Genomic DNA, 72,089 nt, shown 5'->3' with positions numbered 1-72,089 from the left:
TGGCGTTGCCAGGCCAGGTGTTATTTAGCTAGCAATACTTGCCGGTACCGGTGTAGAAATGCCGTTGTCGTTGCCGTTAGCCAAAGTCTGGGATTGGAGAATTCCGGAAGGTCGTTTGTCCAAGCAGGGGTCAAGAGCCAGAGAGAGACGTCCGCCAAGCCAAGTCGTAACCTGAGAGAATGAGAGAGAAAACGCCAGAGTAGTAATCCAAGTGAAAACTATGTCGAGCAATGAATGATAGGAAGGACTGGCATTATAAAGTGTGGCTGACCAATCAGAAGTGAAGGCAGACCTGGAGGACTGCGTGGAGCCATCCTGGATAGGTTCCCTTGATTGGCAGGCAGGTGAGGATTCTTGTCTTGACAGGAGATCTTATTCCTGTGTTGGGGGCGGGTCTTCACTGCCAGAGCAGTGAATAAATTAACTTCGCCCGGCGCGCGCTGTTCAGCGTGCGCCCGAGCAACATGGCGGCCGCGTGAGGTACTGCTGGAAGCCGGGGACGCCGAGGGCGACGGGGAACCCCCAGAACCGCCGGAGGTGAGTGGCGCTGGCGAGGGATGCGCGCCACGGCAGCAGGGGGGAATATATGAGCAGAGGAACCAGGACGCGGACGCCGCGATCCCTGATTCCTCCCAGTACCCCCCCTTCAGGATCGGCCTCAGGACGATCCTTCCATGGTTTAGAAGGAAACTTCTCTCGGAAGCGTTTGAGGAGTCCTGGAGCATGAATATCTTTCAGGGGTACCCATGACCTCTCCTCGGGTCCAAAACCTCTCCAGTGTACCAAAAAGTTGACATTACCTCTTGAAAGACGGGAATCCAGTACAGCTTGAATCTCGTATTCTTCGTTACCCTGTACCATCACCGGATCTGGTTTAGAAGTGTGGTCCGGAAAGAGGCTACTGGAGATGAATGGTTTGAGAAGCGAGGTGTGAAAGACATTCGGAATTCTCATGCTTTGGGGAAGTTGGAGTCGGAAGGAAACCGGATTTACCTGCTCCAAGATGGAAAAGGGACCCAGAAACCTAGGAGCCAATTTGATGGAAGGAGTTTTGAGATGGATGTTCTTGGATGATAGCCAAACCTTGTCTCCGATCTTGTAGTTAGGTGCCGGACGAAGGTGACGATCAGCCTGGGTCTTGGAAGACAAAGACGCTTTCTGTAGTGCGGATTGGATTCTGAACCAAGAGTCCTGTAAGAGGGCAATGTGCTCGTCTACGGCTGGTATTCCAGAGGAATTTTTAGAAATAGGTAGACGAGCCGGATGGAATCCATAGTTGATGAAGAAGGGGGTCTCGCGGGTAGACTCATTCCTGGAAGAATTAAAGGCGAACTCAGCCCAGATAAGTAATTCTGCCCAGTCATCCTGAGAATTCGAGACGAAGCACCTTAAGTATTTCTCGAGGGATTGATTAACTCTCTCGGTCTGTCCGTTAGATTGAGGGTGATAACCAGAAGAGAAGGAAGATGAGATACCCAGTCTCTTGGTGAAATTTCTCCAGAACTTGGAGACGAACTGTGAACCCCGATCAGACACGATAGATATGGGAATCCCATGGATCCGAAAAATCTCTTTGGAGAAAATATCAGCTAGGGCGGGTGAGGAGGGTAAACCTTTGAGAGGGATAAAGTGTGCCATCTTGGAAAACCGATCCACTACCACAAGAATGGTATTCATGCCATTCGACTTTGGCAACTCCACAATAAAATCCATCGATATGTGGGACCAGGGACGCTCCGGAATAGGTAAGGGTAAGAGGAGGCCCTGCGGTTTCTGACGAGGCGTCTTGTTCCGTGCACATACCGGACAAGAGCGAGTAAATTCAAAAATGGTCTTTACCATATTAGGCCACCAGAAAGTGCGACGGATGAGGTCCAACGTCTTCTTGAATCCAGGATGTCCCGCCGAACGGGCGGCATGTCCCCAATCCAGTATTTCAGGGATGAATTTGGGTTCCACGTACAAGGAATCTTTAGGAACAACCAGACCGATCGGGAGATTCTCTTGAGATTTGATGATCCTCTCCAGATTTTTGAATGTTATAGCTGCTAAGATTCTTTGTTTAGGAAGAATGGACTCGGTGGTTTTTTCTGATCTCTCTTCCAAAGAGTATTGCCGGGAGAGAGCATCCGCTTTGACGTTCTTAGTGCCAGGAATATATGAGAGCACAAAATTAAATCTAGAAAAGAAAAGCGACCAGCGAGCTTGACGGGGACCTAAACGACGGCATTCTCAATATACAATAAGTTTTTATGGTCCGTGAGAACAGTGAATGGCTCTTTAGACCCCTCCAGAAGATGTCTCCATTCTTGAAGAGCCAACTTGACGGCCAAAAGTTCCCTATTGCCCACGTCATAATTTCTCTCTGCAGAGGAGAATCTTTTGGAGAAAAACCCGCAAGGATGAAGTTTATCCTGGGAAGAAAATTTCTGCGACAAAACCGCCCCAGCCCCACAGTCCGAAGCGTCAACCTCTAAGGTGAAGGGGAAATTCGTGTTAGGGTGTCGAAGGATGGGAGCAGAGACAAAAGTTTGTTTCAGTGTCTCGAATGCCGTGACAGCTTCTGGAGACCAAGATGAAGGGTCTGCACCTTTTTTGGTCAGTGCCGTGATAGGAGCGACAATGGTAGAAAAGTTGCGGATAAACTTCCGGTAATAATTAGAAAAACCCAAAAACCGTTGAATAGATTTGAAGGAATTGGGTTGTGGCCAATCCACGACGGCCTTTAGCTTCTCTGGGTCCATGGCCAAGCCTTTGTTGGAGATGATGTATCCGAGAAAAGAAGTGGTAGACTGATGAAAAATGCATTTCTCCATTTTAGCAAACAACCGGTTCTCGCGGAGGCGTGAAAGCACAAACTTCGTATGGATGATATGATCCTGTAAGTTTTGAGAAAAAATAAGGATGTCATCCAGGTATACAATGACAAATATATTAAGAACGTCTCGAAAGATGTCATTGATGAAGTCCTGAAAAACTGCCGGTGCGTTGCATAACCCGAAGGGCATCACTAGATATTCGTAGTGTCCGCTACGGGTGTTGAAGGCAGTCTTCCATTCATCGCCCTCCCGGATACGGATGAGGTTGTATGCCCCACGGAGATCCAGTTTAGTAAAGAGATTGGCCCCCTGAAGTCTATCAAAGAGTTCGGAGATGAGTGGGAGTGGATAACGATTCTTCACTGTGATATGGTTCAGACCCCGGTAATCAATACATGGTCTGAGAGTACCATCTTTCTTTTTGACAAAGAAGAATCCAGCCCCCGCAGGAGAATTGGAATGACGTATGAAGCCCCGCTTAAGATTCTCACGAATATATTCGTCCATAGCTTCGGTCTCGGGCAACGAGAGAGGATAAGATTTGGCTTTAGGCAAGGTATAACCAGGTACCAGATCAATCGGACAATCATAGGAACGATGAGGAGGTAGAAGTTCAGACTGTGCCTTGCTGAAAACGTCCAAGAATTCGGCGTATGGAGAAGGTAACGCCCTCCGAGAACTGGATGTGTTGGCTAATAGAAAGGATGGTTGCTTGATAGAGGAAAAAGGTTTCTCTGACCTTGACCTCCAGTTAATAGGGTTAGGAGAAACCCAATCGATGAGTGGATTATGCTTCTGTAACCAGGGCAAGCCAAGCGTGATGGGTGTTCCCGGGGCATGAATAACATCAAAACCCAGAGTCTCTTTGTGAGAATGAGTAGAAAGGGTGATAGGTCCGGTCTCTAAGGAGATATAAGCCGGGGTGAGAGGTCGATTATCAATCCCGACCAAGGCAACGGGAGAGTCCTTCCTGGAAAGCGGAATTTGATTTTGCTCAGAAAAGGTTTGATCTATGAAGTTCCCTCCTGCACCGGAATCGATAAATGCAGCTGTGGAGGTGCGGAAAGTCGGTCCTGAAAGGGAGACGGGAATAGTCAATCTTTTGGGAAGTTCCCTTATGGGAGGGGGACAAGGAGATTCAGTACCCAGAGAGCGCCCCTTCGTACTCACTGGGCTTAGTCGTTTCCCGGAGATGGTGGATGGTTACGGGTACGCTGCTCAGAAGCTCCGCAATGATGGCACGACTCCCCAGAAGAGCGAAGTTGTCGTGACGGTGCCCGAGGTTGCTGAACTCCAAGTTGCATCGGCTCTGGAGCCTCCAGCGCCGGTAACGGGGAGATGACGGGTCTTTGGTTAGTAGAGAACCTGGAAAAGGAAGCACGGAAAGGCGTAGCCCGAGGAAGCTGACGCTGAGCGCGGCGTACCTGAAGGCGCTGATCCATACGAGTAGCCAGGGTGATGAGATGCTCCAGTAACTCTGGCCTGGTGTGGGAAGCAAGTTCATCCTTCAGAGACTCCGATAGACCTTTCCAGAAGACGGCGACTAAAGCCTCCTGACCCCAATGAGTCTCAGCTGCTACAGTTCTGAATTCCAAGGCGTATTGGCCCATAGGCCGACGTCCCTGTGTAAGCTCTAGCAGGGTATCAGAAGCAGTCTCTTGACGTGCGGGGGTATCAAAAACCTGTCGAAAGTCCCGTCTGAAGGCCGCGTAATCGCGGGTAATATCAGGGCGTAGTTCCCAGATCGGAGAGGCCCATGCCAGTGCATTACCTGTGAGCAGGCTATATACGTAGGCTACCTTTTTCCGGCCAGTAGCATACAACTGGGGAGCCATCTCGAACTGGATCTCGCACTGGTTGAGAAAGCCACGACAGGCATGTGGATCCCCTGCGTAGGCCTTGGAGCCGGAATCTTCGGAACTGAAAATGAAGTGGAAGATAAGTCAGGCTGCGCCGGGGGTGCAGCCACAGGTGGTGCCTGTAAAGGGCGGTCTAGTACCTGTTGGGAGAGGAGAGCCACTTGATCCGTTAAGGCCTGTATTTGTTGGTACATAGCCGTCATCATAGAGTCCACAGTCTGGTCTGCGTCTTGTGGGCTCGACATAATGTTACGCCGGTGCTGCCCGCAGACCAGACCCGTTCCTTTCACTGAGGTGAGGAACGTATAGAAGCACGCACCCGCAGCAAAGGGAGCGTGTCCGGAGTGTGGTGATTTGGCGTTGCCAGGCCAGGTGTTATTTAGCTAGCAATACTTGCCGGTACCGGTGTAGAAATGCCGTTGTCGTTGCCGTTAGCCAAAGTCTGGGATTGGAGAATTCCGGAAGGTCGTTTGTCCAAGCAGGGGTCAAGAGCCAGAGAGAGACGTCCGCCAAGCCAAGTCGTAACCTGAGAGAATGAGAGAGAAAACGCCAGAGTAGTAATCCAAGTGAAAACTATGTCGAGCAATGAATGATAGGAAGGACTGGCATTATAAAGTGTGGCTGACCAATCAGAAGTGAAGGCAGACCTGGAGGACTGCGTGGAGCCATCCTGGATAGGTTCCCTTGATTGGCAGGCAGGTGAGGATTCTTGTCTTGACAGGAGATCTTATTCCTGTGTTGGGGGCGGGTCTTCACTGCCAGAGCAGTGAATAAATTAACTTCGCCCGGAGCGCGCGCCCGAGCAACATGGCGGCCGCGTGAGGTACTGCTGGAAGCCGGGGACGCCGAGGGCGACGGGGAACCCCCAGAACCGCCGGAGGTGAGTGGCGCTGGCGAGGGATGCACGCCACGGCAGCAGGGGGGAATATATGAGCAGAGGAACCAGGGCGCGGACGCCGCGATCCCTGATTCCTCACACAGGGGCATGCACACTAGTGACCGTTATGCATTTTTGACTCCATTTTATGCATTCCATTATGCATTTTTGACTCCATGAAGGAGTTTTGTCCTATGAGCATTTAGCAGGTGCCAGCAAAGAAGTTTCACTTCAAAAACTTAAATGTGGGAACCCTAGGCTAGATGCATCATCCGCTCTGTTGGACATGTGGGGCCAACCTGCTGTTGAGGGTAGAAGGAGGAGGGGGGTGAGTAAGAAGAAGGGTGGTAGAGTAATAGAGGGGAGGGGGGGAGCGTGAGAGGGGAGAGTAAAAAAGAGGGGAGGGGGTAGGAGGGGTGAGAGAGAAAGGGGAAGAACATGTAGAGGAGAATCAAGTAAGAAGAGCATTTGGGAAGAACAGGAGGAGAAGAGAGCATGTGGGGACATAAGATTGCTTAATGCTGGCATTACCTCTCTCCGAACGCCGGGGGGCTTGAGGGGGCCCGGCGGCAGGTCACAGCAGTTGCCACCAGCCCCGGCTCTCCACCACTGCAGGCTTCTCCCTCACTGTCTGTCCCATGCCGAGGTGTCTGCTGCTAATGCGCGCCGGGTCTCTGACATCAGCGCTGGAAGTCAGCTGTGCTTCCGATGAGCCCCGGCGTGGGAGGGAGGCCCGGCGCACATGATGTCAGCATCAGACACCTTGGCGTGGGACAGACAGTGAGGGAGAAGCCCACAGCGGGGGAGAGACGGAGCCGGTGGCAACTGCTGTGACTTGACGCAGGGCCCCCCGCAGTCACTGGCCTACCCGACCCTCCCTCCCCCCCGCCCCATCCCACAGCCATGTGTATTGGAGGGGTATTTTCACCGGCCCCCATGCAACCACCGCCCCCCCCCCCATCCCGAAGCCACCGGCCTACCTGCAGCTACTGCCCACCATCCCGCAGCCACCGCCCCCCCATCCCGCAGCCATGTGAATTGGGTGGGGGTATTTTTATATGTATGGGGGGGGGGGATTTTTTATATGTATGGGGGGTATATTTTTATATTTATTGAGGGGGTCTCGCATCTTTTACCATTGTGTCCAGTATTTTTGGAGAAGCCACCTGGCAACCCTATGAGTATGGCCCGAATGAAGTACAATCAAATCTTATCAGGCCTGTCATATGAAATGCATTTGACACTCTGTAACAGGGGAGTTATCCCTGTTCAGAAAATATTCCTCTAATCCAGCAGTGTGGTGGTTAACTGCTGGTAGTCAATTAACAAACACCACCTGCCTGATTAGGTTACTTATAAAAGCCTGCCCTTGAGACAGGAAGTGAGATTGTCCTTGACTCTCACAACTTGTGAGATTGACATGGGGACACTTGTCTTGAGCCCTGCCAGAAGAAACAGCAGAGCTGCTTCCAAGACACAGGGGAAACTTCTAAACCTGAATGCTGACAAAACCTGAGGAAAGGTAGCAACGCAGGAACAGAGAACATTTTCCCTCCAAACCACAAGGAACAGATAAGACTTTCATTTATGAGACTTTTTATATCTGCTTATTTCATGCTATATGTTTGGGGCAGGGAGACATGCTTATCTAAAGGGAGTGGTGGATTGCATAGTATTTCACTAGAAATACTCCCAGGTGAATAGAAGCTTTGTTTACCCCTTGTTTGGATGGTTTCCTGATATTAAGGAAACAGGCGCAATAAAAGCCTTATTTAATTTCACCATAACCAGTCTCCCTTGCATACCTCTGTGAGCATCCGCCTACACACTCCTATTCTAAACTCTCTTGGTATCCAAGCTCTATCCTGGTTCTCATCATACATTTGCGGTCTCTCTTGCTAACAAGTCTTCATCTCCTTTTGTTGATCTGTCGGTTGGTGTATCTCAGGGCTCTGTTTTGGGATTTCTCCTTTTCTTTCTCTACATACAGGCCGTATTTAGGCGTAGGCCTACTACACCTGGGGCAGCAAATTTCAGAGGGGGCAGCAAATTTTGGAGGGGCCGATGCTGTGGTTATAGAGGTCCCACTCTCTTCCCCACAACAATGAAACTGATTGCAGAGGGAGAGTGGGGTGCCTCTGCAAAGGTCTCTTACCTCCTCCTGCAGCGTTGCCCTTCTCCTTCTGCGTCAAATATTGCCATAACGTCACATGGCGACACGTTGCTATGAAAACGTGACATCACATTGTATCCCGTTGTCATGGAAATGCATCAGCAATGATGTTGGGACGCTGCAAGAGGAGGAGGGCAAGGCGGCAAAAAAGTAAGTGCCTATAGGTGGGAAAACTCTAAAACCAGCTCTGTCTAGACACTATCACTTGGTCAACCTATCAACTCTTTTGGCTTCAGGTATCATCTCTATGCAGATGATACACAGATGATACTTAATGTCTAAAACTAAGCTCCTTATATTTCCCCCCAAAACCTGACTTAACATTACATTTTTACATCACATCAAAGCACGTTGCCTTGAAGTGACTTTTGACCCTTTCCTTCTCTTTCACATTCACAGCTTGGCTAAAATTTGCAGCTTCTTCCTCCGTAACATTGCCAAGATCCGCTCTTTCCTCTGTCCATCTACTACTAAAACTCTAATACATCCCCTTATCCTCTCCAGTCTGGATTATTATAACATACTGCCAACAAGCCTCCATGCTTCACAGCCTCTTCCTTTGCAATCTACACAAAATTCATCTCCTCACATCCTTCTCCTGGCTTCCCATCAAGTTTCAGATCTAAAAAGTTCACCTCCTTACCTTCAAAGCTCTCCACTCATCTGCTCCGTATCAACTCTAATCTCTCATTATGCCCCTGCTGAGCTCCTGCACTCTACAACATGCCCACTTTCCACCCCTTTCACTTTTCTGGCTTTCTCTAGCCTTAAGTCTTTTCCCCTGATTGCCGCTTAGCAGTGGAACTCCCTCACATTCGGTATACGCCAAGCACCTTTTCTCACCACCTTTAAATCAAACTTTAAAACTCACCTCTTAAATGAAGCATTTCAATAGCTTGCACTCATGGCTACTGTCCCTTCTACCAACCACCCTGGCCAAGCACTGTGTCAGGGGTTCGAAGGAGAATCCACGGGAGAGTCTGTATTATCGGATCAATAGGGATTCTCATTGGTAGCTGGAACCAGGAGACCGGATCTGTGGTGTGATGTAGGAAGAGAGTTCAAGAAGGAGCAGGCAGATAGAGTACTCAGATGACCCAAGGTCAGGGCAGGTGTTAAACAAACGTAATTGATCAAGCCAAAAGTCAGAGCAGGGAACCAGCAGCAGAGTAATAGGACAACCTGGAATCGATATAAGCTTTTCGCAAGAGCCAACAGCAAGTCTGGGAGCTTCCAAGCAGCAGTGAAACAGAGAACCTGCCTCCAGGGTAGCAAGCTTGTTGCTAAGCACTGGAGGACAAGACAGATGCCTTTTTATAGTTTGTGTGAAGTCAGATGGTGTATAGCTGTCTACTGGGGGCCTATATAGAATGATGCAGTCCCTTTGTGCAGGTCCTTACACTCTACCATCTACTGCACTAAGGGACCTATTCACAAAGCATAAGTGGGTTAGTGGGTGATAAATGCCAATATAGCGTGATACTGCCTGCTCTCCTATTCACAAAGCAGTGATAACAGTGAAGTATAATGGCTTTTTATCGCCCCTAAACAGTAAGAGACAAAAAAATCGTCCAATAGGGCAAAAAATGGCAGACCCGCACTCCCTTTGGATGACGTCACATCCTTTCCAAAAATTGACTGTGTCACATGGTTTCAAACAACCAATCAGATTCTGGATGTGCATCTCACAATCTGATTGGTTTAAGTAACATGTGATGGTATCCATCTTGGTTTTTGTGACGTCATCTTAAAGGGAAAGGAAATACAACCATCCTGACCAAAAAAAATGGCCTTCATTTCTTAGTGAATCCTGTTTTTGGCTTCATGTCTTACAGCATGATAAATATATGCATAGGGGCCTATGCACTAAGCACCAGAGGGGAAATATCGCAGGGCCAGTTTTGACAGCTTTGCTATCACGGTATGCAGAAAGCCCAGAATACCTGTGATAGCAACATTTGCAATACTGGCGAGTGGCCGGCGATTTGATGATCGCCGCTCTGAAAAGCGCTCACCCGGCGATTTCTTTCTGCTGCAGAAAGAGAGAGAGACGCCTCTCCCAGCACAAATCTCGCCAGAGATCAATTTTTTTTATATAAAATGTAATACTAGTCTATTGTAGCAGTGGGTCTCGGGAGCAGAACCTCATTGATTTGAGGTCTGGGGACCCCCTGCTTCCCGAGATACAGGCCCCGTTATGGGGTGCTGGTATCTCCTATGCATTTTATTCCCAAGGTCACGTGACGCGGGACATTTAAATGCATAGGAGATACCGGCACCCCATAACGGGGCGTGAATCTCGGGAAGCAGGGGGTTCCCAGACCTCTAATCAACAAGGTTCTGCTCCGGACACCCCCTGCTACAATGCACTAGTATTAAAACCCAAATAAAAAATTTAACAAATTTGTTACCGTTGTGGCTATCTGCTACGGTAATAAAGCTGCTTTAATGTAATTTTTATTCACATTGTGTGGGAGCAGGAGGTCTCCTGAGATAAACCGCTTTGATTTCAGCCTCGGGGACCCCCTGGTTCCCGAGTTACAGGCCTTGGTAAGGGGTGCCGGTATCACCGTCATTATTTAAATCCCCCGGTCACGTGACGCGGATGATATACAAATAACGGCGATACCGGCACCCGATGCCCCAGCTTCCATACCAGGGCCTGTAACTCAGGAAGCAGGGGGTCGCTGAGGCATAAATCAAAGCGCTTCAGCTCAGGAGACACCCTGCTCCCGCACACTATTAATAAAATTACATTACAGCAGATTCATTACCTTAGCGGATAGCCGCTAAGGCAATGAAGGGGTTAAGGCACAATAGCAGGTGTATTGAGGGCAGAGGGGCTGAGTGAAGCGGGTAATTGGCCCTTCACTCACCCCCTCTGCCCCCAATAAACATTACAATATGTACTAACCACCAATACACAACCCACCCATCCCTTGTGTCCCCACATAAAAACATTTAAAACATTTTCTAAACAGGATTAATGCCAAAGGCCGGCAGGGTCCCTGGGTGGTCCCCGCGAGTGTCTGTGGGCCTCCAGGTGGTTTCCACGGGTGTCTGGGAGTCCTCGGGTGGTCCCTGCGGGTGTCTGCGGGCCTTCGGGTGGTCCCCACGGGTGTCTGTGGGTTCTCAGGTGATCCCTGTGGGTGTCCAGGGGTCCTCCGGAGGTCCCCGCGGGTCCCTGCTGGCCTGCGGTACCAATCCTGTGGCAATTTTTTTTAACACATTACAATAAATACACTCCCCCCCCAATACATTAGCCAGCCAGCATAAATAAAGTAAATAAAACGTTCAACTTACCCATGTCATCATGAAGGGCATCCTCAACATCATACTGCAGGTCCATGCCCTCTGTTTCCAGAAAGAATACAAGAAAGAATACAATCTAATGGCCATTAACACCTTAATCACTGTAGCAGTTAAAACTGCTATAGTAATTAAGGGGTTAACCAACACTCCCCCGCTATCCACCCGGGAGGCCTGAGCACCCACTATACCCACCCTCTATCCATTGATTGGCATAGTGGTATATCATACCCATATACAGTAATATGGGCATGATAGGCCACTACAGCAGTCAATGGTCACCCTAATAAAAAAGCATGGCCAAAAATACACAATAATAAAAGATATACACAAGCATCTAAACACCCCAATTAAATAAATAAAAGCACTAGCCAACCAATCAATTTAAGAAATAAAAGCACTAACCAACAAAACAATTAATTAATTTTAAACACTAGCCAACAAAACAATTCATGAATTTAAACCAGTAGCCAACAAAAGAAAAAATTAATTCAAAACGCTAAACAATCAGAAAATGAAATAAAAACAAGCCATCCAAATTACAAATAATTTAAGCCAAACAATAAACGGAAAAAAAATAAAACAACAATCAATAGAAAACAAGCTTTAGCCAAAAAAAGCATTGCCTGTTACTGTATTTATCTGTACCCTAAATGGGCACAGATTAATACATTATCAGTCAGTGGGCAATGAAAAACATTAAAAGAAACAAATACAACAAAAACCTGTAAAAATAAAATTGTATACATTCAATATTTTTCTTACCTATAGAAGCGTTGACCCTCCGAATCCCAGTGATTCTGCTAGCTCTCGTATCGCGACGTCATCAAAGTCAATCCAACGCCAACTTCATCCACCTTGAAAATCCGGAACAGGTAACAAAATTCTTCTTTGTTTTATCTTCTAGCACCTTCTTCTATCTTCTTCTGTAATTATTTCTATCTTTTTTTAATCTTCTTTCTTCATATGTCAATCCTAAACCCCATGGTAAATCCAGAACAGGATGTTCTCTCGTCGGCTTCTTGAGGTAAAATGAGACATACAGATCTTATATATGGCCTGTGACGTCACATTTTATGGTCAGATGGTACAACTCCAATCTGATTGTATGCTGTATCATGTGCCCACCTCTATTTTTTTTCAGGATGTGATGTCATCTCCAAGGGAGGTACGGGTAGAGGAGCTGCCCTCTGTGTGCTCCAATAACAATAGCAGCGAATGTGGTATAAAGGACCTTGAGGTGAAGTCATAGGACGGCAAAATGAATAAATGAAGGTGTATCAGGCCACAATGATTGGTAGTCCATCTTTAATGTACCCCACAAACCAGCGTGTGTGTCTCCCCCTTGATAGTGCAACCTGTTGAACCTCTCCGTGTCTGGCAGTGACACCAAGAATAGCTAATGTGTCATGCCTAATACACGGTGTATAACAGAGGCAACTACACAGGTGAGTGAAGAAAAGAGAAAGAGTATGGGGGTATGGCACTTAGCTGAGGATATGATGCCCTGGATAGCTCCTTCGATCCAATGTAGAGGCAAAGACTTGATCCAGGGGGAGGTATTGGGGGGGGCTCCAGACCGCGCTGTTGCCCTTGGACTACCCACGATCCGGTGTAGAGGCAGGGAATCGACCCGGGAGGGGGGGCTCCAGACTGTGCTGTCAACCTCCTGATCCACGTTGACTCTCCAGGAAGTGTCGACACTATGACGTCATCACGCCGCGTCCCGCCGATCACCGGTCTCTGGCTGCCTGCATTGTTCCACCGGGACTGCCACAGAGCACTCCCTGCTGGCACCGGAGCAGTGGCCGAGCGCCAATTCAAATCTCACCGGATGTTGAGATGTATATATATGCCGTCCATAAGCGTGCTCCGAATGGAAGTAGCCAAATGGTAAAATAAAAAGAACAAATTCGGGCACAGCAACTGGAAACGAAGGCTGGTTAATGCTGATAAAAAGTTCTTTATTAAGGCATATGAGCCAATATAAAAAGCACAGAGTATCCCCTGACGCGTTTCCCGCCTCAGACGGGAAAGCGCCCTGAGTGGCGGGAAACGCGTCAGGGGATACCCTGTGCTTTTTATATTGGCTCATTTGCCTTAATAAAGAACTTTTTATCAGCATTAACCAGCCTTCGTTTCCAGTTGCTGTGCCCGAATTTTTTCTTTTTATTTTTCCAAGGGAGGTACGTCACATCCTTCAAATCACATGGATATATCAATCCGATGCAGGAAAAAAGCATTTTTTTCTACTGTAAGTTCCCTCTTGCTGCTTCTCGGCAGCTTCTCACCACCTTTCTGCCAACTTTTCCTGGCGGGAGGATTTTGAGATGAAATCTCTATTCTAGAGATGCGATTAGCCTCGATAAGCTAATCGGGGCTACTAGAATTGCATGTGTTTGAAAAACTGCTTCTCGACACTCGTTTGGTGATTTTTTTTTTCCCGAAAAAATTTTTTTTGCCGAAAAGGGCTTTTATCTCCGACTTAACGAGATTTACTGAATAGTAGAAGGTCTTTTTGGCAAAAATGCCTCAATAAGTGGCTTATCGGTGCTTACTGCATAGCTCCATAGTTGGACGAAAATGCACTGATTTTCTCACTGTCCCAATATACCACTTACAATGTAAGCTCAGCAGGGAAGGGGTTTCCTATTGTCTGATTTTGTATTGTATTATAATTCCCTGTACTGTATTGTCTCTTTTGTAAGTTCACTGTGGGTGTTATATAAATAAAGATAAAAGCACACAAAAAAAGTGATTATTTAGGCGCTTCCACAAAGAGTGGTCACTAACAATAAAGTAAGTGCAAATATACACAGTGAACAATTTGTGTGGCAATGCCAGTGGTTCACACACACACACACACACACACACACACACACACACACACACACACACACACACACACACACACACACACTGTATATATATATAGTGCAGAAAAATGTGCAGTGATGAAAACAAACAGAAAAATAAAGTTGCGACTCCCTGCCCAAACCCTCTGGAAGGGCTGTCTTCACTGGTCCCAAAACACTGTAATTCTTCTCACAATCCAGGGGGAGCAAAGGAGAAAATCAACAAAGAATAATATTTAAGTGCAGATGTTTGAAATAAAATCTGGAAAATAATGTCAGTTTTGGCTCATATAGAGTGCCTACTCACAGTGTGTAGAAAATAAAAGCGTGACTCCAAAACTGTGGCAATATCTGTGCTTGTGGAGATTCTCAGGAGAGATTCTCAGTGCAGGAGAGAGAATGCAGGAGAGAAAATGCATCCATAGCGAAGATCAGTAAATACAAATATTTTATATTATAAAAGAAATTTGGAATCGTACTTACAATATATATGATACAATATGTACGAAATTAAAAGGCAAATATCCCATAATTCTTGGCATCATGAGTTGAACCGCTCACAGCCTCGTCTCCTCTATGACGCCTCTGGTCTGGGGAACCTTCTACAGCTGGTAGCCTCCGTATAATTGTCTCTTCCTCTACTGGAGGCCACTTTGTAGATCTCAATGTTACGGATGCACGGACACAGTTCAATTCCAGTGGTGTCTGTATGAATAGCCACTGAAGTATCATTAAGTGCTTTGGGAATTAAAGGCTATATAAATGGAAGATGTTGTATATGTTTCAGGCAGTTGTGATAGCAAAAATGCACTACATATATTTGGGTATTTCATTCACAAGCAATCATGTGTGATATTTATATATTCCCTGTGTAGCAAAGTGCCCCTGGCTATAGCCTTCCACAAGCCTCAACACTATAAGTCTTAATAGGAACAGACAGTGTTGGGGTTAAACTCCTGTGCAGGGTCAAGCCTGCAGTTGCAGCCTGGGTGGGTGCTTTGTTGCCTTTTCCAGGGGCAGGCCTAAACCGGCAGTTAGTGTTATACCTGGGGATGGTACTGAATGGGTCACATGTATATGGTGTGTTGCATGTCAGTACCTAGACCTGCCCTGTTATGGGGCAGGGTTACAAGCCCTTCCCCCGGGTATAAAAGCTGACACGCCACCACATTGAGTGTGGTTGATTATGGGACAGTGTGATACCCTTTTCCCTACCAGAAGGTCAAAGAGATTGGGAGGGGCTCTGGGGGCCTTAAGCCCCTGGGTTCTGCTCCAGGGCTAAAGGACGATCCTGCTGTTATACAATAAAACTACAGTTGGACCAACTATGGTGTGTGATTATTGGAAAGGAGTATTGCCTGTGGAGACCATCCTGCATCCAACAGGATCCTCATGGGATGGAGGCACTGCACAGTAAAGAGATGGAGAAAGCCTGCCCTGTTGCTGCTCCCAAACTACAATGGCGGAGCCACTCAGACCTCCTAAACCAGCAGGTGAGCTACAGCACTGGGGACAATACCATGTAGTGGCCAGATCTTCTGTGGCAGGGGGGAACAGGTGCTACATTTGGAGGCGCTGCTGAGATGAAAGCAACAGGGGCAGACAGAATTGCTGGGAAACATGCCGAAGGATAAGTGAATGGGGGAACTCACCGTATCTAGACCGGAGCGTTCCCAGTTGGTTGCTAGCGGTGTACCCCCAGATGGTACCCGCTCATGATGCAACCTCACCCGCTGCCACATGAGAGGTGCCTGATAAGCAATGTATCAAGGCCATCGTTTTACCTTGTCCGGGACATTAGGCAGATCTGAGAAGTGTCTGAACCACACTGTATCAGTGCCGGGTCCCTTTCACTTCCGAAGGCAGAGAGGTGTCTGAACCACACTGTATCGTGCCAGGTGCCGCAGTAAGTATGGCTATCGGGGATGATCTTGAAAGATAGCACCCCACTTTGGACTCTCTGTCGAGTGCCTTTATGTCACTACGTTCCAGGGTTAAGAGGTGCCTGAACACCACTGTACAAGCTGACGATGCGCTGCAGCATATGCCCCAGGGGGATGTGACTTGAAAGATAGCACCCCCCATGATGGGACTGCAGTGCGTGCTTCACTACTATGAGCTAAATCCATGAGTGGGTTAGGGTGCTCAAACAGGGACCAACACAATACAGTATTGTATGTATTCTTCTTACCTTTGCTATCTTCAAATGTACTGCATAGCGAGTAATGAAGTTACCCTGGCAGGTAGTTATATTTATTGGATCAGCGAGTCAATCAAAAGCTTCAACTAGACTTTGTGGCCACTTTAGGCGTGTTATTTTGTTTGTTTCTTCTCTCTCCACAGGCCAAACACCTTGACCGATTCTGATGACATTTTAAGTGTACCTTTGTGCAATCCTAACTTAGATCTGTTTTTAAAAGTGATCAAAAAAATTAAACCGGATTCTTGATACGAAACCTTAAATGTATCATTTTGCAACTTGCACTACATTTACAGGCAATTTGCTGGAACTGTTTCAGCGAAATTAAATATTAAAAATGTATTGTAACCATGGTATCAAACAACACTGTACAACAACAATAACTTGTAGATTGTCTTTGACTGGTGGCAGTGATAATTATTCACTGCGCAATAGGTTTTTGATTGGTTTTCGGCAGTATTGCTGATTATACATCATGGATCTTGTCATGTACAGCACATCCGTGCGCATGTGACTTGCATACCAGACAAGGGTTAATACACAGCTCGCAAGCTGTCCCACTTTTCACCTCCGCAAAGGTCCCTCAAATGGACAATATCTCCCCTAAATCCGTCCCCATATACCACGGGTCACGAACAGCAAACAGGTTGGCACGTGACTTAAATATGTAATCAGTGTTAATACACACGGATACTCTAGCCAACTTACCTTTCTCCTCTGCAAGGTACCTCCAACGAGTTAATATTAACCCCTTACTCAATTGCAATCATATCTATACTCCGCCACCACCCGAGATAGTTATGCAAATAAAAGATGTAAAATTAATATATTCGCCAGGGTCTGAGGTCCCTTTTTATGATAGAAAAAACTATGCACTTGACACGCAAAAAAACACCCCTAAACCTGAACGACAAATGAATATCTGTTCCCCATTACGTGCCAGACCTCCCATATCTGGACCCATTGCGTTCATTTCCCTGCCACGTATGCAAATATCAAAATTATATCTGTCAGCATCGCTGCCCAGTCCCTGGTTCCTTGTTTCATATCTGTAAGATGGTATAGGATAGCCATACCCTTCCAGGGATGCTTTGAAACCCTCATCAACAGTATTCTGTTTATGTGTGTGTCAGGAAAGCCACAATGTATTTCCAGCTCTGCAAAACATATGTTCCTATCTCTAGAGCATATCAATGTAACACTAGGCCTGGCTGGAGCATTAGCAGGCCATAAACCCTTCCTTTGAAGCTCAGAACAAATCCATGACAAGTCATAAACCCTATTGATTGTATCTTTAAACCCAACTTGTTGCACCATTAACCCCTGAAGAACCAGATGAATTAAAATACATAATAACTCATGATATTATCATGACAGACCTCTTGAGAATAATTCGTTTTGTGTGTTGTTTTTCGACTTTCGGACAGTTTGTTGAAAATTAGATTGCCATTGTTACATGGGAGTGTTTTGCAGTGTGCGATATTACTGTATATTAAACTTATTTATTTTCAAGTCGCAGTCGTGAGAGATATATGGGTGGAGGGAGAGGGTGAGAGGGTGAGTGTGAGAGGTGGGGGTGAAATAGAGGAAGGTCACTGAGGAAGGTGTAATGGGGTCTGAGTGTCACTGGAGAGGAAGGTCACTGAGGGAATGTGTCAGCGAAGAGGGTGGATGTCACTATAATTTGAGGTGGGAGTCTCTGTCACTGGGTGGTTTCAAGTATGAAATTGAAAAAATGACTCTGAGTACTGCAAACCACGCAAAGCCAGTTACTTATCTAATAATAAAAGAGCCTGTGTGTTGTCTGCAAGAGCCATAGCTCCAAGATTATCAAACCTAGACACCTGAAACTGCATATGATGCAATATATGCATACTAAGAGGACCCTGTGTGTGGTTTTGGGATTTTTTTTCTCCTGTTTTTAACTCCTCCGCCTCTGATTGGTTGTTCCTTCTCCCTGTGGAGAGGTACTGTATGTGATTGGTCAGCGCGCTGAGCTGCCAGCCTTCTGGACATTCCTTAGGGGAAGAATGTAGGTACAAGGGTGGGGGGGGGGTTAGAGAGGGGGAGGGGAGAGTTTGGTGTGAAAGAGAGGGAGGGGGAGAGGGGGTTAAGATAGTCAGGTGGAGCAAGAATGAGAGGAGGAGTGAGAAACAGAGGGGGAAGAATAATACATGGGGGAGGGAGAGGCTGGGAGGTGGGGAGTGTGTGGTGGTGGTGGTGTAAGGGAGGAAGGTCACTGATGGGGTGTAAGTGTCACTGAGGGGGGCAGTTCACTGAGAGAGCCTGGCAGTGAAGAGGGTGCATACCACATAATTTGGAGTGGGAACCTCCGTGACTGGAGGTTGGGGGTGCAGCATCATTCACTAGAAGGTGGAATTATTGATCGGGTTAAAGAGGGTACCTTTAGCCATTGATTCCCAATTTCAAGCCTGCAATGGAAAATATGATTTCAGAGTACTGCAACCCGTGGGAAGCCGGTTACTTTAGCTCGAAAATATTAAAGCGGCTATCCATGCTCTTCTTTTTTTTTTCTCTATTGTTTTTATTTTTTACTCGGGATTGAAGCAGGCTGAACCCCATTAATTTCAGATACTTATTTCCGTAGTAGGGGCCAGGGTTTATTTTATGTCAACGTTTCAAAGCTGCCGCACCCTGAAGGCCAACAGGAAGCGTGATGTCATCTGGTGCGGCTTCCTATTGCCACTGGCTTCCTCTTCCACCGCCCAGCTCCACTCCCGCGGTCCTCCGCTGGAAAGTTAGGGTGAGAGAAGAGGGGGAAGAGGGGAGGAGTAGCGAGAGGAAGAGGGGAGAAGTGGCGAGAGGAAGAGGGGAGGAGTGGTGAGAGGAAGATTGGAGGAGGGGTGAGAGGAAGAGGGGGGAGGGGTTAGAGGATGAGGAGGGGTGTGTTAGAGAAGATGGGTGAGAGAGACGATGAGGGATGGGCTGAGAAAGACGATGAAGGGGAGTGAGAGAAAGGAGGGGGAGAGGAGGAGGGGAGGAAGAGGAGGGGGAGAGAGAGAAGAAAATGAGGGGGAAGAGGAGGCAGGAGAGTATAGGGAGGGGGTGAGAAGATGAGGGGAGGGGAGAGAGAGAGGATGATAAGGGGGTTTGAGAGATATAAAGGATGAGAAGGTCCACCTACAGTGCAGAATACCCTTGCACTGACCCTGCTGTAGATTAAATGTGCCAATGTGTGAATTCCTATTTCATTTTAATGTCAGTGGCATAGATTTTCTTATTGTTGCAGATAGCACTCGCAGTGCCCTCTGTGGTGACTGCTGAATACATTTATCTGGCTCTTTTTGCTTTTACATGCCTCGGTTATTTCTTTGGAAGAATTTATCTGCTGGTATGTAAAAGTCTTCAATATTGTGCTTAAATGCTGACGAAAGAAAATCCAATTGTACAAGGGAAAAGCTCCTTGGGCCCAAGTTTTTAAAAAGTGTATTCTGAAAGAACTGAATGTACAGTATAAAATAGTCTGGTAACCACAGGCGGCTGAATGCAATTCAAGGCAATTAGTTCAGTATAAGAGGGGGAACGCAGCGCACCTATCTTCACTCTCTGACGAAGCGCCACACAGGCGTGAAACGCGTAAGAGGAGGAGATTTTGCACCCATCCCTGTCTGCACCATGACGTGTTAAATAAAGAATTTTTTTACCTTACCACTGCTGTCCTGTGGAGTCCTGTTGTTCCGCTGTGCTCTGCATTGCCGCATCCTGTGGTTTCCAGACTGTTTACTCTACTCAGCAGAAGCACGCACATCAGAAGAAAACGGGCATGGTTCACGTGAGTTACTGCATCTCAGCAATCAACTGGGAGGTACACTACAGGTGTTTATAGGCGGTTATAAACTTGGTCCCTATTGGGAGTGATGTGGTGGGGCTTATATATCTTCACTTACAACACTCACCAGGACTATATATATATGTCTTTATTTTATGCCCACCTGCATACCCCAGTACTCATTTGTGTATAATTCCAACCGTTTATTGTTCTTCTTCAATCAAGATAATTGCAATTGATTATACATCCATTATCCTTGGTCATTAGGAGCACTATTACAGAACTATGTTCTTCTACCCTGTACAGTATAAAATAGTCACAAAGCAGTGCGTCTGCAGATATGTAAAGGATTTCCATGAATAAATCTTGTGCTGCTTCAAATGCTTCACAATTTGGTTTTGCCAATAATCTGGTTTTGCCAAGTAAGTTTGACAGTGTGGTTTGGCCAGCTTCTTACGTAAGTAATTTAATGAAAGGTGAAGGAACATACTTACTATGCCTTGCTAGTCCATTCGATGCCTTCCAGCACACCGTAATAAATATGGTCCCTTACAGCCCTATTATGTGACTTATAAAGTAGCACTGCTTAGTAAAAATTGCCTTTTATTATCCATTTAGTTCAATGGGTGATAAGTTGTCTTATGAAATAGCACCTCTTAGTGAATCTAGGACAAAATATCTATATACATAAACCGAATCATCATAATGTTGCTGCTGTAAATGCAGTTCCATACTAGTGAGTGAAAGGAATCGGCAAAGGAGTTTAAGGTTATCAATTGTTTTATTCGTTCTGGAATCTAAATGTACATTTGTCAATTTTACCTTATTTCCTGTCTTCATTTGGTATTTTTTAGCCGTCTTTAAATATACCGCTTTTCACTTTTAACCGAAAAAAGTCTGATAAAACACCACAGACCCATCATTGGGAGTTTTCGGATAAAAACAGAAGAGTCCGGGCAATTTCATTTTGCAGGCGATTATTTTTATTCGTGGAGTGTCCTTTAGGTGGTAGCGGTCCAGTAAGTAAGTAGCAAAGAAAGTTAGAGCAGCAAAATAACAACCAGGCCTAACTCCATGTATGGGATTGACTTAATTAATATTTCAGCAATCCCTATGTGAGGGCTGGAAGGCTAGGCCTCTTACAAGCCTTTGACACAAATCCAAAGAGAGGTACCTGTAGGCAGGGCTCTCTCTACGTCAGTCCAGGGTCTCTGGTGGTGTGTGAGGGAGTAGGAGATTACACAAGCGTTCCTCAAATTAAAACTAAGCAGCCAATGTGGACCCGACCTACTGCAATCTAAGTTCCTACGACTTGGTGCTCCAGCCATTGCCAAACCGCTTGCTTCCCTAATCAACTCTATTTTGTTTTCAGGCAATATCCTAAGACCTTGAAAACTGCCAGAGTTGTCCCAATCTTCAAAAGTGGGGATAAAAACACTGTCTCAAACTAGAGGCCAATCTTCTTCCAAAAGTATACAGATAGGAAAAAGCAGGCACCAGCAGCACAGGATCAAGAAGTGAATGAGGAATTCAAATGAGAGCTAGTTCCCATAAAAAGGTAATTTAATGGATTCTACAAACAAAAATATAACAGCATTATGGGGTACAAAAGTCCCCCCACCAACGCGTTTCAAGCGCAAGCTCTTTTTCACTGTGGAATCTTCTCCCAATACTATCCAAAGTCATGGGAAAATGTGTTCACTCCCAATTAAGCGATTACTATACCAAGACAAATTTTCCTAGCCAATTCCAATTCTGGCTTTCGCCCCAAACACTCCACGCTAACTACTAAAAGTTTGCAATGAGATCCAGCGTGGAATGGAACGGGGACAACTTATTGGTGCAATATTCCTAGATTTTGCAAAGGCTTTTGATACTGTTGATTATGTTATCTTGCTAAACAAACTCCAGTGCTCTGGCATAGGGAAGCATGCTTTAAACTGGTTTCATTCCGACCTATCAGGTAGAGACCAACATGTGTCTATCTCGGGCACTAACTCCAACCCCTTGGATATCACCTATGGTGTCCCGCAAGGCTCTGTTCTGGGCCCCCTACTCTTCTCAGTGTTCATCAATGATCTTCCTACAGCATGTAAGGGAGCTTCATACGCATGTATGCAGATGACACAATCATATATGCACACAGCCATAGCCTCTCTGACTATGGACACGTACTTCAATCTGACATTTTGAGACTTGAAAATTGGATTTCCCCCCAAAAACTGTTTTTAAACACTGACAAGACTGTAACACTAGTATTTGGGACCAAGACTAAATTTCTAAAGCTTCCAGTGAAGGAGCTACAGATCACAACCAACTCTAATACAGTACCCATTATCTCAATGATAATCCACTTAATTTAAAATTTACGTGTGAATATAGTCAGGAAAGAGTTCATTTCTTGGACCTGACGATTTTAATTGAAGATGGGTTAATAAACACACAGACCTTCTTTAAAGGTGTGGACATTAAAAACTATATATCCACTGATAGTTGCCATCACCCTAAATGGTTACAAAATGTCCCATATGGACAAATAAGGCGGATTAGGAGGAATTGTTCAGATGTCAGTAATTTTTATAAACAATCAGCCTTCCTACAGGATAGATTTAAAGAAAAAAAACTATGATGATGAGATCATTACTGATGCTATATAAGAAAAGCAGAGGGTCTAGATAGAAAAGATCTATTGAATAACAAAAAGAAAATAGGATCTAACAAGAATTTGGAATTTTCTTTTTTGACAAACTATAATAGGCAATCTGAAAGAAGTTCCAAAATTTTGTGTAAGCATTGGCACATTGTCAAAAATGATCCCGTATTAGGAGAAATAGTCCCTGAGAAACCTACAGTAATCTTTAAAAGTGCTAAGGTGCTCAAAAATAGATTAGCCCCAAGTGCATTACCCAAAACTATAAAGGAAGGTAATAGATGTTACCGTACCATGTGAGGCCGGCCATGTTTCTTTTAATGACGTCATCTTAAAGGCAATTGAAGCAAAGCCATTCTGATTGGCTTTGCTTTCATTGCCTTTAAGTGACGTCATCATTTTTTTTTTATCGGCCAAAACACATGGTTTTCACGGCCCAATCAGGGCCGTGGGAACCATGACGAAAATGTGACGTCATAGGCCTTTAAAAGCCTATGTCGTCTCATTTTGAAGCCAGACGCCGAGGAGGAAGGACCTACGGAGAAGAAAGAAGACCAGGGCGTGGCCAAAGACGGGAAGAAGACCCCGGAAGAAGATAGAAGAATACAGATGAAGATGGATTACAAGTAGAAGACCCCTGGATTGTCGTGTTTTATTATTTTAATGTTTATTATTTTATGGTTTTTTATTTTATGGGTTCCTGTTCGTGGATTGGTTCGTGAGTAAGCTGATCAACGGGAGTCGGTGAGTGGGTCAAGTAATGGTAAGTTAACTAAAGAAATGTATTTTATGTTACTGTGGTTTTTTTTTGCTTTTTTCATGTGTTTATTTTTTTTAATGTACATCATTTCTTGCCACTGTATGTATGTATGTATGTATGTCTAGAGAGATATATACATACAGGGTAAGAAATGATAGTGTTGTAAAAGCTTGATTTGCACTATTGTAAATGATTTTGGCTATGCTACTATGCATAGATGTGTGTTAAATGTATTTTATAATTAGATAGATCTAATTTTTGGGCTTCTATGCTGTACTGTAGGTAATGGTGAGGCTTGCTTTAGTATATTGTAATTGTTGGTGTCCTATTTTTTATGATGGTAACTTGTTCTCTGTAACGGTTGCTATAGTTAATTGTGTAATTGGTATGGATGCTATTTTAATTGTTTAGGGATGTAATTCATGTATGTTAATTCATTGATGGTGACTTTATTGGATTACATTGTATACTTCTTTGGATGTTATGCTATTGTAGTTAGAATATTGTATTGTTAACATTGATTTGCAGCGTCTACATGTAGCTTACATTTTATGCAGCATGTATACAATGTAAATGCAATGTTTTAAGTGGCATTTGAGGCTTTGGATTGGCATTTGATGCTTTAGATTGAATGATTACATTTGATTTGTTTAGGAAATAGCATTGTATTTCATTGAGCATGTTATGGATAAGTGTTATTTTTATTTGAGCATGTTTTTGTTAACCCGGAGACATTTATTTGTATATTGGTTCATCATGTGTGTGTATATATATATGTGTATATATATATGTGTGTGTATATATATATATATATATATATATATATATATATATATATATATATATATATATATATATATATATATATATATTGTTTTTTTTATTTTTATTGTATTTTTTCAAGATGAAGCCACTGTACAAAGGAATGTGTGAAGGGTGGGTACAAAGGAAGGTGATGAAGGGGTTCATTGATATGTGAATGTCATTGAAATGTATTGGCTATCTATTATTTTGGCAACGGACCCCAAGGATGATGCTGGCGACAATGCCTTCTTATTGATGAGGTTAGTAGAATTTTCTTTATTTTACTATGGTATTTAATGTGTTTAATAATGGCCAAATAATGTATTATCCCTATGTGGATAATAGTTATTTGGCACATTATTGTACTGTATGTGGTGGGGGGAGGGGGTATTAGCCCCAAGGGTATGTGGTAGGACTCCCTTGTGGGTAGTGGGTGAGGGTGGTTAGGCCTCAGGGGGTGGGGGGTTAGTGGGGGAGGGTATGTGGGGGATGGTGGGTTAACCCCTTAAAGACTGTAGCAGTTAATAACCGCTATGGTGATTAAGGGGTTAGGGGACATTACATTGGATGTTTTTATTCTTGTGTTTGTTTTGCAAAAGCGGATGGGGCATTAGCAGGATGAAGATGAGGATGGCCTTCATCGTGGCAGCCGGGCATGGGTGAGTGCTACATGTGCTATATGTATTTAATGTATTTATTGTTCTGTATGTATTTTAAATGGACAACTGCACTATTATCCATTTGTGGCATTTGTCCCCAATAAAAATGCTATTATGCGCTAACCCCTTCATTGCCTTAGCGGCTATCCGCAGCATTAATGTATTTTAATAATATTGTGCGGGAGCAGGGGGTCCCCTGAGCTGAACCGCATTGATTTGTGGCTCAGAGACCCCCTGCTTCCCGAGTTACAAGCCCCTGTTTGGGGCATCGGTTACAGTGTGGACGCCATGTTTATTGCGGGCACGTAGCGTATGGGACGCTATAAACATGGCGGCGACACTGCCCACCCGATCACACATACCGGGGCTTGTAACTCGGGAAGCAGGGGGTCCCTGGTCCACAAAGCTATGCGGTTCAGCTCGGGGGACCCCCTGCTCACTGTACAGTATTATTAAAAATACATTCATGCTGCTTCGCTACCATAGCAGATAGCCGCAAACTTAACGAGTCTTTATTGATATGTGTATTTTATTCATAGTGTAGATGTGCAGAGGGTCTCCGGAGCTGAACCGCTTTGGTTTTAGGTCCGGGAACCCCCTGCTCCCTGAGATACAGGCCCCTTTATGGAGTATCCCTCTGCTTTGTTTATATTCCGCGGTCACGTGATCGGGACCTTTAAATGCAGAGGGATACCGGCACCTCATAAAGGGGCCTGTATCGCGGGAAGCAGGGGGTCCCCGGACCTGAAACCAATGCGGTTCAGCTCCGGAGACCCCCTTCACATGTACACTATGAATAAAAATGGTTTTAACAATAATTTTTAATGTGCCGATGTTTGCGCCGAGAGAGCAGCGGATCTCTCTCTGCTGCAAACACATCTCGGCAGGGGACGGCTTCTCGGCAGTTTCTCGCCAGGCAGCCGTCTCGCCACCGGTTACTAGCCATTTTATCAAATGGTGGTGGCTAATTCATTCGCCAGGGATTCACCCCTTACAGCATACAGCCAGTTTAACACGCCAAAAACATGGCTAATTGCTAAACTGGCTAATGCATTTTTTCGCTGCTTACTGCATGAGGCCCAATGTTGTATATCTTAATTATTGCCCATGTGGGTTACAATATGTAGGCCAAACCTCTAGAGCTGTTAAAACTCGCATACTCGAACATATTGGGAATGTGAGAAGAGGGGTTACTACACATTATCTATCAACCCACTTTATTAAAAAACATCAGGGAGATACATCAGGCCTTAAGTTCACAGTACTGGAACAGGTGTTACCACATTGGAGAGGTGGGGACAGAAATATTGCCCTGAAAAAGAGAGAAAGTTTTTGGATTTTCACGTTGAAGTCACTTATACCATTGGGTCTAAATGTAGACTTTGAACTGTGTGCTTTCCTTTAGATTTTTGCTAATTGTCGTATAGAATCCCTTATATGATAGGGTATGTAAGGGACTATATATAAGATATAAATGGTTGGTACAAAAAGTTTGAATGAAAATACGGACAAGATACATGTCCCTAATGTCTGTTGTGACTTTCTACTAACTTTGTATTTTCTTTTATTTTTGAGATTCAACAATCGTCATCTTCCTTATATTTCATTTAAGAGATAGGGGATATTTTTGGTGATTTATGTTTTAATGTGTAAGATTTATTTGTAGTATTTAATTTATGTATTGCATTTATAATTTTTATTATTAGTAATAATGGTCCGTTCCTTATGTTGTAAAGGAGGACAAGGTGCTAAAGTTACATTTTAATTAAAAATATAAAGTCTTATTCTATTTTAAATGAAATGTATAAAATTTGTATTGCGATGATTCTATGTTGAGGAGGGTTTACATAGCCATTTACCCTTAATTTAGATGTCATCGCACACTGACCTATAGGAGGAAAGGTCAATGTCAATTTAAAAGGGTATATATAGTATCCTTTTATGGGCTAAAGCTATCCTGACGAAGCCGTCATTCAGAACGGTGAAACGTGTAGAGCGTAGCCCTCAGTATACTATCTTGAGGAAGAGAGTCTGTGTTGGATTTCCTGTGACGTCTACTTCGAGTGTTAGAGGAACCGGAAGTGACGTATCGGCTCCGAGCAGAGGTGCAGGACGGAGACCAGTGGATGCAGTGGCGGTGTGAAGAGATCCCGAGAACGCGACTCAGCTAACATCTTCATCCCTACACCCATGCTGTAACCTATTTGGAATCTTGTAAGCCTCCATTTTTATCAGTGTCGGATAAATGCTATTTGGTATTTTATTTTTGGCTCTGTGTTTCTCTTCTGGATTTTATACTACCTCCTATTTTTGCTCCTTATTTTTTCTATTTTGGATATCTATGGATGGACATTTATTAATGTTATCTAACGTGTCTGATATGCTAATTTGAGAGTTCTGATATTACTATTGTTTTCTGTTTAAACGTTAACTGCACTATGGTAATCCTGTAACCCTATTGGCTCCCTGGCGTCAGGTGGTTAGCAGCCCCAGGGGCTGCTGGGTGTTGTAGTCCCTTGTGGACCTCTTTACTATTGGGGCCACGTGCGCGATCTCTCCTGTGCATGCGCAACATGGTAATAGCTGCCACTACTCTTTTTGTTTCAATTTATTTTTATTGTTTTAGAGAGACATAACAAATATATAGTCTTGGAATACATATGATGTTTTAACAGTGTCACTTGTCCATACAACAAAGAGCATTAACAGTTCGTCATCTGAAATAAAATAATTGATATAACACGCGTCTCTCATGAGCTTAACAAAGGAAAGAGAAGAACGTAGAAAATAAGAAAAAGAAGGGTGGGAGGGGTGGAAGGGGGGGGGGGGGTAGGACGAGCCCATTTGTCTGGTATTTCTGTATTTATTTATATGGGATCCCTAGTTTCCTGGCCATATTTCCCAAATTTTGTGAAATTTGTCAGTTTTCTGGTTCAACTGTGCTGTGAGGAGCTCCATCATCTTTATTTCCCTTAGTCTCCGTAAGACAGTCTGCCTAGAAGGCGCATTTACCTTTTTCCAGGCAGCCGCAATAACACAGCGGGCAGCTGTCATTACATGAGTGATCATCTTACTTTCTGCCGTTCCTAATTCATCTATTGGTTTGGCCAGCACCATGGTCAGCGGTTCCACCTCAACCTCCACCCCCAAGTACTCTCTGATCAATCTTTGTATCATGACCCAGAATACCTGAATTTTTGGGCAACTCCACCAAATATGAACCATATCTCCTTTTTGCCCGCATCCCCTCCAGCACAAATCCGGGAACCCGGGGAAGATCTTAGCCAGCCTGCTCGGGATTAGGTACCAATGAAATAGAATTTTATAAATATTCTCTTTGATAGTGGTACAGATTGACGTTTTTGCAGCTACCTCCCAAATGTCCTCCCAGTCTTCTCTATCGATCTCTGTATTCAAATCTTCTGCCCATTTGATCATATAGCTATGTTGGGAACAACCCGCTGATCGCGCCAGGCCCAGATATATCTCCGAAATCAGCCCTTTACAGTAATATCCTTTCCTACACAGTCTTTCAAAATTTGTTAAATCTTTGAATGCCGAATCTTTGGAGACTGATTGCAGGTAATGCTTAATTTGGAGGTAACCAAACACTGGTATATTTATGATTTTGTGTTTCTTCTCCAGCGCCTGGAGTGGTAGAATTATACCGTTATCTACAAAGTCGTCAGCTACCATCAGCTTTAACATCTTAAATTTATTGAGTCTCTGTGGGAGCCAGCCTGGGGAGAATTCAGGGTTATGGAATATAGGGGTTAGTAGTGTTGGACTGGCTGTCAGACCATATTTATTTTTATTTCTAGACCATATCCGCCATGTACATTTCATTGCTCCCAGTTTTAATGTTTCCAAGAAGGTATCTCCTCCCCTCTCGGTCCACATAGCAGCCGGGAGAGAGAGAGGTCTTGTATAGGTAGACTCAAGTCCCACCCAGCAACTGGTGGCTGGATCATTGTTCCAAATTATTGCTTGTTTGAGTTGGGCCGCCAAATAGTATTTAATGATATCCGGGACTGCCAAGCCTCCGCAATCTTTTGGGGCTAGCATAATAGATCTAGCTACCCTGGGTCTTTTATTTTGCCAGATAAATTGGAAAATTCTGTTTTGTATGTTTTTAAGCTCCGGCATTGGAATATCTATAGGAAGAGTCTGGAAATAATACAGGAGCCTTGGTAGGATATTCATTTTGATCGTGGCTATTCTTCCTAACCAAGATATCTGGTATTCGTTCCAGCTCTGGAGGTCCTTTTTTAGCCTCTCAAATAATGGTGGATAGTTATGTTTGTATAGCGTATTATACTCCCTTGTTATTTGGATTCCTAAGTATTTGATCTTTGTGGAGTTCCACTTATATTTAAAATCTGCTTGTAATAATTTGACTTCAGAATCCGATAGGGTTAGGTTCAATGCTTCCGACTTATCCATGTTGATTTTATATCCCGATATTTTGCTAAATTTATCTAGTTGTGAATGTAAGTTCGGGAGTGAAATCAAGGGGTTGGCGAGAGTTAGGATAATGTCGTCGGCAAATAGGGATATTTTGTAGTTTGTCTCTCCTATTACAATTCCATTTATGGTTTTTTCGTCTCTAATTGTTGCTGCCAAGGGTTCAATAGAGAGAGCAAACAGAAGCGGAGACAAGGGACATCCCTGTCGAGTACCATTCTTTATGTTTATAGGGTTTGAGTCTCCTCCTGGGAGTTTCACTATAGCCGTGGGAGATCTGTATAGGGCTCTTACACCTTCTAGATATGGGCCCTGAAATCCATATTTAAGTAGGGTTTGGTCTAGGAAGTCCCACCTAATCCTGTCGAATGCTTTTTCCGCATCCAAGCTCAACAGGATGGCCTTTGTGGATGAGAGATGTACATGGTAGATTATATCTATAATATTTCTAGTATTGTCTGAGCACCAGCACCAGGGGCAGCGGGACTACTCCTATTTCTCCCCCCCACACCAAACCTACTCAAGGATTGATTATTTTCTGGGTACTAAAGACATCTTCCAGGCAACCTCCCAGTCAGACATAGGATCAATATCTTGGTCGGATCGCACCCCGGTCTCGCTGACACTCTCCCTCCCCTTCTATAGAACTAACCAATATAATTGGAAACTGAATGATTCTCTGTTAAATCAAGTAGATGTAGAAATAGAGATTAAACAAAAACTCAGAGAATACTTCACGCTGAATAAGGGCTCTGTAGAGTCACCAGCAATGTTATGGGAAGCCCATAAGGCGACAATCAGAGGGAATATTATCTCCATAGCATCACATAAGAAAAAAATAAAGCAAAAACTCTATAATGAGCTAGTGGAGAAAGTCCAACTTTTGGAGCAGAAACATAAAACTAATCCCTCGAAAAAACTATTCAAATTGCTAGACAAAACTAGATCTGAACTTAAGCAGACCCAAATGGATGAAGTGGAGAGGGCGTTACGGTGGACCAAACAAAAATATTATGATAAAGGTAATAAAGCCGACCGATTACTCGCCTCCAAATTGCGCGGTATGAGAGCTAAATCCCAAATAACAGCTATTTTGACAAAATCAGGTACGAAGACACATTGTGAGACGCAAATAGCGAACGAATTTTCGGACTATTATAACAAATTATATAACCTAAATTTTCCCAAAAATAAATCATCAGATGCAGAGGCTATCTATACATACTTAGAAGCGAGTAAACTTCCGACACTTTCGGAAAGTAACCTCTCAGACCTAAATAAAGAAATCTCCCTAGAAGAATTGATAGATGCAATTGCCCAATTAAAACACAACAAAACGCCAGGCCCAGATGGATTCTCCAATCAATACTACAAAAAATTTAAGGCGGTCCTGGCCCCGTATCTACTCGATATGTTTAATGCGTTTCTGGAAGGAACAGTCATCCCACCATTTATGTCTAAAGCTAATTTAGCAATCATACCAAAGGAAGGGAGAGACCCACTACAGTGTGGTAACTATCGCCCCATAGCCCTCCTTAATTCGGATCTAAAACTGTTCAGCAAAATTCTGGCAAATAGACTGACCCCCATACTCCCAAGCCTGATACATATAGATCAAGTCGGGTTTATTTCCGGCAGACAGGCCTCAGCTGCCACTAATCTTAACTGCGCATGCGCAACTGTGGGCAGTCCCTGCAGTACGGAGTGCAATGTCTGCCGCTTCTCCATCCCTGTAATGGCCACCGCAACCCTTCTGCGCATGCACAAGCCTCCGCGCATGCGTGAGCACCTGGACATGGCGGCGCCCTGCGGAGGGAGCCGCCAGCGAGCCCGTCGCCTCCCCGAACACCCTCCACAGCAGCGGAGGTAAGGGGGGGGGGGGAGGGGAGGAACGGAGGACTGGAGGGGACCTGGCTACATCAATATCAGTTTAAGCATCATCCACAGAAAATATTGCTGGGAGAACACACAGATGTTCTTAGAAGGAGGGGGATATGGGAGCAGACCCACACAATCAATAAGGCACGGTACATCCTTATGGGGGGTGACTGCCTCGTTTTGGTGCCTCTGCCTTGTCTTTGTCAGACTTTTCTTAGCCCCTAACTGTATTTGCTTGCTAATATTGTTACTTATATATTTTCTGATGGTAAGATTCATATAGTTCTCAGTCATGTCCATCAGACTAGACTGATGAGGATTATTTACTAGAGCCGAAGAATCTGCAATACTGACATCAAAAATATTTAGCTATTAGCAAAAATATGAACATTTCCAAGCATACGGTATGCCTAATTCCAATTAATCATTATGTATCCTGGTGTCAGCTCCTTGTGACCTTGAGCAAGTCACTTTATCTCCCTGTGCCTCTGGCACCAACAAAATCATATTGTGTCAGTACTAACTAATGTACAGGGCCTTGGATAAGGGCACTATATAAATGTTATAAATAAATAATTCTATTCAGAGAAATTATGTAATTTTACAAGACAGACCGTGTCAGCAGCAGAGGCTTTATGGAAGCATTAGTCATACATTTGATAAAGGAAACACATCATTGTACTTCAAATATGAGTGTTACCTACTTCAGCGGTGCGCATACTGGGAGGGGCGCGAGACTGCCTGCGGTGGGGTTGCGGGGTTTACAGAGGTCCCGCGCGCTTCCCGGGAGCTGCAGGGCCTCTGTAAGCCTTTACATACCTTGGCTCCGGCGGCTTCCTTCCAGCGTCGCCATGGCAATGCGGCGACATCATAATGCCAGAGCGGAGGTAAATGGGGGTAAGGGGGCGCGAGAGTGAGGAGACTGTCGGCAGGGGGGCGCAGGGAAATAAGTTTGCGCCCTCTGACCTACTGTATACTGGCCATTAAATTCTCACTGCCAGTCATATATATTTTTTTTATTTCCTATAGATTTCCTATGAGTTTTATAAAGAACTAGCTGATATACCCGGCGTTACCCGGGATGTAATGTTCCCTCTCCCTTCCCCCTTTTCTCTCCCCTCCCCCTCTCTATCACCTCCCCCTCTCCCCCCTCTCTCTTCCCCTGTCTCCCCCCTGTCTGTCTCCTGTTGACATCAATCCGGCCCCCCCCCCCCTTTACAGGTCCGGTCCCCCCCCCATTTACAGGTCCGGTCCCCCGCCCCCCTTACAGCTCCGTTCTCCCCCCCCTGCTTCATGCAGTGTGTGTGCGGCAGTGTGTGTGTGTGTGCCAGTCGGTGTGTGCGTGTGTGTGCGTCAGTCAGTGTGTGTGTGCGTCAGTGTGTGTGTGCGTCAGTGTGTGTGTGTGTGCGTCAGTCAGTATGTGTCTGTGTGTGCGGCAGTCAGTGTGTGTGTGCGTCAGTGTGTGTGTGTGTGTCAGTCAGTGTGTGTGTGTGCATCAGTCAGTGTGTGTGTGTGTGCGTCAGTCAGTGTGTGTGCGTCAGTCAGTGTGTGTGTGCGTCCGTCAGTGTATGTGTGTGTCAGTCAGTGTGTGTGCCAGTCAGTGTGTGTGTGGTGTGTGTGCGTCAGTCAGTGTGTGTGAGTCAGCCAGTCAGTGTGTGTGTGCGTGTCAGTCAGTGTGTGTGTGCACGCCAGTCAGGGTGTGTGTGTGTGCGTCAGTGTGTGTGTGTATGCGTCAGTCAGTGTGTGTGTGTGTGTGTGTGCATCAGTCAGTGTGTGTGCGCATCAGTCAGTGTATGTGTTTGTCAGTAACTGTGTGTGCCAGTCAGTGTGTGTGTGGCGTGTGTGAGCGTCAGACAGTGTGTGTGCGTCAGCCTGTCAGTGTGTGTGTGCGCGCCAGTCAGTGTCAGTCATTGTGTGTGTGTGTCAGTCATTGTGTGTGTCAGTCATTGTGTGTGTCTGCCGTCAGTGTGTGTGTGTGTGTGTGTGTGGTAGTCAGTCAGTGTGTGTATGTGTCAGTCAGTCATTGTGTGTGTCAGTCAGTCAGTGTGTGTGTGTGTGGCAGTCAGTCAGTTTGTGTGTGTGTGTCAGTCAGTCTGGTGTTGCCTCCCCTCTCTCTTGACTGTTCCCGCCTCCCCCCACCGCAGAGGTGTGGAGGAAGGGGGAGATGGGGGGGCTGTGTTTGTCCTGACTCTTCCCCCGTCACCCACCCCCCCACCCTCCGCGCGGAGCTGCTACCCCCTCGCAGGACTCCGGCCTGGCCTCACCACTGGCTTCTCCTTCCCCCAACCTCCCACCCCCCGACGCTCCCGGCGGTAATATGGGGCCCGCGGTGTGAGGAGAAGAGCCGAGTGGGCGGGCGGAAGGCAGTGGCGTCTGTGAGAGGCGTGTCGGCGTGAGTGCTGCGGCCAGGAGGCGGTGTGTCTCGGCGTGAGTGCAGCGGCTGGGAGGCGGCATGATTGCGGCGTCCGGGAGGCGGCGTGAGAGAGTGGAGGCCGGGAGGTGGCGTGAGAGTGTGGAGGCCGGGAGGCGGCGTGAGTACAGCGGGCGTGTGTGAGAGGCGTGTCGGCGTGAGTGCGGCAGGCGGGAGACGGCTGGTCAGCGTGAGTGCGGCGGCCGGGAGGCGGTGTGTCTCGGTGTGAGTGCAGCGGCTGGGAGGCGGCATGATTGCGGCGGCCGGGAGGCGGCGTGAGAGTGTGGAGGCCAGGAGGTGGCGTGAGAGTGTGGAGGCCGGGAGGCAGCGTGAGTACAGCGGGCGTGTGGCGGGGTGGTGAGTGCGGCGCAGGGGTGAGAGGCAGGAAGAGGCGGGTGCTGGTGAGTGCGGGTCGGTCCAGAGGCGCATGCAGTGTGTGTGGTGTGACTGTCACGGCCTGCGTAGGCGTGGCCGTGACGTCACCCCACCCCGCAGGCCAATGAGTTGTGGCCGTCCGCCGGTCAATCACAGGGGGGCACAAATACACACACAAACATTATTTCAGTCTTATATATATATAATCAAAAAATAAATAGATGATACCGTTCTGTGGCTAACGAAATGCTTTTATTTGTGCGAGCTTTCGAGATACACTGATCTCTTCTTCCGGCGATGTTACAATGAATGAAGCAAAAGGTATACTTAAAAACAGTGTCTCTTGGAATGTTATCTGTGCTGTTCCTTCCACACCGGAATATATATATATATATATATATATATAGATGATAACCGCAACACTAGGACTGGTTAAGTAAATCCCAGGTAAATAAGATCAGACAGTCATCCTAACTGGAGTCATTTTTATAAGTATTGTCTTTTGTCACTTTAGTTCTTTGTTTCAAATGTCTGAGAAAAAATCAGTTGTGAATGTAAAAATATTATCATTGGCGGCCTTCTTACTGTGATATTATTTTATCTTCAGAATAAGAATGCTAACTCTTTCAGTTGCTCATTTTGTCAATATTCTGCTTTACAAGTTATTTGCACTTACTGGGAGTCATGTACAGCAGGAGTGCGCAAACTGAGATTTTCTTGGGGTGGGGGGAGCGGCGGTTACAGAGGACCTGCGGTCTTCCCCAAAGCATTTAAATTAAATGCCGGAGAGCGTGCATGAGGTCTCTGTAACTTCGCTTACCTGGTCTCTGGCGGCTTCCAGCAATGCATCGCCATGGTAACGGGGCATCAAATGAAGTCAGGGTCACATGAAGTCAGACACCAGGTAAAGGGGGTGGGGGGGTGGGAGAAGCGTGTGCAGGGGGAGAGCAGGCAGGGGGCACAGACTGAAAAGTAGGCGCAGCCATAATGTACAGTATCAAAGTTTGTGGGGAAAACTAGAGGGAAAAAATGCACTATAATTATCAAAGCAAAAAATATCCCATTATACATTATGGGGCCCTTGTCTTTGGTAAGTATGACGTAGACTTTTTGCTCTGGTTTTGCAACCAGTCGACTGATTTAAAAGCACAGTGGATACCGGCTCCCCACACCGGGTCTGTATCCTGGAAGTAGGGGGTCCCTGAGGCTGAAATCAACACGGTTCAGCTCAGGAGAACCCCCCTGCTCCCACACACTATTATCAAAATATATATTTTATTTTCCGATCGAATGTAAGAGCCGTGCATGGAGATGCTGCGTCTCCATGCAGTTCTTCAAGGCATCAGTTATCGCGCTATAGGATTTATAGCGCGATAGCACTGATACAAAAAACAGTTCGGACGATAGAGCCTTTTTTCTTTCGGACTAAAAAAAAGACCTTCTTTCTTAGTGAATACCATTTTTGGCCTCATATCTTAGTGCGCGTTAAATAAATGCATAGGGGTCTATGCACTTAGCGCCGGAAAAAAAATCGCTGGGCTGTTTATCTTAACAGTTTTGACAGCGTTGCTATCACAGTATGCAGAAAGCCCAGCATACCTGTAATAGCATCATTTGCAAAACTGGTGAGTAGCCGGCGACGTGATCGCTGTAACGGTGAAGGGGTTAACCAGGCTCACTAATAAAGGTTCAGCCCACTTGGTTACCCCTGATCCGTGTGTTAAGGTCCTAGAGTGTCAGCTCTTGGACACAGATGTCCTAAATGCATTACTGTGACTGTGTGCAAATTATGCGACATTAAAGATTTTTGTGTGTTTTGCCTTTCCTGGGATGCTGGGACCGGGAGATTTCTAGGCTGTACGTTTCAGAGTGGGTTTATCAGAGAAAGTCTTTACAGAATGTGGCTATGTATTGGGGTTCCGGAGTTATGGGATACCCCAAAATTTGGATCCAGGTATCGAGTGAGATTCTCGGATACAGCCAAGCACATTACTCCAGTCAAACTCTGACTCTGAAAGCGCTATTACGACTCACCGCCAGGATTCCTTCTGCAGCATATTCCAGTCCCTAGTATAAGGAGGGGTACCCAGATACATGCCCAGGTATCCTGAAACTGGTATAGGGGTTCATGGAGTGCTCAGCTATGTGATAAAGCTTAGCAAGATTTATTGTGTGAACAAAGTTTTAAAAGTTATTTCTAAAGTTTGCCAAGAATGATGTTAGTGGGTGTAGGCGATTTTATACTCGCACTCCATCCTTAACACCAGAATAGGAACTTATACATTTCATCACACAAAAGACAGGACACAGTACATTTTATTAAGAGAGTTATATTTAATAGGTATATGTAAATTAACTGTGGGATTTCCAAGTCATGGATTCCGAGAGACCAGATGGCTACCAAGCTTGGTGCCTATGGGTCTGTGCGGAGTCCGGAATTGAAAGCCTCAGGGATGCCAAGGTGTTAGAACAGGAGGGGTACTGCAGTTCTGCTTGAGTACCCGCATGCTGGGCTAACACAGGGCTATCTGGTCACCATTTGCCCGAGCCCAGACTCTGTGGAGCCTGGATAGTGGGTGGGCTCAGTATGCAACGAGGCAGAGGTATCAGGTTGGCACATGCCCCTTTACAGACTGAAAAAAGATGCCCTCCCTGCTTTACAATACTGGCAAATGGGTGACTGGCTGGCAGGCGAATTCCCACGCTATGATAGGCTGTAGATGTTTGTGATGGAGATCCTGAAACCTATAAGGGGACTTGCAGCCAATGATGAGCACAGATTCCAAGCGCCAAACCATCAGCGGAAAATTCAGAGATGCTCTGTACTGAATAGATGCTCTGTACTGAATAGACGCGAGCCGGCTTCGAGGATTTTCAACTCAGAAAAGTTTCTAAGTCCTGCTTTTGAGAACGTAGTGGTCGAGGCTGGCATTGCATGCAAATCAGTTCCTGGATTTTCGTGAGTACCTACCGGTCAAGCAAAAAGGCTCCTATACAGAGGTCGTTTTTGCAAATTTCGTTCTAAGAATAGATTTATTCATTAGCCCCGTTCCCAGTAAGTGTGGTAACCGTGTAAATTGTGTTACATTGTGTGTATGTCTTTTCCTGAAATAAATTACAATTTATTTTACCTCCTTGCTTTGTTCAATCAATGATCCCAGTATAAAAAGGTGTTAATAAACCTGGTCCCCACGTGATATTCGCCTTTCTGAAAAGGGCTCACCCGGCGATTTCTTTCTGCTGCACAGAGAGAGCCGTCTCCCCCTTCGCAAATCTCACCAGAGATCAAAATTTTTAATATAAAATGTAATACTAGTGTATTGTAGCAGGGGGTCTCCGTAATAGAATCTCATTGATTTGAGGTCCGGCGACCCCCTGCATCCCGAGATACAGGCCCCGTTATGGGGTGCCGGTATCTCCTATGCATTTTATTCCCACAGTTACGTGACGCGGGACATTTAAATGCATAGGAGATACCGGCACCCCATAACATGGCCTGTATCTCGGGAAGCAGGGTGTCCTCAAACCTCAAATCAAAGAGGTTCTGCTCATTACCGAAGCGTCTATCTGCTATGGCAATGAAGCTGCTTTAATGTAATTTGTATTAATAGTGTGTAGGAGCAGGGGGTTTCCTGAGATGAACGGCATTGATTTCAGCCTTGGGGGATCCCCTGCTTCCCGAGTTACAGTGCCTGGTATGGGGTACTGGTATCTCCTGCAGTATTTATATCCCACAGTCACGTGACGCGGAAGATTTAAAAATGGCAGTGATACCGGCACCCGATGCCCCATACCGTGGCCTGTAACTCGGGAAGCAGGAGGTCCCTGAGGCAGAAACCAAAGCGGATCTTTAAGGTATATTTCCGTAGAGATCATGCATTAAAGTTTCACTTTCTCTGACTGCTATTGGAGAGGTTTTAAAATGTGTTCAATTTGAAAGCCCCAGACACAATTAGGCAAAGGGCAACATGGGAGTGGGGATGACACCTGATTCACTTCGGTCAGAGAGGATGAAAGCCGATTGGTTAATGGCAAGCTGGTGAATTTAGACGGGAAAGGTGTAGGTTGTTACCAGGTGGAGATAATGCAGGTGTTTAAGGATTATTTGAAGTTGTGTTGTTAGGCTAAGGGGAAGGGTCAAGTCATTGATTGAGGAATGGTAGGCAGGGAGGTGTCAAGTTTAGGCGGGAATTTGGGGATATATAAAAAGGACAGAGGCAAATTATTAACACTACCCTGTGAAGACTGGATGAAGATCCCCACTCTTCCCTCCCCAGTCTCGCAGCTGAAAAATTGGAGGGCAGAACCAGGGCAAATAATCTGCATAAAACTGATCAAATAAAAAAGCCGACTAAAGTCAATTGGAATTGTTTTGTTGATAAATAAGCTGCTGTTTATTTGTGCTGGTTTTGCCCCAATTTTTCAATTAGGAGACCTTTGTATATAACCACATTAATGTGGTTCAAATGCAAAGAGGATCATTTTATCAATTAACATTGCAAATGGTCGATTGGACCTATTCCAGTTATGCACATTACTAGTGGCTACTTAAACATAATTATGCTTACTAAATGAAGCAATCTATATGTGCACATCATTACATTAGGCTCAGCAGACTGCCAAATGGCAATTGTATTGATTTAGTAAAATGAGGAAAATGCTATATTTTATATTGCGTTGTTGGATGAGCGAGTAAACCTAATAGGACAAAGATTCATAACATGGAAGGAAACACAGGCAAAACAAAATTTGAAACATAATCAATTTGTGGATTTTATCATCAAATTCTCCCAGTATTCTCAAACATCAGTTAAAAATGGTAATGTCTGGCCAATTTAATTCTCACACTATTGTGCGCTATGTACAAGGGCTGGCTTGATGGCGGTGCTGTCAGTGCCTGTGCACCGAGCTCTGTGATTACAGAGGTCCCGTGCTCTCCACCACATCAATTAAACTGATTACGTGGGGAGAGTGTGGGGCCTCTGTAAGACTACGGCCGCAGTGGTCACAGCTGCACACGCGCCGGAGTGTTTGGCGGTGCGTGCACCCATTTCAGCCAAGATCTGTAGTCTGTGGCTCTACTGGCAGTGAAGAGCAGGAGATTCAATGGAGGGGGTGTGGCTGGGCCAAGACGTCATGTGCCTTGTTCTTCCTCATTGGCTGAAAGCCGCCATGACGTGGCCAATGCTCGGTCGCCACGCCAAAAGTCAAAAATCTTGTGGTTTGGCCAAGGAGATCGCGCATCGCGTCTTGTGTGTGCACGCACACATGCTGACTGGGGCCTGGCCCATAGAGGGCAGTGCCTTGTGTCGCTGCGCACACCATTGTGCGCGCAACCATGGCCACTTGGGACCTAGCCTCACTCTCTTACCTTCTCTGGTGGCACCTCCTCATGCAGGGTCCCATCGTCATGGCTCGTGACGGCAAATGGGCACCACCTTGCCATGACAACGTGATGTCACATTGTCATGGCACTGTTATGGCACATGATGGGTTGCTGAGGAGGAGATGCCACCTGAGAAGGTAAGAGCAGAGGTCGTCCCACACATGTCCCTGCACCGAGCCCCGTAGACAACCAAGCCAGCCCAGCATATAAATAATATAAATTAGCCTGGATTCTACTGCCAGTTGAGGCAGGAGCCACAAAGTTGTCCTGAAAGACCTGCATTGTCTTGAAGTTAAACAAAAATGTAAATACTGAATATTACTTAAAATCTCACATTATTGCGACTTCAAAAGAAATCTGGTTAACATAATATCACAAACTGCAAAACACTTCCATGTAACAATCTCATTCACAACAACCTGTCAGAAATTTGAAAAACCAAAAACACACAAAATGTATTATTCTCAAGAAGGCTGTGATGTATGAGCGGATATATTGACATTGTGGATACCATGGAAAACCAATCAAAAATCTATTGCACAGTGAATAATTGTCACTGACCCCATAGATGTCAAAATATATCTGCAAGTTGTTGTTGCACAGTTTGAGTAGTAGGGCAAAAAGTGCATTTAAAAAATGTGTCCTAATCCAGCGGTGCGCAAACTGGGGGGCGCAAGATTATTTAGGGGAGCGCAGGCTGCGGGCGGCAAAACCTTGGGGTGGGCAGAGCTGTGCATGGGCGGCCAAGCTTGTGTCTGTGTTGGTTGTGATATGAGTATGTTGTCTGTGTGTGTTGTGATAGATTATGTGTGCGGTGTGTGTGTGTGTGTGTGGGTGTTGTCTGTGTTGGTTGTGATTGAGTGTGTCTTGTCTGGGATTGTGTGTGTGTTGTGATTGAGTGTGTGTGTGTTGTGTTGGTTGTGATTGAGTGTGTGATGTGTGTGTGGGTGTTGTGATTGAGTGTGTGTGTTGTGTCTGTGTTGGTTGTGATTGAGTGTGTTGGTGTGTTGTGATTGTGTGTGTGTTGTGTCTGTGTTAGTTGTGACTGAGTGTGTGTGTGTGTGTGTGTGTGTGTGTGTGTGTGTGTGTGTGTGTGTGTGTGTGTGTGTGTGTGTGTGTGTGTGTGTGTGTGTGTGTGTGTGTGTAGTGTTGTGATTGTGTGTGCGTGTCTGTGTTGGTTGTGATTGAGTGTGTGTTGCGTGTGCTGTGTGTGTGGGTATTGTGTCTGTGTTGTTGTGATTGAATATGTGTTGTGTGTGTTGTGTCTGTTAGTTGTGTGTGTGTTGTGATTGAGTGTGTGGTGGTGTTGTGATTGAGTGTTGTGTGTGTGTTATGATTGTGTGTGTTGGTTGTGATTGAGTGTGTGTTGTGTGTGTGTGTGGGTGTTGTGATTGAAATTATGCAGGACACCCTGTGCTCATGCTTGGAGAGTTGGTGATGTCACCGCTCTCAGAGGCAGCGTGGACGCAGCCTAATTTTTTCGAACGCAGCCTAATTTTGCAAGTGCGAGCTGTTGAAATATGTAAGTATTTAGACATATTTGTATTTACATTGTATACCGTTTAATAAAGGTTTTTTTTTTCATGTGATTTTGATTACATCAGGCAGGGGGGGCTTGAGAAATTTCATGGATAAAAAGGGGGGCTCTGCATAAAAAGTTTGCTCCTAATTAACAAATGATCAGTGTATAAGATACCTGTATAAACTAAGATGTGAATTGCACAAATATAAAAGTATATATAAAATGTTCAAAATAATATACACTACCGACACACTTTATTAAAGTGTGGCCGGTACCGCAAGCCGGGAGATTTCCCGGCTTGCTAGTGGCCGCCGACGCGCGGTCACGCGTCTTCGGGAGCCTGCGCCCCCTGCACGCGCGTCCAGGGCTCCCCGAGGCAGGCAGGGGGTTCCGGGGGACCCGGCGGACCCGGCAGCGGTAGGGAGAGCGCCCCGATCGGAGGGCGCTCTTCCGCTGCTTCGGCGCGCGCCCGTCACCCTCGGGCGCGCGCCAGGCTACTGCTGCGGCCAAGAATGGGCAAATGCTCGATTAAACTTGGCCGCAGCAGTATCAATTATGAGATATGTGATAAAGTGCATAAACATCAAAAACAACCTCAAGGTCATTAATAAACAAATATAAAAGAAGGGGTCCCAGTACCAATCCATGAGTTACTCCACTCACATGGTAGCGCAACCTGAAAAAGTTCCATTTATGACAACTCTCTGTTATCTATCCTTCAACCGGTTTTCAATCCAGACAAAAGTATTTTTATAGAGTCCAATTTGCTTTATTTTGTACACTAACCTCTTGTCTAGCAAAAGCCTTTGCAAAATCTAAGTAGACCACATCAACTGCATTAACCTGGTCTAAATTCCTAAATGACCTCCTCAAAGAAACTAATAAGGTTAGTTTGGCACGACCTATCCTTCATAAATCCATGCTGACTATTATTAATAATTTTGTTATCATTAGTTATTCCTGAATATTATCCCATACTATAACTTCAAGTATCTTCCCCACTATTGATGTTAGGCTTACTGGTCTGTAATTCCCCAGTTGTGATCTACAGTAGCTCCCTTTTTAAATATGGGCACCACACTTGCTTTACGTCAATCTTGAGGTACTGAGCCTGTTGTCACTTTGCTCGCTCATTCAACAACAAGATTCAGCATTACTTATTGGTTAGACAGGTAACACATTGAACTGATGTAGGCTTTACCTAGGCAAAGTGATGAAGCTTATTAATGTGTATTTCCTCATGTGAAAATTTCTCGAAGATAGATTAAACTATTTTGAGTCTCCAAAATTCAAAACTGCAAAAAGTAGAACCAGATTTTTAAAGGAGACACACTCTACCAGGGCCGCTTACAGGGAGAACTGATATAATTATTGCAGGCTCGGTGGAAGAGGAGGGGCCGGCCATACGGTCGACCGACCACAGAAGTCAGGACCTCCTATCTTGCTCCTACGGGACCCGTAACAGTCGCTGCCAGCAGGCCCACTCATAGCCTCTAGAATCCCCTCTCCCTTATTCGTTAAGACTGCGGCAGATAGAGAGGAGTATGAGACATCACCGGGTGTGGGAATCTCCATTATTAATCACCACGTGCAGAACATGACAGGAGGCAGTGGTGGGGGCAGCAGATATATTACCGCTCTGCTACCCCAGCATTCCTCCTGCTCCCTTCAGGTCCTCAACAATCCCGCTAGCCACTCCCACCAGCCCCATACATCATCTTCTCCCTCCCCATGTATACCGCCGGTTGCCAGCTGCCTTCTCTCCCCTAGGCAGCATCTCAACTGCCCTCAGGTCCTTAGCAGCCCAGACCCCTTCCCCACCACTCCCCAACTGCCCGGTCCGCACCCACCCCCCCGCTCCTCAACTGTCCGCTCCAAAACTCACCGCCCACACCCTCTGCTCCACAGCCGCCCAATCTGGTGGCCCCCACCCGCTCCACAGTCACCTGCCCTGATGCCGCCCACCCGCCTGGTCTGACACTCCCCAACTGCTCCTCAGCCACCCAGTCTAACGCCCCCGTCCCCAACTCCTCAGCCGCCTGCTCGAACCCCTTCCTTTGCTCCTCAGCGCCTCCCCGTCTTCCTTCCCCTCCTCCGCTACTCAAAAGCTCTGTCCCTCCAAACTACCCCTGCCCTATTCAGCTGCTGGCCCTGGACCCAGGTTAGCATTTCAGACCTGAGCCCGGGTAAAGCTGTGTCTTTTTCAAACAAACTTATAGCAGAGAAAAATATTCTATATTATATTTTTTTGTGGGGGAAAATACAATTACATCAAAATATAGAAAACTTTAAGCACACCAAAAAACTTTGGGGCATATATAAAGGAAAAGTGGTGCAATTCACCAAATATAACACCACCTGGGAAAATGTGGAAAAAAAGCTTGAAGATAAAAGTACAACACCATCACTTTTCTATTGTTTGATCCTAATAACAAACGCCAGGGGAACCTTGGAATTCCCTGGTGGTTCCGTAGCCACTGGGCTCACCAGTGGAGGAAGGCCAGCCAGCAATGAAGTCCCTCAACTTTCAAACAGGCTCTGGGACCGCACACATACTCGCTCCTTCCATAGCCCCTGGTTGACAATCATTCCCTCTCCACTTCAGGGTTGACAGCCATTCGCCTGGGGCACCGGGAGCCTTGAAAAAGTTTCAATGTGTATGTACTGTAACGGGTATTCCACCCCACCCAATCGCATATACAGTGTGGGTGCGGAGAACATACGGTGTTACCAGGTGTGGTGCTTTACCTGCTTGGATCACAGGAGGGCTGAGCTTCCGCCACGGGGAACCTGGAGCAATTATACTAGGAGTAACCTTGTACTCGGTGCAGCGCCACCACCTGTGATGGTTCCCAGCAGAGCGGGAATTGATCCTCGCAGGACACATACATATACTGTACTCAGCACACAGTATGTATAAACAGTATTTACTGAGCATGAACTGTAACTCCAATAACACCTCTTTGCATAACATCAAAACAATATATCAATAACAGTGCATCACTCTGAATGCATACCATCCCCCCACCCACATGTCCACCATCTCATTCCCCGCAGTCTCTTGAGTGTCCCCAACAATAAAGACCAGTGTGAGTGTGAGGGATAGCGCTTCCCTGTGTTGGGGCCCAGTGGTGCACTTAATATATACTACCTCCCTGACCAGTCCTGGTCAGGAAAATCCTTGGAACTCAACAACACGGCGTGCTGCGCTGCTCTCTGCAAGAATGGATGCACACGCTGCATCCACAGGAAAGGAATCTCCAGCCGGAATGCTCCTTTAACACAGTCTCTGAACACGCTGTCAGACAGTCAGAGGCTGTCAGACAGCAACCCTCTTGCTGCTCTAAATATGGTGAAGGAGTCCCTGTTCTAAGGCCAACCCTATACCATACTATCCTCTGGTGTCATAGGGGACTAACTGGGCCCTGGGGTATACCTCTACCCTAGTCCCTGCATGCAGAATAACTCTCCCTGTAACTTCTGTCTGATCCCAGACTCTGGCAGCTCACCACGTGCAACTGGCACTGGTGATATAACACACACTGAACAACTAGAAAGCAACCCCCCTTCTTCCTATGGGGGGCCTCTCACTGACACAGCCAAAGCTAACTGCTGTGGCTGCACTTAAAGCCACACTGTGTCTTCTAGTTAGAGCACACAGCACGACAGCTATGTCACTGACAAAATTACACACACCTAAGGGCAGGGTCTCTATCTAAGGGGCCTTCCCTAAGAACTTACCCACTAACCTAGTGGGGAGTGGGGCCTACCTGGCCTGGGGTTTCTCTGGCCTAGTACAGCAGAGCCCTGCTCTGTGTACACTACCTTCCCCAATCTCTTCCTGGATCCAACTGACAAAAACCCTGCCTGCACACAACATTGTTGCAACTCTGCAGCATGAGAATCTGCCAGCTCTATTGGCTTCAATGCTGCCTGTGACAAGGGTGAAAGTGCAGTCCCCAGAGGCTGCTGGGAATTGTAGTCCTTGGCACAGCTCTTTCCTCTGGGGACCGCGTGCGCGATCTTTACTACGCATGTGCGACGCTGTAATGGCCGCCGCTACGCTTAACTGCCCCTGCGCAATCTCCCTGAGCTCCGGCATACTGGCAATGGCCACCGCTACCCTGGCCAACCTCTGCGCATTGTGCGAACCGCTCGCCGCAACCAAGATGGCGGTGCGTGCCGGGAGAAGTCGCCGTCCCCCTCCCCCACTGCCACAGGGGTAAGGCAGGGGGCAAAGGAAGATCAGGGGAACCGGGGGTGACCCCCTTACAGTACTAACATTGTGGTGATGTGATCAAAACAAATAACACAACAGCAAGCGATGGTGCAAAACTGTTATGTTCAAGATATGTTTTGCAGTAAAAAAAATATTGATAACTGATAAATTACCCCACGAAAGACCAAATGGGCTATTTATTCAAAATCTTCTTGCTGCGAAGTTTGGGCAAACATTGTGAGAAAAAAAACTGAATAGCTTGAAAATATGTAGTTCAACGTTTTGACTTAAACTTTAGGCTTAATTGGGTTTACTGAACATTTGTTTCTAAACATCTATGGACAGTATGAAGATAGTTTTCACTTTTTTTATTTGATGTGCTTCAAACATCCCAATCATATTTAGCAAATTCATTACACTATGCATGTTATACTAATTTCTTATATTTGGATCTGCGTATCTAGATGCACCTTTCAGGACCCCCAATAAATTGACCCCGTTTTATTGATCTTTGATAAATATTGTGATCGTTTTTCACCAGTCTTGAAGACTTTGCATCAAACATCATGTATGTAACCTACAATTTAGTGGCTATTCTACATTAATTATGATCGTATTTAATTTGTAAGGATCCGGGAGTCACGCTGTCCTCTGCGTGCTCCCGCCTTGCATCCGCCCGCAATCAGGGGTTCCGCTCTAAGCAACTCTCCGTCGGGTCCCACGTCCACCAGCAGCAGCACTGCGCGCAAGCGCGCATCGAACACACTGCCTAATACTGAAGGGGAAGGTCTCGCCTCCAGGTTATGTCCACGCACAGACGGCATCGGCGCGCGCACATGACACGTGCACAGCGCACGCAAGCTCCAATTCAACTGGTCTCATCAGTGATTCAGCCAGCACCTGTCTCCTATACCACTATAGCAAACAGACAGTAGATGGTGCTCTAATACTTAAAGTTAGTGTGTATTGTGTATAAAATATACAAAATGTGCAAAGTGAATAATAAAGTCAAATTAAACAAGTGCTATATGGGTACAATAAAATCACTCAAACCCTTAGATGGACTGTTTAAAGGTCCAGGGAAACAGTATGCACAGGAAGAACCAGGGGAGCGGTTGTACCTTAAAAATAAAAACAAAATCTACATAGTGCAAATATGTCAACACAGTGAAGTGGTTTCTAAGAAACTTAGAAAACTGAAGCAAGGCTATATCACGTATAGCCAGCAAGCTAAAATGGTGAAAACCACAGGAGGAGCTTCGATCTCAAGAAGAGACAGGTAGACAGAGCCAAGGATAAAAACAAGCACTTTATACACACACAAATAGGATGGAGGCTTACAAGATCCGAATGGATAAACAGCATTGGGAGTAGGTGATCTTCCGATCCCTTCACGTCGCTTCTGCTGCTGCACGCCGCCCGACTGTGTCTCGAACAGCCGTCACGTCACTTCCGGGATTCCGGCCGGTTGGAGATGACGTCACGGACTCAGTGTTCTCTCTCCCTCTCAGTCATAGGGTCACGCTCAACGCGCTTCGACGTTCTAAATGACGTCTTCATCAGGAGTAGCTATGACCTGCTCTAGGGGGCTTTTTATACCCACTTGAACTTATATTAACCCCTCCTCCAAAAGGTTAACTAGTAAAACACCCTAGCTTATGGGCAGCTTACATATCTCCCCCATATGTCTAGGTGTTGTATTAAGAACAGAAATTTATACAATTCTTAAAATATCCATAATAAAAAGATTCTCCTTTAAACTACATACTGTAAGGGAAGAATCATACTTTTACTATTACATACAATTTTATTATTATACACAAAAATTAAAAGTCAAAATATTAAAACATATTCCTATAGTTAGATTTAGCTAAGGAACGACGATTGATGTATCTTAAAAGTATAAAACAGAAAGGAATTAGGTGAACAAACAACTTTTAGAAACAGGAATTTTATAGCTCATACATCAATATACTCAATATACTGTACACATACAAAGCAGATGATACAAATGTAAAAATATTTTTGAATTATTTTAAAAAAGGTTTCCTATAAAAATTTATAAAGAAATTTATAAAAAAATTATAAAAATTTTATAAAAAAGCGCCCAATTCAAAATCTACGTTTAGGCCCTGAGGAACTAAAGTTTTTAATGAAAAAATCCAAAAGCTTTCTCTTTTCTTAAGTGCAGTATTTCTGTCCCCACCTCTCCAATGGGGCAGTACATGCTCAAGGACAGTGAACCTCAGGCCTGATGGGTCACCATTATGTTTTAAAATAAAATGATGGGATAGTAAGTGGGTGGTTACCCCTCTTCTAATGTTACCAACGTGTTCTAAAACACGTGTCCTTCTGGGCCGAGTGGTTTGACCCACATACTGTAGCCCACAAGGACATTGTATTAGGTAAATTACATGATCAGATTTACATGTGGTATGCTGTTTTATCTGAAATTTTTTCTTAGAGATATGTGACATAAACCCAAATTTGTCATCTGCTTTGTATTTACATGCAGTGCATGTTGTGCATCCAAAAAAGCCCTTGATTTGTGGCAACCACCTATTATTATTGTTACTAATCTTAGGTAAGGCGGTTGGTGCTAGTTTATTTTTTAGAGTATTAGCTTTTTTTTAAATTACCTTTGGTTGATCAGGGACTATATCACTCAATATTGGATCGTTCTTTATGATATGCCAATATTTGCGGACTATTTTAGTTATCTTCTCAGACTGTCTATTATAGTTTGTTATAAAAGTGAAGTCAAAGTTTTTTTTAACCTTTGATTTCACATTTTCTGTCAAAAGGTTTGTTCTTTCTAAAACTTCTACTCTTTCTACTGCATCTTTGATTATTTTATTTTCATAGTTTTTTTCTTTAAATCTATCTTGCAGAAAAAGAGATTGTTCCTGGAAAGTATTATTGTTGGAACAATTTCTTCTGATGCGCCTCAGTTGTCCATATGGCACATTTTTTAGCCATTTGGGGTGATGGCAGCTAAGGGGGGATATATAGTTATTTATATCCACCTCTTTGAAGAAAGTCTGAGTGCTGATTGATCCACCATCAATGATGACAGTTATGTCAAGAAAATTAACCCTTTCCTGACTATATTCACAGGAAAATTTTAGGTTCAGGGTATTATCATTTAGATAGTGGATAAATCTCACCAGACTTTCCTCATCTCCTCTCCATATAAAGAAAATGTCGTCAATGTAGCGCCGCCACAGGCACAAGTCAGCACCCAGCTCCGTAATGGACCAAATATAGTCCTCCTTCCATGCGCCCATGAGAAGATTTGCGTAGCTGGGTGCAAATCTCGTGCCCATGGCGGTGCCACACTTCTGGAGATAATATGTACCCTCAAATGAAAAATAGTTATGTTCAAGAATAAACTTGATACCATCCAGGATAAAGTTGGCCTGTTCATGGGGCATGGTAGAATCTCTCGACAAAGCTCTGTCTATAGCCTCATGCCCATCTCTGTGGCTAATGCACGTGTATAGAGAGGTTACATCACACGTAGCTAAAAACCACCCTTCTTCCCATTTCTGACCTGCCAGAATACGCAGGATATCCGTAGTATCTTTAAGATACGACGGAAGTTCCTTTACATATGTCTGCAGGTAAGTATCTATGTATGCAGATAAGTTAGAGGTCAGTGAGTCAATCCCTGCTATAATGGGTCTCCCAGGGGGGTTTATGAGGCTTTTATGCAGTTTGGGGAGGTAGTAGAAAATTGGTCTAATAGGGTGTTCTTTATATAGGAACTTGTATTCGCTCTCATTAATTATTTCCTCAGCTTTACCTTTATCCAACAGTACTTTTATTTCTTTTTGAAATTCCACTGTGGGGTCTTTCTTTAGAGGTATGTATGTATTTACATCACCCAAAATCCTATTTGATTCAATGATGTAATCCTCTCTATTAATGATAGCAACCCCTCCCCCTTTATCAGCCTGTTTTATTACCACACTTGTATCATCCTGGAGATTTTTTAGTGCTTCTCTCTCACTCTTATTTAGATTATTAACAAATTTTTCTTCTGATAATACTAATTTTTCAAAATCTCTCTGTACAAGTTGAGTGAATACATCCAAGTTCTTCCCTTTCATGTGTTTAGGGTAAAAAGTGGATGGCAATTTTAGCCCTGAATGCACCAGTGTAGGTGTTTCTTCAGGTGGTTTTTCGTTCTGTTTTCTGTCTATTTTAGAATTTTCCATAGTTCTCAGTTCAACATCTTTTTGTCTGAAAAATCTTTTAATCGTGAGTTTTCTCAAGAATCTCTGAGCGTCTATGAAAAGGCCAAAACTGCTTGGACCTGCAGTAGGAGCAAACTTCAAGCCCCTTGAGATAACTGATTGTTCAGATTGAGATAGTACCTTAGAACTTAAGTTAAAAATGTTATTCACCTTTTGCTTTTTTTGAGGTGTTTCTTTTGTCCCTCTTCCCCGTTTTCGTCGTTTCTTCCTCTTTTCTTCCTTTCCGAAATACATACATACCTCTAAAGAAAGACCCCACAGTGGAATTTCAAAAAGAAATAAAAGTACTGTTGGATAAAGGTAAAGCTGAGGAAATAATTAATGAGAGCGAATACAAGTTCCTATATAAAGAACACCCTATTAGACCAATTTTCTACTACCTCCCCAAACTGCATAAAAGCCTCATAAACCCCCCTGGGAGACCCATTATAGCAGGGATTGACTCACTGACCTCTAACTTATCTGCATACATAGATACTTACCTGCAGACATATGTAAAGGAACTTCCGTCGTATCTTAAAGATACTACGGATATCCTGCGTATTCTGGCAGGTCAGAAATGGGAAGAAGGGTGGTTTTTAGCTACGTGTGATGTAACCTCTCTATACACGTGCATTAGCCACAGAGATGGGCATGAGGCTATAGACAGAGCTTTGTCGAGAGATTCTACCATGCCCCATGAACATGCCAACTTTATCCTGGATGGTATCAAGTTTATTCTTGAACATAACTATTTTTCATTTGAGGGTACATATTATCTCCAGAAGTGTGGCACCGCCCTGGGCACGAGATTTGCACCCAGCTACGCAAATCTTCTCATGGGCGCATGGAAGGAGGACTATATTTGGTCCATTGCGGAGCTGGGTGCTGACTTGTGCCTGTGGCGGCGCTACATTGACGACATTTTCTTTATATGGAGAGGAGATGAGGAAAGTCTGGTGAGATTTATCCACTATCTAAATGATAATACCCTGAACCTAAAATTTTCCTGTGAATATAGTCAGGAAAGGGTTAATTTTCTTGACATAACTGTCATCATTGATGGTGGATCAATCAGCACTCAGACTTTCTTCAAAGAGGTGGATATAAATAACTATATATCCCCCCTTAGCTGCCATCACCCCAAATGGCTAAAAAATGTGCCATATGGACAACTGAGGCGCATCAGAAGAAATTGTTCCAACAATAATACTTTCCAGGAACAATCTCTTTTTCTGCAAGATAGATTTAAAGAAAAAAACTATGAAAATAAAATAATCAAAGATGCAGTAGAAAGAGTAGAAGTTTTAGAAAGAACAAACCTTTTGACAGAAAATGTGAAATCAAAGGTTAAAAAAAACTTTGACTTCACTTTTATAACAAACTATAATAGACAGTCTGAGAAGATAACTAAAATAGTCCGCAAATATTGGCATATCATAAAGAACGATCCAATATTGGGTGATATAGTCCCTGATCAACCAAAGGTAATTTAAAAAAAAGCTAATACTCTAAAAAATAAACTAGCACCAACCGCCTTACCTAAGATTAGTAACAATAATAATAGGTGGTTGCCACAAATCAAGGGCTTTTTTGGATGCACAACATGCACTGCATGTAAATACAAAGCAGATGACAAATTTGGGTTTATGTCACATATCTCTAAGAAAAAATTTCAGATAAAACAGCATACCACATGTAAATCTGATCATGTAATTTACCTAATACAATGTCCTTGTGGGCTACAGTATGTGGGTCAAACCACTCGGCCCAGAAGGACACGTGTTTTAGAACACATTGGTAACATTAGAAGAGGGGTAACCACCCACTTACTATCCCATCATTTTATTTTAAAACATAATGGTGACCCATCAGGCCTGAGGTTCACTGTCCTTGAGCATGTACTGCCCCATTGGAGAGGTGGGGACAGAAATACTGCACTTAAGAAAAGAGAAAGCTTTTGGATTTTTTCATTAAAAACTTTAGTTCCTCAGGGCCTAAACGTAGATTTTGAATTGGGCGCTTTTTTATAAAATTTTTATAATTTTTTTATAAATTTCTTTATAAATTTTTATAGGAAACCTTTTTTAAAATAATTCAAAAATATTTTTACATTTGTATCATCTGCTTTGTATGTGTACAGTATATTGAGTATATTGATGTATGAGCTATAAAATTCCTGTTTCTAAAAGTTGTTTGTTCACCTAATTCCTTTCTGTTTTATACTTTTAAGATACATCAATCGTCGTTCCTTAGCTAAATCTAACTATAGGAATATGTTTTAATATTTTGACTTTTAATTTTTGTGTATAATAATAAAATTGTATGTAATAGTAAAAGTATGATTCTTCCCTTATGTAGTTTAAAGGAGAATCTTTTTATTATGGATATTTTAAGAATTGTATAAATTTCTGTTCTTAATACAACACCTAGACATATGGGGGAGATATGTAAGCTGCCCATAAGCTAGGGTGTTTTAATAGTTAACCTTTTGGAGGAGGGGTTAATATAAGTTCAAGTGGGTATAAAAAGCCCCCTAGAGCAGGTCATAGCTACTCCTGATGAAGACGTCATTTAGAACGTCGAAACGCGTTGAGCGTGACCCTACGACTGAGAGGGAGAGAGAACACTGAGTCCGTGACGTCATCTCCAACCGGCCGGAATCCCGGAAGTGACGTGACGGCTGTTCGAGACACAGTCGGGTGGCGTGCAGCAGCAGAAGCGACGTGAAGGGATCGGAAGATCACCTACTCCCAATGCTGTTTATCCATTCGGATCTTGTAAGCTTCCATCCTATTTGTGTGTGTATAAAGTGCTTGTTTTTATCCTTGGCTCTGTCTACCTGTCTCTTCTTGAGATCGAAGCTCCTCCTGTGGTTTTCACCATTTTAGCTTGCTGGCTATACGTGATATAGCCTTGCTTCAATTTTCTAAGTTTCTTAGAAACCACTTCACTGTGTTGACATATTTGCACTATGTAGATTTTGTTTTTATTTTTAAGGTACAACCGCTCCCCTGGTTCTTCCTGTACATTCTATACCACTATGCCCAATCCCTGCTTGCGCTGAAGACGCACCCCCGCTACGCCTCTCCTCTCATTGGTGCCTCTCCCTCATATATGCTCAGTTGTGCCACTGGCACATTGGCTGAGCATAATCATAGTTGCGTTGTGTTTACCTCTTCTCTGCCTCCACAGTCTTGGCTTGCCTTTCTGTTCCTCGCTCTGTGTACCAACCCGGCTTTGCTTTTGGACTCTGCTCTTCCGTACTCCTGACCCCGGCTATCTACGACAATCCACAACTCTCCAACCCTGACCTTGGCACTCGGACAACGACCATTTTCACCTCTCCAACCCAGACCTCGGCTAATAGTACCTGCAATGATCCGTACCTCTCCAACCCAGACCCTGGCAAGTATACCAACTATCCGTACCACTCCAACCCCGACTCGGCTACCTCGACCAACCTACACTCCAGACGCGCCCTCGTGGCTTTGGGGGGCGTTTCTATCCATTCCCACCTCGGCCTCATGGTCCCGCCTTGCTTGTGGTGAGAACACCGTGACATTTTTTACAGCAAACAATATAACTTCACCTCTAAATCCTCCTATTGCTCCAACTACAGGACTAGGAGAAATATTATGAGTTACATCAGCGGTGCGCAAACTAGGGGGTGCAAGATTTATGTTTGGGGGGGCGTGGTCGGTTGGTCCCGCGCTTTTCCCGTGCGAGGCCTCTGCAACCTCTACTTACCGAGATTCAGCCGGCTTCAGGACACATGGCATGACCATGGCAACACAGTGTCAAATAACACCACGGGTCACATGAAGTGACACAACCCAAATGACGCCACGCGGGGCAAGGAGGGAGTTGCAACAACGGAGGAGAGCAGGCAGGGGGGGCACAGCAAACAAGTTTGTGCACCCTTGAGTTACATAATGCACATATTGTATGATAATGAGATGTTGTTTTCTACCACATTGGTAGCATAATTTTAGTAAACAGCTGCCATTTACAGTGTTTGAGTCGTAAGCAATCTGCATATAATATAACACCGTCATAGTAACATTTTACGTTTATGAGCTATTTTTCAAGATACTGTACCTTAAAAGCTACGGATTTGATTGTGTCTGCTTCAAATGTAATAAATTAAAAAATGATGACGGATTTTTTTTGTCAATGGGGAAATAATTACAGTTTAAAACACTTATGTGAAAACCAGTGAGTACTTCAATAGTAGTACCATTTGTATCTGTATTCTGAGAATGTCGTTTTTGAAACATATTCTTTGTTGGCTTTTCAAGATGATGTAGGGGTACAGAAATTAAAGGGAGCAGGGTCATACATTTAAATCATAAACAAATGGAAAATGGTCAAGGGGTGGGAAGAGAGGGGAAAAAAGGGGGAGAGGTAGGAGTTCCACTCTTTTCTACATATTCTAGGTTCTGACTAGGGTTTGATGAATTCTGTGCCTAATAGTCTACATGATTTGATCAATAGGAAAACATAGTCAACTACAGTATATACAGGGCCATGAACTTCTCATGTCCCCCACTAAGAGTCTCTGTCTCCAGTTACATTTGACAACCGGTACGTTCCCAGATGAAAAGTAAAACAATAAACAAGAAAGCATTACAGTATATACTGTAGTCAATATATTCCTATCAACCTGTGGCTCTCTCTTTATTGATCCAAGGATCCCAGAGTCTGGCAATTTTTTTAAGGGCATCATTACGGAAAGCTGTGATCTTTTAATATGTTACGATCTGCTTCCAGGCTGCAGCAATACTGCATCTTGAAGCCATAAGAATGTGAGTTATGAGTTTATATTCATTATTGTGAATATTGGTTACAGGTCTACTATGGAGTGTGACCCATGGGTCAGGCTTAAGATCACTACTATGACCAGTACACATTGTGGTTTGATCACCCTCAGAACTTGTGATTTTTATAATTACATTTTCTTTTATTATTCACTTAATTCTGTCTCTTAATAAATGTATAACTTTTTAACTCACTTAGGGGGTATGCACTTGTAGCCATGCTGTAAAATGGCTGCAGTCATCTCTCCTGCTGACAGTAAGGCCTGGTAAGTTATGGGCATGCCAGCAGTAATCATGGAGGTTTGCCCTCACACCCTGGTCAGGTGCCCTATGTATGGATGGGAGTGGTCACAGGCTCTGACTCCATGGTTAGTGATGTCAGAGTTGTATCAGCCCCCAGAGGATACATAAGGCACAGCACTGATCAAAAGTTAGTAGTTGAGAAGTTGTTGCTAAGCTGTTGGAGGATGAGATAATAGGTTCTTCCGAGTTCAGGAAGGAGCAAGGATTGATTATGTTATAAGCTGCGGAATTATGAGACTGTGACCAGGGACCTGGCACAGGGTAGATACCCCTACGGGGATAGGGAATCCCTAATCAAGGAGGAATATACCTTTCAGAGGGACGCGCTGAACAATTATGTGTGGCTAAGGAACACTCACTGCAAGGGGTAGCTAGCCCACATCCCTCAATAAAGATGACCCTGTTGAAATATACTCTCATGTGTAAGTGTGGAGTAATTGCACAGAGAGAAGCACCACGGAGGAGTTCCTCACCAGGACCATCCACAAGCTCAAGCTGGGATCCTGATGAGGTGGAGGCGCTGCACTGGATCTAGGTAGGACTCGAGCACACTACCTCAGCTGCCTGTCTGGGTTGGCAATCCCCAACACAACATCTTGCGGGAGACTCAGGAGTCCTGTTGCCAACAGGTGCACCACCAGACATCACACTGTAATGGGGACTGGTTAGACTACAGGGGCCAATATGAGATTGGGTGGGTCAGGCTAGTCCAGAAAACCCGTTACACACTAAACTCCGATAAGTTGCTTTAAGAGCGCCAAGTGCTTTAAGAATGTGATATTGCACTCAGCGCGATTCACAGAGCAGTGATAACAGGGTGTTTGCGCTTTTAAACTGCCTTTTTTCAAGAAATTTTTCTAACTCCTAAAAAGCTTGTACGATCAGCTAAATGTGCTGATTTCTGACAGTCTGTGCGATTTTCAAAGCTACGATAAGTGATCGTGCTTTAAAAACACGCCAACCAAAGGCAGGCGCTAAAGGAGCAGGAATTTCTTTGTTTACCTTTTTGCAGGCACACCATCCATACAACAGGCCGAAGGGTGTCCCTGGTGTCCGGGGGTCCCCGCGGGTTTCTGAGTTGCCTCGCGGGCCTGCAGTACCAATTGTGTACCCCCCCACAAAAAACAATACTTTAAAATAAATACACCCCCCTAACACATACAGTACAGTATTGGGCAAAATGACTATTATCCAGATATGGATAATACTGCATTTGCCCATTTAAAATACATTAAGCAGTAGAAAGAAAGTAAATACATTTTGCACTCAGAGGGGTCCAGGAGTGGTCCTCGCGGGTGTCTGGGGGTACCCGGGTGTAGGCGTGAATATTTCTGTGTCCCCCGGAGTTGATTATCATTAATTGAATCAAAGGAGAACACATTATTGATTTAAAATAAATATCAATTGAATTACATCTCTCTTCATAACTTGATAGTGTACCAGCAAACGTTACGAGGTGGTTAATTTAAAGGGCAATACTCCCATGATCAGAAACAAGGATCGTGACACTAATCCAACCTTCTGCCACACCTTTATACAAACAAACTAGTACTTCTTGTGATTTAACACCTTCATGACTCAACATGTTACATACAAATGTCATGATTGTGTGATTTTTAATAACAATTACTCATATTGGGTCGCAGCATCGCTTTGATTGTGGATTCATGAATCGTGTATACACATCTGAATTAAACTATAATGACTGTTTGAATGACTACAATTAATATGTTCATAATACTATACAACACACGTGCCATCATTTACAATCATGTGGCTTATTTGCTTGCCTATTTAAACGATACAATGAGGCACTTACCTTCCAGTGTGAAATGGATGTGGACGAAATCCAAATAGGAACCGGAGCACAGCCTCACCGATGCAGCATGGGACACAGGAAATTCTTTCAAAGATTTATTTGGTTAAAAGAACATAGGAACAAAATCCTGACAAACACTAAATCTTTGAAAGAATTTCCTGTGTCCTATGCTGCATCGGTGGGGCTGTGCTCTGGTTCCTATTTGGATTTCATTTGCTGCTTATCTACCTGGATGCACGCCATTCTGGAGATGCTGAAAAGGTTTGCATTTACTTACCCTGATGCCTCCATCTGACACCTGTGGCGTGAGACTGCTTGCTCGACGGAGGGGCGGCACGGCTTGTGAACGGCTTGGCGTTCACGGAGGGAGTACACCTGCATCCGCTGTGCGGTTGGGAGCCGTGCTGTGACCTTGCCCATACGACTAGGGGTCGCATCTCTCCTTGGAGTGACGGACGACTGCACAGTGATTGTTCCCCCCCGTCGGTGCCGTGTTTTTAGCCCCGGGACCTCCCGAGTGAGGTTTTGGATCCTCTGAAGCAGTCGGATACCTACCTGTGGTCCGTGAGTAGCAACTACAACAGTCTTGTGCTGAATGTGATCAGCCAGTTGCTAGTTAAACTACAAATTATATCTATACCTATAGAGACATTGCTATATATATATCTATTCACCAATAGGGGCTTGTACCTCTTTATCTCTAGACACAGGTGAAGATTTACCCAGATCCTTTATTTACTCTACAGCGTCTCCAGTTATATACACCTCTATTTTTTTAGAGCACCAGACTAATGTGCTTTGTTTAGTTCATTACCTTCCATATCTTGAAATGGATGTGGAACCAGATTACGGTTTTGTGTTGTATTTTGCGAGGAGGAGGGAGATTATGTTGCAGTGGAGAGAGAGGAGAGAGAGGAGAGAGAGGAGAGAGAGGAGAGAGAGGAGAGAGAGGAGAGAGAGGAGAGAGAGGAGAGAGAGGAGAGAGAGGAGAGAGAGGAGAGAGTGGAGAGAGTGGGAGATCCGTATTGGGAGGCACATATCAACCCGCAATTTTAGGGAAAGATGCTCCCTAGAGGGCTTGAGTGAGGCTGAGATTATCAGTCGATATCGATTGAGCTCAGCGGCTATGTTTGAACTCTATGACGAGTTACAAGAAGATTAGAGCCAACAACCGACAGGAGTCATGCATTGTCTGGCCTTGTTAAATTGCTGAGCTCATTACATTTTCTTGCTTCTGGGTCATTTCAGACAACTGTGGGCATAGTAGGTGGGGTCTCGCAGTTGGCATTCTCTCGGGTTCTTAGCCAGTTTCTATGTGCACTGACTAGACGCGCTAGTGATTATATACATAGTCCTAGCGAGCAGACAGAGTGGCAGGCACTGAAGACTGCATTTGATAATGTAGCTGGGTTACCCAATGTGATGAGTGCTATAGATTGCACACATGTTGCGCTGACCCCGCTACGTGAAGAGGAGAGGGATTTCCGTAACAGGAAACATTACCACTCGCTCAATGTGCAGGTCGTATTTGGCGCCCACATGAAAATTCTGAGTGTGGTAGCCCAATTCCCAGGTGCCTGCCATGATTCCCATATTTTACAGAGCTCATTAGTCTTCCATAAATTGAAGCGCGGGAATTCGAGGACGGTTGCCTATTGGTTCAGTCAATGTTACAGAAACTGAACTTAGATGTAGATTTAATGTAGAGTTTAATGTTTCATTATGTTTGGCTAATATTTAATGTAACCACTAATAATTTGTAACATTTTATATGTTGTATATCATTTCCTAAATATCTAATCCATGTAATGCAGCTTAACATTATCTTCAATTATTAATCACACAATAAGGAATTACTTTACAATATACAGTCATAGCTTACACATTGGAGGATTAATACTATAGCCATCAGAGGTGTCATTTGATGTTTATAATGTTCAAATTATGTCCTCATTACACTGTGTAAGCTAATTCTTAATGATGATTGTATTGTTAGGTCATATGTGGTATATTATTCACTCAGTCTCATGTACTAGGACATGGCAATAGGCAATGTTTGGAAGATTCGTACATATTATATTAACATTCATGTGTTTTGACTGTCTTTTAGGCGACTCAGGATATGGAAGCCGGCCTTGACTTCTTACCCCACTGGGTAATACTCAAACCCCTGTGGAGGAGTGATATAATGCAGCCCATGTATCCACCCGCTCGGTAATTGAGAGGACATTTTGAGTGTTGAAAAGTCATTTTAGATGTCTTGATAGATCTGGTGGGGCGCTACTGTATTCGCCACAGAAGGTTGACGACATAGTGATTTGTTGTTGAATTCTGCACAACATTGCACTACATCACAATCTTCAAGGCAACATTTGGGAGGATTTAGAGGAGGATCCTCCAGTGCCTCCTGCAGGGGTTAGGGAGCATACAGCTGGTGGGATGGACACCCACTGGACGGTAATAGAGAATTATTTCACATGTAAGATTTGCATGTATATATTAGAGAAACTATAATCATCTCGTGATGTGTCTCACATTTCATTGTGTGTATCTGATCATAGAATCCAGCTCTCTAAAATCGAGTGCAAATTTAGTAGTGAATGAGCACAACTTCATCTGACAATGGTAACACATTTGTCATTCTCTAAATCATGTTTACACCCCCCCTCTACAATGTGTGCATACAGAATGCTGTATTGATGAATATAGACATAGAATTGTATATTAAAACTTACCAAGTACTGTACATGATTATATATAATTGTGGAAACACCTTTACACTTCATTATAATCGTCTTATCAATTATTTATGAATTATGTTCCTAAATACTTTGACAATTGTTATTGTTCACATTCCTTACTTAATAGTATAATTGGCACTTAATTAACAATTACTACATACATTATTGGACTGTCTGTAGGAGTATGAGCTGATGACATGGGGATATCTTCTATCAGTAACCTGGCATGTATCCTTAACATAACTTATATTTATATGATTGAAACTACACATATTTCTATATTAATATTTCATGTCAATGCTTCATACAATTACTCATGTTGAACTTTGAACAATACTGTACATAAAAGTTCGACTATAACAAAATGTGTATTTCTTCATACGAAGTAGGAAAACATTAATTGTAGTATTTATGACTGATATAAAAGGGGCATGAGCATGACCTATAAGAAAAATGGCGCACTCAGACAATATATATAATTTCAACGTTTATTGTAATGTTTACACACATTTGTAAGTATTGTAAGTACTGTATTAGAAAATATCAAAACATCTATATTAATTCAGCTAATAACATTAGAGAATATAAGATTAGCTTGGAGATATAAAAGTTCTCATGTTCACTTTACTGTGGATCATAGCATTAGTGTCCATTTCATGTTTTTGGCATGTGGACAGTATGTAAAAGGTGTCAGTTGATCGGTGTTTGGATACTTCCAGTCACATGATCTTCTGTCTGGAACGGAGATGCTAACATCTGTGAAAGACGTAGATATGTAATATTACTTACAGAAATGTACACGTGAAATATAACGTTTCAGCTGCATATAAATACATACATGTTTTTGTACTGTAACTGTTGTCTACTACACGTTAACCTTGGTGTTCTAAAAACGTACGCTACATCTTCCAACTAACTAGTTCATTAATTACTTTATCTAACCAATTAATACGTAATGTGAAAAATATATGTAGCCCTGGACCCCCGTTACCTCCGCTGTCAGGGGCAAGGGCGAGTGCCGCCGGAGCCAAGAGGCGGACCCGCCGGCATCTCTAAAGGGTGGGGGCCAAGCAGGGAGCGTTCCGGTGCTCCGGAGGCACCGTGGCCGCCCGACGGTACAGGGCGCCGCCATGTTGTCCTTTGCGCATGCGCAGTACAGCAGCAGTTGCGGAGGCCCTCAGAGAGATTGCACATGCGCAGTGCAAGTGCACGAAGAGGCGGCCAATGAGGAGAGGCTATGGGCATGGACTACATGTCCCATGAGCCTCAGGAGCGCACCACCTGACGCCAGGGAGCCAATAGGGCTGGAGTATCTCCCTGCTCTAGGGATTGATACATTTTCACGCGCTGAGCCACGTAGTCAGGACCAGGAAGAGCTAGTGGTAGGAGGTGAGTTAGGCCAGAAGCCCCCTAGGCCCCAGTTAGGTCCTGAGCCATATACCAGCTTGTTGTGCTATAGGGACAGGCCCTAGTTAGGGACTCTGCCCTATTATCTGTTTGGTAGTCAGGGACACAGTGCTACGCAGCGCAGCCCTGCAAGGTGGGTTCTGGGCTCAGAACGTCACCAAAGACACAGAGACTTACGGTGATATTATCCACGCCGGAATTCACCCCACGCGGTGGCAGATGACGACGTCGGACCGGACGGAATCCCTGTCATAGTCTGCAGAACCCGGGGCCAGAGCCCCGGGCAGGTATCATTCAACCAGTGCACCAACACTGTACAGCAATGCAAGGAGCACGCCTAAAAGGCGGGGGTATCACTTGGGGACACTTAAGTGGTAGAGTGGCCAAGGGCCCTGTATAGTTCATTTGGTCACGGTGTGGGGGTACACGGTGGTTGGGAAGGATAATACTTTCAATAAGAGCAAGTATTGTTGTGATTCATATAGAGTATAAGTATACTTATGTGCATGTGTTCAGTAAAGACCGTTCTGTTTAAACCAGTGAGTATTATTGTGTTGTGTCCTGAGAGGGACTCCTCCCGCTCTGTCGGAATCCCTCCCAGGTGGAGGCGTTGCACCACGAGATATTGTGATATATATATGTACCCCAGGCTCTCCATGCAGAGGCTTAGGCTCCTGAGGGCCACACAGGTAAATAAGCACCAGTAGCGTCTGTATTCACAGGGAATACCCGTTACATATATATGAATTATGATCGACAAAAAAATGCAAAAACGACTTGTACTACACACATTTATGGTGTCCCACATGTTATCACTACAACCATATGCTACACAACATTAACAAGTCGGCATAATGTTAAAGTGCTGCATTTCCTGCTATTTATCTAAGTGAGTAACACAGAATGAGTGGACACAACACATTATAATGTATCCATATGCAAAGTACACAGATTAGGAATATATGTACTGCATTTATGCACATATAACATATTTGTTTAAGTCTGTTTAGGTCTGTAAAGAGAAAATTGATTCTTTTGTTTTAACTGAGGGGCATAAACGTTGTGAAATTACATTTAAGGGCTGCGCAGGAATAGCTCGGATTTCCAGCGCCATTGCCCAGAACATTTAACAATCTTGCCACGAATCTCGTTAACTGGATCTTACCTTCTTTCAGAACTCTGTTCCGGCATCTTGTGATCTTCACACCGTGATCTCTGTAATATGAACAGATGACGGAAAAAAGGTAAAAGGGCACGTACATTTGTAAAAACAAAACTTTTTTACCTTATGGTACACGCATTCTTAATGAATGAAAGACATATGCGTGTCATTCGGGACTAAGCAATTCACAGATTGTATAAAGTACCTCTGTTATAGTTACCTGCATTATATTGCATTCATATTCGGTGCAGTCATTGAAGGGGTGTTTTGGAGGTAGCTGCTGTAGTCAATCAATTGGTTGTTCTGTGGGTTCTGCTCGGTCGGGTTGTAGCTTACTCCATAATAGTTTGGATATTGTGGCATGTACTGAGATGGATACAGAGAGTAACTTTGTGGCATTTCAGCTGCTGGAGCCAAGTCGGTATTATGCATGTTATTGTCATAGCTAGCTCCGTTATGTTTCTGTTATTGGTTGTACAACTCCGGTTGAAAAGAATACAAATTCTGCTGAACATTTAAGGCACCCCTGCGGGCACCTATATCATGGTAGTTGTGGCCGACAATTCTCTGTCTTCTGACATTTCCATTAGCAGACATACGCATACCTGATTCATAAACTGACCAACAGCCACCCCTCTTTCCGAGAGACTGTGGGTTTCGAATAAAAGAAGCATTGGTTGATAAAGTCCGTTGGATAGAATTTCGCTTTGGATGATTTTGATAATATGGGTATTTTGCCATAATAAATTCATAAATCTCAGATACAGTTGCTCTTTTCTGTAATCGGTTTTCAATTGCGGCATATATTAAATATGCGTAAGAGAACGTGGTTTGTTGTTTGAAGACATTTGTAACGGCATGTGTTCATGTAATGGATTCAAGTTAAACTAAAGATTCCTTAGAATCAGCTTCTTACAAAGTATCAAAATGTTCATAATGTCGACAACACTGTACAATGTCATTATACAAAGGAAGTGTCCATGTAATCTTCTCCCACATACAGGTGGTCAGTGTATTTGATCATTTTTGCTTGTGTATTCAACATAATTCAGTAGACAAACTACGAAACCCACATTAATTTGAAAGAATATTGTTTGTAAAGAACATTTGAAAATGTAAACAAATAATAATTACAGTTAGGTCCGGAAATAATTGGGCACTGACACAATTTTCATTATTTTGGCTCTGTACGCCACGACAATGGATTTGAAATGAAACAACCGAGATACAATAGAAATGCAGACTTTCAGCTTTAAATCAAGGGGTTGAACAAAAAATATTGTATGAAACGTTTAGGAATTGCAACCATTTTCATACACCGTCCCCTTATTTCAGGGGCTCAAATGTAATTGGACAAATGAACACAATCTTAAATAAAATGTTCATTTTTAATACTTTGTTGAGAATCCTTTGCAGGCAATGACTGCTTGAAGTCTGGAACACATGGACATCACCAAACGTTGGGTTTCCTCCTTTGTGATGCTTTGCCAGGCCTTTACTGCAGCTGTCTTCAGTTGTTGTTTGTTCGTGGGTCTTTCTGCTTTAAGTTTTGTCTACAGCAAGTGAAATGCATGCTCGATCTGGTTGAGATCATGTGATTAACTCGGCCATTGCAGAATATTCCACTACTATGCCTTAAAAAACTCCTGGGTTGCTTTCGCAGTATGTTTTGGGTCATTGTCCATCTGTAAAGTGAAGCGCCGTCCAATCAACTTCGCTGAATTTGGCTGAATCTGAGCAGACAATATATCCCTATACACTTCAGAATTCATCCGGCTGCTTCTGTCTTCTGTCACATCCTCAATAAACACTAGTGATCCAGTGCCATTGTAAGCCATGCATGCCCATGCCATCACACTGCCTCCACCGTGTTATACAGATGATGTAGTATGCTTTGGATCATGAGCCGTTCCATGCCTTCTCCATACTTTTTTCTTCCCATCATTCTGGTACTGGTTGATCTTAGTTTCAACTGTCCAAAGAATGCTGTTTTATAACAAGGCTGGCTTTTTTAGATTTTGTTTGGCAAAGTCTAACCTGGCCTTTCTATTCTTGAGGCTTATGAATGGTTTGCACCTTGTGGTGAACCCTCTGTATTTGCTCTCGTGAAGTCTTCTCTTTATGGTAGACTTGGATAATGATATGCCTACCTCCTGGAGAGTGTTCTTCACTTGGCTGGATGTTGTGAAGGGGTTTTTCTTTACCATGGAAAGGATCTTACGATCATCCACCACTGTTATCTTCCGTGGACGTCCAGGCTTTTTTGTGTTGCAGAGCTCACCAGTGCGTTCTTTTTATCTCAGAATGTACCCAACTGTTGATTTGGCCACTCCTAATGTTCCTGCTATCTCTCTGATGGATTTTCTTTTTTTTTTGCAGCCTAAGGATGACCTGTTTCACTTGCATTGAGAGCTCCTTTGAACGCATGTTGTGGGTTCACAGCAACAGCTTCCAAATGCGAATGCCACACCTGGAATCAACTCCAGACCTTTTATCTGCTTAATTGATGATGAAATAACAAAGAAATGAAACAGCTTTTCAGTCAATTGTCCATTACTTTTGGTCCCTTGAAAAAGAGGGGGCTACATATTAAAGAGATGTAATTCCTAACCCCTTCCTCCAATTTGGATGTGAATACCCTCAAATTAAAGCTGATAGACTGCACTTTAAGCCCACATTATTTAACTGTAACTTGAATTTATTTTGGTACACAGCCAAAATAACAAAACTTGTATCAGTGTCCAATTATTTCCGGACCTAACTGTATATCTGTGAATACGAAATAAGTAGATATTTTAAATGTAAGCATCAGATACTGTACATCCTTCAGACATGAGAAATGCAATACTGTTTAGTTCTCATACACACTTGATTATTGCACATTGTTCAGTATGTTTGTTTACCATTACTGAACTCAAGTAATTTTTTAGGAATTGTAAAATCATAAGTGATGGCCTATTTTTTTTTGGACAACTTTTTTTAAGGAAGACCGTGGGGTATGCCTTGACGTGGTCTCACTTGCACTGCTACGTGTCTTGAAGTGCTATGTGTTGCACCTATTTGTGTAAGAGATTTTGTGGTAGTTTGGCTGCTACTTTGTGCCTGTTCCTGTGCCAATGCCAGTGCTTGTGGATGTGTCTGTGGCTGTGCCAGTGCCAATGCCAGTGCTTGTGCCAGTGCTTGTTGATGTCGCTGTGCCAGTGCCAATGCCAGTGCTTGTGCCAGTGCCAGTGGAATTGCCTGTGCCATTGGCTCTGTATCGTGCTCTTCCATTGCCTCTGGTTCTGGGTTTCTGTGTGGCTCTGACTCTGATTCTGGCTGTGGCTGTGCCTGTACGTGTGCCACTACGTGTGCCACTACCTGTGCCATACATTGGGCAATAACACTCAGGCTATTGGACATACTTTTTAGAGTTTCTTGTTGCTGCGTCAAAAGGACTTGCATGCTCTTCATTTTTTGATAAATTTTCTCATTAGTTTTGTGCTGTCTGGCTGACACAGCCTTTTGATTTTTTTAAAACTTCCTCTCTACACGTGTTAAGTTGGACAATGCTTCGGCACATACCTTGTCCCCTTGGCCTGCTTGTAGAGGCTCATTGTCCTCTTTGTCTGTTATAGGATGTTCGGTATCCTCGATAAAATCTGGTGTCGAATCTTCGGGCTTAGAGTCATCAAGCTCTTCGTGGTGTCCGGTGTCTTCCCTGCATTGAATATCCTGTGTATCCTCCAACATTTCCTCATCACTGATTAAATCTTCCAGATTTGGTGTTGCCTATAAATCCGACTCCGTGTCTTCACCAACAACTATATTAAAATAAAATACAATTGTTTATCAACATAACTACAAAGTATTGTATTGTATTGTATGTCTTTATTTGTATAGCAAATTTTTGTGCTGAATAAATTTTTCTAAAGAAATCCGAAGTTGCCCTGGATCTCTCTACTTTCTCCAATGCTGGATGTTCTAGGTACAGTAGATATCCCTGAACCAGGAGCACCAGTCTTAGCAAGTATCTTTATATATCTTTTGTGGTGTGCAGCTTTTCTTGTGATATTTTATTTGTATAGCGCCATTAATGTACATAGTGCTTCACAGTAGTAATACACATGGTAATCATATAAATAGCAAAGAATATAAATAACAGGTCATGGGAATAAGTGCTTCAGACATAAACGTAACATTTAGGAAGAGGAGTCCCTGCTCCGAGGAGCTTACAATCTAATTGGTATGTAAGAGGAACATACAGAGTCAAGAGGAGGGAATTTTGGTAAGTGCTTCTGCAGGGGGCCAAGCTCTATGCATCATGTGTCTAGTAATATCTACGGTGCTACTCATATGCGTCTTTAAGCGTGTCTTAAGGTTGGCCTTAAAGGTGGATAGAGAGGGTGCTAGTCGGGTATTGAGGGAAGGGCATTCCAGAGATGTGGGGCAGTCAGTGAGAAAGGTTTAAGGCGGGAGAGGGCTTTATGTGCTCCTGTTCTTATTTTGGCTGTACATCCAGTGTAAATGCACATATATTTAGATGCAATCAATTTTAAACCTGTATCAGTTAAATAACAAGCATGCTTTTGGCAAAGTGAACAGAGTGACCTGTGTAATTTAGCGATTCCTTGATCACATCATATAAACTAAAGTTCATTTTTTACTGTTGTAATGATTGGATTTATCTCACTATTTCTGTATTAAACATTGATTTCATAGCATACTACTCACCTGGTGTCGACTCTTAAGTAGGTGACCCGATATCCCTGTTCCCTCCAATCCCAAAAATTAGTCGTGGATTCATAATGGGGTACATCTTCTCCTCGTATGACCGTAAATGTAACGATGCTGGAGGGCCGCCTCCTGCCCCACATGCATGGCGACCAGCCTTTGCCATCTTCTTTTTAAGGCGCAGTTTGATGTCCCCAAATCATTTCTTGCACGTCTCTGGGGTTCGTCTGTAGACACCAGATGCTGATACAGATCTGCAGATCTGTGACCACAGTTTGCTCTTGTGACTGGTCTTCGTTTTAGCTGTGTATATGTAAAAATGTATTAATACATGACTATACAGTAGGTTAATGTACATTTAAGTAGTGTGATTTCATTATGTAAGCTAATATATTAAAAAGTGTACCAACATGTACATAGAGTTACAGACACATATTAGTCTATGTCATGTGCGCATTCATGACTAATAAGATGTGTACAATCAGCAGCACACCTCCGTTATAGCATACATATTTAACAGCTCAATGTTACATAACTAATTTATTTCAGAAACATATTTGAATGTTTAGATACCAAAAAAAATTCAGAGGTTCACAAAAATCATAAAAGAAATATTCTTACATGCCAATGACCCATATAGTTGGTCAAACAAAGCCATGACACCTTCCACAAGTACCTTATTTTCACGAGGGCTAAACCGTGGGTTTCTTATCCCTTCGGCACGTGCCTGGCTTGATGGTGGCCCCTCATCACTTCCATCATCAGTCTGCTCTGCATCACTGGTCTGATGCTGAAAGCTGTCCCTCTCTCCCTGTCCACTACTCCCGCTACCCTCCCCAACTGCACTCCCCCACCTGAAGTAGTATCATGGGACGTACCGGCACGTGAAGTACCTGCAGTGGCAGTACGGGACGTTCCTGCTCTGGCAGGATGGACCGTACCTGTATGTGCCACTTCTCTCCCACGCTCCACCACTCCTCCAGCCACTCCCACGCTCCACCACTGCTCCAGCCACCGTCCCACTCCCACGCTCCACCACTCCTCCAGCCACTGCCCCACTCACACATCCACTCCCACATCCACTCCCACATCCACTCCCACGTCCACTCCCACGTCCACTCCCATGTCCACTCATCCTCTCTATGCCACTCAGTCACAAAAAACAAATAGAAACAAAAATGACACACTAACAAAGTTCTTTCACACTAACAATACAATTTTTTTTGAAAATAAATATAATAACACAAGACAACTCAATCAATAATCACCAACAACTCACAAATCAACAACTCTCCTCCTACCACCAAGTCCAGTCTATCTTGCCCTCCCAACAGCACCGACACACGCTGAAGAAAATGGGCGCTTTATATAGTGTGTCCAATTAAAACTGTCGCACGAATGTCTGACTCGAATTGTTGCCATGTGCCTGGCTAATTTAATCACTTAACCCTTTCAGCACTTAATCCCTACACTACCATATCTATTTTTTTACTAACAAACCATATATAAAGTAATTAACAACGATATTATAGTGAAGGTGTTCACTCCTTCCATGGACTCTCCCACAGATACACCCAGGAAACTAAGGGGACATACACGAACCTCAGGGGGCACTATTGTAAGACCTTAATTGCCTTAGCGTCTACATGCCAAACTTCTTCCCAATTTCTTTATATATTTAAATAATAATGTAGATGTGCAGGGTGTCTCTGGAGCTGAACCGCATTGGTCGGGATCGGGCTTAGGCACCGTCCCCGTGACTTACCTCGCGATGTCACGAGTGATGCGCGTCAACTGCAACCTGCGTGCAGACGCCATGCTGCTAGGAAGGGAAACACGGAAGGGACCGTCTTAGACTCCATTCCCGTAATGACATGGGCAATGCACGGCGCACAATAGCTACGCACAGACGCCGCGCGGACACAGGCAAGCAAGGGGTTAATTCACTCAACTATTCCACAGCTGCTACTCATTCCACCCATGCCTATCAGAGCACAGTATGCGATTATCTATTGCTCACATCCTCCTGCTGCTTCTCCATTGGCTGCTTGTTCCTTATAGGCTCAGACAGTCCTCTTGCAAACTGGCTGAGCATAAACTCTGTTCTGGATACTTGTGCTTACCTCAAGCTTCCTACGGCCCTGCCTTTGTCTTGTTTACTTCTTGTATTTTTTACCTCAGCTTGCACCCGGACTCCTGCCTTCTCTGACCCCTAGACCACGGCAACGGACACAACGATTCTACATTCTATACCCCTGGACCCCGGCACCGCCCAACGACAATCTGATCTCTCCAATCCTAGACCACGGCAAGTACCTCGACCAATCTGACTTCTCCTACCCTGACCCAGCTACACGACTACCACTCTGCACTTCAGACGTGTCTGCTCGGTTGTAGGTCGGTGGCTACCAACATCCCCACCTCAGCCTCGCGGTCCTGCCTTGTTTGTGGTGAGCACACGTTACACATGGTCACACTGATATGTTTTGCTTTGAGTGTACATCACCGAATTTCTTCTTGACATAATAAGGCTTCTTTAAAGCCTTACCTGTAGCCTTTGGAGTTGTCAGAAGGTTTTCTTTATTAGCCTTTCGTTTTGGCCTTGTCTTGGAAACGGCTGCCGCCTTTCGCTTTTTCTGCATGACAGGCACGGCAGAGGCGAGTGGGTTCCTGCGTCCGTAGAATCGGTGTTGATCCATGGAAGCAGATGGCACAATGCAGTATCTGGACAAGGGCAAATTCAGATACAGATCATCGAGTGGGAGCTATGCAATGTGTGTCACCTTTTATGCATGGCGACGAGGTGCAGGTGTTAAAAGTGGGCGTATTCTAATGTGACTCATTAAAGTATAAATACACCATCCATTTTGTGGATTCACTGCACATTGAATACACATCGACTAAACATCGAATATACATTCTTGTGCTTGTACAGTATTTCTTTCTACACGCAGCGATGCCTGTTAAAAAGATTTCTAAGGATCTCAGCATGAGACTAAAGGAGATGTACACGAGAGGAAAACGAATTGCGGATATTCAACGCTGGCTAAGTACTTCTGGCCTCGTTGTGCCAGCAGCAACCGTGAGCTATCATGCCCACGGTAAGACCAAAAAAGTAAAGAGGACACCAACGGTAACTACCGCATAAGTACTGTACTGTACTGTATCTATCTATTATTATTGTTATCGCTGTATATTTATATAACTCTATTCTATACAGTATCTATCTAATATTATTGTTATCGCTGTATATTTATACATAACTCTATTCTATACAGTATCTATCATTATTATTATTATCGCTGTATATTTATATAACTCTATTCTATAAAGTATCTATCTATTATTATTGTTATCGCTGTATATTTATACATAACTCTATTCTATACAGTATCTATCTATTATTATTGTTATTGCTGTATATTTATATAACTCTATTCTATACAATATCTATCTATTATTATTGTTATCGCTGTATATTTATACAGTATAACTATTCTATTAAAGTAATATCTATATTTGGCCATACTGTAGGCCTGAGCACAAAAGTACCTGTACTTGTGGCCCACTGTAACGTATTGTTGTTTTTCCTTTAAACTGTAGGGAGACAACTGTTCTGGTTGACAGAATAAGTGAAGCGAATGATGAGAAGAGTGCCTTAAGGGTCAAAGACACTCTGCAGAAAATCACAATCTAACCGTATCAGAGACCAGCATTAAGAAGATGAGACGCAGAATTGGATGAAAATATGGACGTGTGAGGTTAGTACTAGACCATACAGGAGGTGAAAAGTGCGAAACTTTTCAGGATTGCATCTTTACTGACGAGTCTACTATATCTCTGGAGAGATTTGCCACCTTTGCATTCCACAAAAAAGGACGCATATCTATGAAGCCGCGTCCAAAACACCCAGTGAAGATGCATGTGTGGGTTGCCATCTCTAGGCGTGGACCAGGATGCATCGTCATCTTTGATGGTACAATATAATAATGCACAAAGTCACATGCTGTAGCCTTAAGCACTGTACTGTACTACTGTAGTGTGCATTATTTTGAGCACTTTTCTTTTCTTGTTACAGGAATCATGAATAAAGTTTTTTTCCAAGAGCAAATAGTGCCTGAGATTGTGGAATACATCACACGTGAATTCCCAGATGGTCATCGTTTCTACCAGGACAACCATCCGAAGCACACCGCGTCAACTGCGCATATTCTTGCCTGCGGTATTGAAGGGAAACCTTTTCCCTGCCTAGGCTTCTGTGACTGGATACACACATCTGCACCGTGCAGCAGACTCCCCCGGGAAGCTTTTCACGCACTGACACTTGTTATCTCCGATTTTGATGATATCACGGGCCCGGAAAACGAAGGAAAAGAAACGTAACAGAAGCCAGATTTCAAATTCCTTTGTCTCATTTATTAAGCATAGGGTTATGATTTTTATACAGGAAAACAGAGGGGTTTGGTTAGAGGCGTAACATAGGTGTAACCTGGGTGTGGCTTGGGCGTGGCTTTGATTAGGGGCGTGATTTGGGGGCAGGACATATTAGTGGCATGATTTTGGGACGTGATTCTCCCAATACAGACACTGTCTGAATACATAGCTTATTCATTGTCTGTTATCAAAAGAGACCTTGAATCTCTAGCAACTAAATTATACGATTCTGCCTCTCTAAAAGAACCAGTCTTACTGTTTACTGACTAAAACAGCAGGAAATTGACAATACAAATACCCTATTTCCTCAATTCTAAGACGAACATTTTTTTCGATTTTCACATGTCTGAAATCGGGGTGCGTCTTAGAATCGATGTATTAAAAAAAGTGTCTACAGTACTAACCCCTCTTTTCACTTAACATGTTTCAGGAGAGGTCCCATGTCAGCGGAGGACGAAGTGTGCGGCGGCGACAGGAGAGGTCCTACGTCTGCAGATGGTTGAAGATGGACAGCGGGCGGGAGTGCGGTGGCGGCGGCAGGACAGGTCCAAAGTCTGCAGGTGAATGAAGATAAGAAGACAGCGGGCATGCGGTGGTGTAGGCGACTAATAGATCATAATAGCAGGAGCAGAGCGGCATAGGGGAATGGTTTGGGAGGTGCACACTGTAACACCGGAAGTTAACCGGTGTCTGACTTCCGGTTACAGTGTGAACCTCCCAAGCCGTTCCCCTATGCCGCTCTGCTCATGCTCAGCTCTCCTGCAACTATGATCTCCTGCCACCGCACCCCACCGCACACCCACTGTCTTCTTATCTTCATTCACCTGCAGACTTTGGACCTGTCCTGCTGCCGCACACCCACCAGCTGTCCATCTTCAACTATTTGCAGACGTGGGACCACTCCTGCCACCGCCGCCCGCTTCATCCTCCGCTGACATGGGACCTCTCCTGAAACATGGTAAGTGAAAAAGTAATTTTCCTCGATTGTAAGGTCCAAAACGATGGTGCGTTTTACAATCGAAGGTGTCTTACAATCGAGGAAATACGGTAGTATAAAAAGTATCTTAGCAATATCCTGAGCAGAAAGAGGAAATGTAACTTGGCAGAAGCTGAATACATTAGAAATTATATTTCAGCAAAAGGTTGACTACAGAATCTTAACTAGTTATGAACAGACAAAATGGATGGCTTAACACAAGTGCAGATTCTGGCCTGACCTACTGGTCCTAACAGGTATCAACTGGGTGAAGACGCCAGTGGAGTAAGTACGGTAACTGTGTCTCGTTTTTTTCACACTGTTTACTGTGTATCTCTTTAACTAATTCTCCTTTTTTCCCCCCTCCAATGACAGATCGCCAGACTTCAATCCTATCGAAATGGTCTGGCATCAGCTGAAGGACCATATCCGAAAAGTGGTGAAACCCTCAAAAAAGGATGAGTTGG

The sequence above is a fragment of the Ascaphus truei genome, chromosome 5, assembly GCF_040206685.1.
Source record: "Ascaphus truei isolate aAscTru1 chromosome 5, aAscTru1.hap1, whole genome shotgun sequence".
Taxonomy (NCBI): Eukaryota; Metazoa; Chordata; class Amphibia; order Anura; family Ascaphidae; genus Ascaphus; species Ascaphus truei.
The sequence above is the reverse complement of the archived record's forward strand: the minus strand, read 5'-3'. Positions refer to the sequence as shown.